The sequence below is a fragment of the Onychostruthus taczanowskii genome, unplaced genomic scaffold (genome assembly GCF_017590055.1).
Source record: "Onychostruthus taczanowskii isolate IOZ18803 unplaced genomic scaffold, ASM1759005v1 scaffold21, whole genome shotgun sequence".
Taxonomy (NCBI): domain Eukaryota; kingdom Metazoa; phylum Chordata; class Aves; order Passeriformes; family Passeridae; genus Onychostruthus; species Onychostruthus taczanowskii.
Window position 1 is genome coordinate 13,072,344 of NW_024499351.1, and position 72,089 is coordinate 13,144,432.

General features: G+C 40.6%; 1 protein-coding gene and 1 long non-coding RNA gene across 6 annotated transcripts; one reads left to right on the forward strand and one right to left on the reverse strand.

The window, feature by feature from the left end:
* Nucleotides 1–6,783: 6,783 nt before the first annotated feature.
* Nucleotides 6,784–41,414, reverse strand: MOCS1 (molybdenum cofactor synthesis 1). Of its 5 annotated transcripts, none has more exons than XM_041404133.1 (11): nt 41,040–41,414; nt 29,144–29,276; nt 28,353–28,520; nt 22,982–23,146; nt 18,414–18,475; nt 18,060–18,171; nt 17,660–17,772; nt 16,919–17,029; nt 15,994–16,114; nt 14,684–14,731; nt 6,784–10,725 (listed from the first exon to the last, which is right to left on the reverse strand). In XM_041404133.1, the coding sequence occupies exons 2-11, from the start codon at nt 29,208–29,210 to the stop codon at nt 9,857–9,859; spliced, it is 1,836 nt and encodes a 611-aa protein (XP_041260067.1). In that variant the 5' UTR covers nt 29,211–29,276; nt 41,040–41,414; the 3' UTR covers nt 6,784–9,856. The 5 variants fall into 5 exon arrangements, with proteins under 5 accessions (XP_041260067.1, XP_041260065.1, XP_041260066.1 ...); XM_041404131.1 differs by lacking the exon at nt 41,040–41,414 and adding an exon at nt 34,437–34,849; XM_041404132.1 differs by lacking the exon at nt 41,040–41,414 and adding an exon at nt 34,150–34,849.
* On the forward strand, nt 39,534–44,733 carry LOC121335733. Its single transcript, XR_005952629.1, has 2 exons — nt 39,534–39,709; nt 44,592–44,733. It is a non-coding gene; the product is annotated as an uncharacterized LOC121335733 (long non-coding RNA).
* Nucleotides 44,734–72,089: the final 27,356 nt, after the last annotated feature.

Consider the following 72,089-nt stretch of genomic DNA (forward strand, 5'->3'; position numbering starts at 1 on the left):
TCAGTGCTGGGATGCATCAGCAAGCATGTCTTGGACTTGTACCAGGGTCAAAGCAAGATATTCTAAATTGCTGCTTGTCCCATAGCCATGGTCTTGTCCTTGTCAGGGAGCTGCCAGCTCTCCGTCTGTTCCTGATTAATCCTCTCCCTGGGGGATGCTGACCAGTACATCCCAAATCAAGATGGAAGGAAGAAAGGGGATAAATCAGATACTGAGGCAATCTTACTCTCTAATTTTTAACCCATGCTGGTATCCCAATACAAACAGGAAGGTAGCAGGAGTTTGGACAGGGATCAGTAGACCTGACTTAGTGCTGTGCAGAGGAGAACCAGTGTAATTATGGGAAAATGGGCACAGTCACAGAAATAACAGCTTTGATGAGAGGCAGGCTCTTTCCTGAGATCTTCGGTGGCTAGCTCACTTCTCTTCTTACTCCTCCTCACCCTTTCCCTCAGCTCTGCAATGAACCCTGAAAGTCTGCAGCTCACTCTCTTTAGAAAAGGGTCTGGGCTGTCACCAACACATGTGTAGCTTTTCCCTTGGGAGGCAGCAAAGTGAAATCTTCCTCTAATCTTTAGAGAAATCAAGGGACAGAAGCCCATCTGCTAAAAAACAGACTTGTCAATCTGGTAGCAAACATCTTTTTCTCCTGTTGCACTTCAGGCATGAGGAGCACTCAGGCTTGGAAATCTGTCTCTAGGTGCTCACTGCAGAGTGCACTGATGAATAGGAATGCCAGATTAGTATCCCCATCTGCAAACAATAATTTGAGTGACTTACCAAGCATGACATGTTGGTCTGGCCCACATACATGTGATCAGGTTCTCTTGGATCACAGTCCAGGCCAGTAGTGGTGGGACTATCCTTTCTGCTTGGGCTGAAACAAGCTTCATGTGATGCCAGGAACTGTCTCTTTGCTCACAGGTGAAGGAGCAGCAGCTCCTGCCTGTACTCAGGACAGGAGATGGTCCTGAGGCCCTGGAAGAGCTAGCACATGAGCCTGGAGGCAGCAGCTGCATGATACCATCACCTTGCCACTGTTATCACCATTTTTCCTGTTGCTCAGCCATTCCCATCAGCCATCATTCTTGTTTCTTTTCCTGTTCATTCTGGGACTGGCTCAGACAGCTTTATCAGCTTTTCTTGTCCCACATTTGTGTGAACTTTCTAGTGCAGAGGAGCAAAGTCTGGAGCAGTACTTCACTTTCCTTCCCATGGTCCTTGGTGGAGCTTTGCTTCCCTAGAGCCTCCAAGGCACTCCCAGCCCTGATGGGTGCAGGGGGCTCCACCAGTGCCCAACCTGTCCTTTGGAAAGCTTCAGCTGTGCGTGTGAGGAGACATTTTGTCTGAGGGATGAGGCTAAATGCAGGCCATGGTAAAGCCCCTGAGCAGCAGCTCTGGCACAGCTGCTCTGATGAGCTGATGTGCTCATTTCTGAGCAGAGCCACTTGTGGATGTAGAAGCTCTGGCCCTGTGCTCAAGTGGACAGGGAAACAGGTGCTGAGAGTGTGTCTGGCAGGGATTTCTTTCTGGTGCCATGCGAGGTTGGAGGAATACTTGGGTTTTTCCCTTCCTTTCTATAAATGGCTTTTGTGAGAACAGGTTTCTTAACTTAGGTTACAGCAGCAAGGGCTAATTGAATTTTACTGTAAGCAGGATGCTATCAGTGACACATAAACTAGATCAAAATGTTAGCTAGGTTAGGTAGGAGATAAGCTTCATGAATGCAGTCTTCCTCACAAATTCTGTTAAAGAACTTCTGACCACACTCAAACCTGTATCAAGCATATGGTGAGGTGTCTGCTGTCCTGCAGCAGGGTGGAGGCTTTGCAGAGCTGCTGGGGCAGGAAGGGTTATCACTGCCCTTAAACCCTGGTCCCCTGGCACTGGAAGAATTGGCACTCCTGCTGTTGAGTAAGGCACTTAGTCTGACTTCCCAGAGAGCTGCCTCCCTCATGGCTGAGGACACTGAGGCATTTTGCCAGGCTTTCCTGCTGCTCAGCGAGGGTGGGGGAGTCCGGGACATGGGGGAACCCCGTTCCTGCTGCTGTTGGGAGCACAGGAGTGTTCACTTGCTTGTTCACCATTCCATCCAGCTGGATTTAATTTTAGAAACACAGTGCTATCTTGGGGCATCTTTTTCCATGGAATGCAAGTCTTTAAGTAAATAAATAACAGCTTTGTGGAGGCGGAACGACAGCCTGTAACCGCACTGCAAAACACGCACCGAGTGAGTTGAGCCCCATTTCACTTGCATGTGGAAATACTTTGTACAGAAACAGTGGCTGCACTGCCTCCCTCTCTTGGTTCAGCCCCCTCCGGAGTTGGCCATGTGCATTGATTAAAAAGAAACAAAAACACCTTGAAATACCAGCCTTGGAGAAGTGGAAATGAAAACCCCTCCAGCTGCTGGGGTTCAGCTGGAGTTCTCTGGCACAGGTTTGCTAAAGCTACAGTTTACTGACCGTGCCTGTGCTGCATCTGGGACATCCCAGAGGGATGTGCTCTGAGGCATCCTTAGCAACCCAGGAGAGAAATAGCAGGCTATAAAAGATGGCAGGCAAGAAACTTGTATTTAAATGCCCCTCCCAGTCTGGCTGGCCAAGAGCCTCCTACATGTAGACATGTTGCTGATGGCTGAAGGTCCTGGGTGTGTCCCTCAAAGCAAGTTTGCTAGCTGGAAAATGACATTAAAGCCATTTTACCAGAGCAAGAGCCCATTTTCATTGCTCAGATCCAGCAGCTCTGACATGGCATCTGCTGCATGAGCTGCTGCTAACTTTGTTCCCCTGAGTCAGCAAGGGAGGCTCTTCTAAAGCTCCCAGTCTGAGTAAGACTTGCCATGGTGGCCTTCCTCTGATGCAGGGACTTGGAGATGCACCTAAATATGCAAGGTGGAACAAATGGTGTAAAAATAATCCAGGCTGACAGCTACTTGCTCTGCTCCACTCCTGCTGCACATTGCTGCTGCTGGGACAAGACAGTGCTGAGATGGCAGGACTCTGTGCCTGTAAAGAAACTGGGTCAGAAGCACCCATCTTGGGTGCATTCGGAGTTGGAAGTGTTGATTCTGGTTGCTTCCACAAAGCCGAAGGGGTGGCTAGACTGTGCCTAATCGTGGAGGTATGAGTGAACTCTGCCAGGGTCTTTGATGCAAGTGGCCTTGAAGTCAGCAGCTGTGGCTTGGAAAAAGCATCGTGTAGCATCCTGGTGCCACGTGCAGATGGGATGCCCAAAGAGGTTTTGCTCTAGTCTTTCTCTTCTAAGATGAAAAACTTGCCTTGTCCTTCTTCCTGTAGCTCTTGGCAAGAGCAGTTCTGAGCATGACTGTGATAGTTTTGTGTGTTTGTTCAGAGGTGGATATAGTATTTTAACTCACTGCAGGACCTGGGATTACTAGCTGTACCTCAGCCTTTGCTGGTGGCTTCCCTTCCCAGCAGGCTACTGGGACAGGAGGATTTTCCATGTGATGTGGTTCTGCCTTCTCTTCCTCTGCAAACTACCCAGCTAAGCCATGTCCTCTCCTTGGCCTCCTCCTGCTGCTTCCACTAATACTCTGAAGGGAATTTTATTTTTTGTAAACCCTTGTGAAGGCCTTCTCTTGTGGGGTTGGGCAAGCTCTGCCCATGTTCTCTATGAGCCCAGGATCAGGGCGGCCCTGGCAGCAGCTTGTCTTTTCCACTGATCCCAATTAAGATTCAGTCTTGGCAGGATGGAGCCTTTTGAGCTGCCAGCTGCAATAGGAGAGATGAGGCTTCAGGGGCAGCAGAAATTATTCCCTTCCCTTCTCTCAGCTCAGCTCATTTCTTGGATCTGGGCTGAGGATGGCCCCAAGGGTTGATCTGCAGAAGCCAAATGAGCCACACAGAGCTAAAACATTTCCATTCAGCGTCAGGCCCAGGGTGGGGAAGTGCAGCTCTCTGAAGCGCTGAGACTGTGGGTGGCAGCTGGGGAAGGCATGGAGGGAGCAAGGGATGGACGGGTGGTGTAATTCCAGGCACTGCCTCACACAACAGCAATTCCAGCCTTGCTGCAACTGTGCATTGAGTGCAAAAATCACCCCGATAATGAAACCTTAGTTCGTTAAGGCTGCAGTAGTGGCAGGTCAGGGCTGTGCAGCTGAACCCCTCTGTCCCAGCTCCCAGCAGCAGATGCTGCCTGGTGTGACACTGCACAGCTCTGCTGGTGTTGACAGAGCTTTGCCACAACCTGCACCAGCAGGTAACTGGCCTAGGGCACTACCTATGGAGCAGTCAAGTATCTGAAAGCCTGTGTTGTCTTCCAAGCATAATATTAACACAACTTTACAGCTGCCTGGCCCTCCTGCTATCTCCTCCTCTTCCTCCCCTACCTCCTGTCCCACTGCAGCCAAACTGCCCTTGACTTCGCAAACACAAACTCTGCTTTTGCTGGCCTTGCATCCTTTCAGCTGCGCACTCTGAAAGTATCAGGGGTGTAGAAGAGAGTGTTTCTGTTTAACTTAATTTTAAATTCATGCAGGAAGAGCTTAGTAGTACTAAGAGTTCCTGGTTTTGAGAGGATTGTCCAGAATTTGAGATCATGCCTGCTCTGTTGGAGTAATTGATGGAGTAATTGAGGCTGCTAATTGGGGGTTCTGGAAGCAAACTTTAAGCAATCATGAAGCATGAAACTTCATTCTGTGGAGCAAGTGTTGTATGGATGGCACCGCGGAGAGCCACGGGCAGTAGGCAGCTTGCCTTATGGCCACAGCTGTGCCATTGCTGTTGGGTTGTGCACACGCAGCTGAGCAATGCTTGGTTTGTTGTGCTTCTCTGCTTGGAGGAAAGCTCAGCAGTATGTCAGGGTATCCATCCCATCCTTTCCTGTGAACTTGCACTCAACTGCACTTTACTGCTACTGTTTTGGGTACCCTTTACTCTCCAAAGGACCAAACAGGGTAAGTACAAAGACAGATACTAACCAGAAGCTTTCTAAACATGGCACTGGCAGGGAGCATGGAGGGACGGGGGAAGGTAGAGACAGCTGGATTTATGTCTCAGCCACCCACTGTTTAAGCTTGCTGTTCCCAAAGTGAGAATCTGCTCTTATAACAGAAGGCACTGAGTTCACCCAAAGCCCTTCAGGACAGCCTGTGACAAAGGATTCAGCTCTTCATCCTGTACCTTTCTGGCACCATGCCAGGCATGTCGGAGTGTTGCCTGCCATCATCATGACTTTGCAGAGCTCCTCACATCCACTGGTTATGAGACCCAAGTTGACATCCCAAAAACCTGAAAACCTGGCCAGCCCACTGCAAACAGCAATTCCTCCAACTGATTTTAGATTCCCTGAAATGCTGTGCTTCTCTTGGAGCGAGGCTCTGGTGTGTGGAGGGAGGTGAACTGTGTTTCCATTTAACTAATTAGCAGCTCTGTCTTGGCCAACGCACACACGATGCACCAGCCATTTTTCAGCTGTTCCAAGCCTGCCTGACTCTGCTGAGGCAGCCAGAGGGAGCCGAGACCCAGCAAAGTGCCAAGGAAAGGGCAGGACCAAGGGCCAGATTCTGTTCAGTCAAATACCATGTAAAGCTGAGTGACAGGGAATTTACAGGGAATCACTGCAGGTCACAAGGGGCTGAAAATGGCTAACAAAATTCATTGCTCTTTTTATTGTTCAGCTGTTGTTGCTTTTAGAATCTGGTTTTGAACAGCTCCCATTCAGAAAAAAAAAAAAAAAAAGTCCCTCCCTGAGGTATTTCAAGCTGTCTTCCCCCCAAGGCCCATTCTCCTTCCTGAACGCACTGCTCTTTTGACATAATCTCTTTAAGAATTCTTAATGACCAGATTCTGCCAGCTTCTCCTTATATGCTGCATCCAGTTTTTAACAGGATAGTGTGAGGGTGGAGTAACTAGTGTCACGATGTGGGCAAGAAGGAAAGCCAGGCTGAGATGCTCCAAAAGGATTCAGCCTGATTAGCAGTGAACAGACTGTAACACACAAATGGGCCATGAGCTGGGACAGCTGAGTTTTCAGCAGGCAAAAGCTCTACTGTGAGGGTTGCCATCATCTGCAGTATTTGCATTTTCAGCTCATTGTATTTTCATGTCAGTGTTGGACATGCACAAAAGTGCAACTTGAACTCTTATGGCACCGTTCAAGAGAAGGAGGTGGTGGGCTTGGTGCTTCACTCTGTTTCTGCTCCTAGAAAAATGATGTACTTATTTTAGAAATGACAGCATTTGCAATCTTAAAATCATTTAGGCTGGAAAAGACCTCTAAGGTCACTGATGCCTTCTTGGTAGCAGGAGACTCGAGAGCCTTCCTGGAAGTACAGATGAATGAGAAGGGGAATTTCTCTTAAGGCTTATTCGTGATACAAGATGGATGGACTTTTATACAGGCACTTCCCTGAACTTTGGTTTCAGTTGTGGTCACTCAGACTAGGAGGAAGAGCTCTGAAGGCCCCGCTTCTGCAACAAAAAGCAGTGATGTTATACACAGCCACTGGCTCAGAACAGGCATGTGGGAGAAGCTGGAATAATGACAAGAGATGATAAATTATGATGCTAAACCCACAGGATTACACAGTTTAAGAACAGCCAGATTAAAATGAGTTTCTCTCAACAACAGCAAAAAAAAAAAAAAAAGGTTCTTTATAGTAATAAGTTATTATGACTGATCGTTTGCTAATTGCTGACTAATCATGCAACTTGCAAAGCCTGTCTTGTTGCTTGTCCCGAGGTAACTATTTATAGAAGCTTTTGGGTTAAAACATAGAAAGATAAATAAAAATGATATTCAAAGTAATGCAAACCACACTCCATTGCAACTAGTATTTATTAAAAATACAGTGGACAAAAAAAGCAAGCCTCCAAAAAGTAGTCATCAACATCATCAACATATATTACACCATGGCCCACCCAGCACCACAGAAACACAAGAGTGCTCTCAACCCATTTCCCTCACGAAATGTTGACTTATGTTTGGTTCATTACCTATAAATGTGCATAGTTTAAAGACTTGATAATGTAACATGAGCATAAAATGGCACCAAAGTCTGTTTGCCCTGCACTTCCAGCCACTCTCAAACCAAGGAAGTAGTGAAATGTGCGTAAGTAGCGAAATGTGCGTGGTGATCATGCATGTGCTCAGTAGTCCCTGGTATGGCCCTGAGTCCTTTGTGTGAGCTTTACAGCATGACAGCAAACTTAAATCATATGCCCAAAGCATTGTTTTATTGCTACTGAGTACATCGAGTTTCATTTTCAAAATTAGCTAGAGCCTGGGGCAGGCCAGGAGGGCAGGGTGTTTTGTGCATGGTGAGGGGAGGTAAGTGCTTGTATCAGTCAGTAGACTTAGCTGGTTACATGTGTGCTTCCTTTTCCTGGCACTTTGTTTCCATGCTGAGCTAAGGAAACTTTCATGCTATGGGCACAGCAATTCCACAGATTAATGCAGTCTCTCGTATGGGTGGGATTATTTGTGTCAGTATGGCAGTGCTAGCTACACTCCTGGGAATGGCTGGGAGTCAAGACTGTAACAATGCATGTAGATTGTCCTGGTTCTAGCCAGGACATGGGTAATTTTTGCAGGATCCAAGAGAGGGCACGGCTAACAGCATGGGGGGTTATTATGGGGAACAGGGAAGGGGTCTCTTCTGGTAAGGGAGCAGTCACATAGTGCCTGTTCTATTATTGAAGGTGTTGCTGCTCATTTTCTTATTCCATTACTGTTTCCAGTAAATTCTTATCTGAATCCATGATCTTTACCTACTGTGCCTCCAAATTCTCCTCTGGGAGGGAGGAGTGAGCGAAAATGGAACACTAAAATGGGGAATACCATTCCTGAACCACATCATTAATGTACAAATAGTTACAGATTTTGGGCACGAAGCTTTCCAGATTTCTTTCCCTTTCAGCTATAGCTGCTGTCTGTCGCTCTCTGCACCTTATCTCACAATGACAACAAAAAAAGAACCAAATCAATCCACCTGCAAAGGAAAGAGTGCCTTTTGTTGTAGCTGGTGTACAAGATTTGTGAAGGATCTGTAGCAAAACCTATTGCCTCCTCATCTGAGACCTGTGCGTACTTCACATGAGCAGGATGTGCATGGCAGTGTGGTGTGCTCACAGTACTTTAACCTCTTAAGCTTAACATGATTTTTGGGTAGTGTCTTTGACCTTAATAGAGTTGTCTTTAACCCTGTGTTTAAGGAGGGAGCACCCTGAATAATGTGCAGATTCACATTAGCCATAATCAACCAGTAACACCCTGTTTAGAGCACTTTAACATTTGAAAAGCAGCCATTAATATTAACAAGAATGTTGAGTAATTTCTTCTCTAGGACAGTTAATCACCAAGGCTAATTAATGCTACATGACTCTGGCCACTGCTACATTTATGGGGACATTTAAGTGCTCCAAGGCCAGAAGATTTCATGAAAAGCAAATTAGAGAAACATGCAGGAAAACACTCTGGCAGAGGCAATAGTAAATACCTTCATTTTCCAAGTGGCCACTAGTATTGAAGTCTGTTTTATCTGTCAGAACTACACAGGTTGCTGGTTACTAGGAGCTGCACCATAGCATTAAAAATTTGGAGTCTTCTAGGGCTTGGTGCAACGTCTCCTTCTAAAGTCAGGGAGAGCGTAATACTTTTCTGTGCATGGCAAAATTAATCCCTTAAGCATGCAAGCAAGGCATCCATGTTTTTCAGTGCTAAGGTCAAAATGCTGGAACATGCTTCTAACAGATCAGAAAATAATTCTTCCAAACCCAGAAGAAATTGTCTTTCTGCATCATGTTTTACAGAGCACAAGGCAGAAAACTGGGCATCTGCAATTTTTTTTTCCTTTTGAAACTGATTATGTGGGTATTTCCCACTTGCATGTGTCTCTTATGAGGAAAGGCTGAGGGAGCTGGGCCTGTTCAGCATCCAGAAGAGATGACTGATGTCTCAATGTATAACAGTGTCTAAGAGGAAGAGGCCAAGATTATGGAGCCAGGCTCTTCTTGGTGGTGCTCAGCAATAGGACAAGAGACAATAGACAGAAATTGATGAACAGAAAGTTCCACCTGAACTTTTTTACTCTGCAGGTGACTCAGCACTGAAACAGATTGCTGAAAGAAGTTATGGAGGCTCCCTCAAGGGAGATATTCCAGTCTGGACACAACGCTGTGCCATGTGCTCTGGGTGCCTGAGCAAGGGAGGTTGGACCAGGTGAGCCACTGTTGTCCTTTCCAACCTTACCCATCCATTCTGGGATTCTTTGATTCTGTGAAGGGAAGCAGCACTGCAAAGGGATGGGAGCTGCCCTCTGACTCCGACTGTCCCGTGTTTATAATCTTTATGGTGAAGTTCTCCAGCTGTGTTCTTCTCACTGTCACCCTCTAAATTCAATGAAGGTGGTCAGGGGAAAGACAGACAAACACAATTCTGAAATCTTAATTCTTGACTTAAAAATAGTTGCCAAATAACAGCACTTTCAGCAGTGGCTTAATTTCCAGAGCTCACAGTTGCATGGTGTGATGACAGCAGGTGTATTTCACAGCACAACGGAAAAAAAAAAAACCCAAATCAAAAAAACCCAAACCAAAAAGCTCTGTGGTATAAGCAGGAATCTTTTCTCAATCTCATCATGAGGACACTGAAATGGAGGTACTGGCAGAGTGGAGAAGTCTGTCCTCTAGAAAATACATGTGGTTTTCAACAGGGATAAGTGGCTTCACTGTTCAAGTGAGCTGACAGAGTAAGGCAATGCTGGAGGCATGGGGTTGCCATACTGTACACACCTGCTGAGGTCTCCAAGTCCTTCAGCTAAGCAATAGGATTTCTGTAAGAGGCTGAACAGAAACACTGCTCACTTGGAGGGCTGGAGGTATCTGAATATTATCTAGACCCTTGAGAAGTCTCCCCTCTGCCCACCTGTCTTACTAATCAACTTCACCTCTTGGATGACGATGTCATGAGTGACTGCTTTGCACATGTCGTACACCGTCAGTGCAGCCAGGCTGGCAGCTGTGAGAGCCTCCATCTCCACACCTGTCCTTCCCCAGGTGTGACAGGAACTGCAAATCACCACTGCATGCCTGGCCTCATCTAGGCTCAGAGACACCTCAACATGGTACAGAGGGATGTTGTGACACAATGGGATCAACTGGCTGGTCAGCTTGGCTCCCTGAATTCCTGCAATTTGAGCTACTGCCAGTACATCCCCTTTCTTCATCTGGTTTTGCTTCACCATCCTGAATGCCTTCTCACCCAGGAGGACCATGGCACCAGCAACAGCACTTCTTCTGGAATCTGGCTTTCCTCCAACATCAACCATCGTGGCCCGTCCTTCCTCATCAGTGTGAGTCAAGTTGTCAGAGGCACAAGGTACCCTGGTGCAAGATCCTGAATCTCTGGTATGTAATTCAGATCCTGAACTTTCCTCTTTGGACTGACGATCCACAGGAACTTGGCCAACAGAAGCATCAAGGCACTTGGTATCAAATGTGGAGCTTGGGTCCTTCTGGAAGACACAGTAGCCTTGGAGCTGGGTTTGTTGTAATCCTGTTGCTATGTGCCACTGTTTCTCTGGGTGAGATCCTGGTAGGAAAGTTTGTCCTGTGAATTTATTTTTCATTGATGCTTTTCCATTTTGTTTGGGTAAACTTGCTCTCAAAGTCAGCCAATGGCTAAATGTGTGGCCCCACTGTTTTGAATTTGGGGAATTCTGTAGGGCATCTTGGCATAGTGAGAATGACATCAATGCAGGCTCTGGGGAAAAAAAAACCCAAAAAGTAAGATGAGAAGAACATCTTACTAACTGGAAAGCTAAACTGCCTGTAGCAGCTGAGAACCCTGTCAGAGAACTGCTTGGAACTTCCTGTGTTGCAAACATCCACTTTTTTCCTCTATCTCCTTCTCTTCTCTCTCATCAGTTCCCTGCATTTCCTGGTTTGCTATTAAAAATTACATGACTCAGACTCATTTCAAGGTCCCTGATAAAAACAAACAACTTACTTTCTAAAAGTATCAACACCTTTTGAGAAACAGCAGCCAAGAAAGCTTATAGGAGAATCAGTTCTGAAGAAAAGTGAATCACAGCATCTCAGCATCCATTTGGGACCATCCCAGCACCAGCCTTCTTTCAAAAGCTTGGCAGGGTTAATAGGAAATTCTTACACTCAGATTTTCAGCTCTGCCTTTCCAAACACCTCCCTCCCAGCACAGGCAGCTGCACTTCCTCCTTTCATCTCCTTCTGCAGGGAAGGGTCATGCCAGCACTTGAGGACAGCAGGGACCAGAAGCACTGCAACTGCACAGTCTACAGTCTCAGAGGGTGATGGGAACCTCTCATATTATTGCCAGCACTTAACACATTAATGACAGCTGAAGTTTAAGCACTGGAAAAATCACAGTCCCCTCACTGACAGACAGATTTTAAATCTACTCAGAACCATGTTCCAAGTGGAGCTGGCAAAGCTCCCAGCTGGCAGAGAGGTAGTAAGCCCTCCTGCCCCTTTTCGCCATTTAATCCTTTGGTTTTGGCATTTACACTGGGCTAAATGCCAAGTGTGAAGACAGAAGGAGTCTCTTTCACATAAAAGTGAATAAAATGTTTTGTAAGTAAAGAAAGCAGTACAGAGGTAAGTGGCTAAGCCCTGGTTTAACAGCACCACTGATAAGCATGTTCTTTTTCTGAAGCTCCTCCTCCCTCTGCCCTGAGTAATGTGGCACTAGGTGAGCTCAATAACCTCCTTTGGTAGCTCTGGTATTCAAGGACTCCCTTTTCAGCCTATCCACAGGTGCATCAAAGCAGCTTCCTGTCCCTCTGCACACGGCTGAGCTACTTCTGCTGCCCAGGGACTGTCCACATGACAGTAATAGACACAGTGTGGACAAAGATCTAATTGTACTACTCCATCTTTTTTAAAAAACAAACCCACCAAACTCTTCCTTGTTAGTTCCAGCCTCTGCTAAAACAAGACTGATGCACTTAGCACCATTTTCATCTAGAGTACCCTCCAAACATTGGTCTGAAAGTACCATTCCTGAAGCTTAAATCAACCACAGATTTCATTATTACAATCACTGCAAAAACCTAAATTCAGGCAAAGGCCTTTTTTCATCTACAGCTGATGGCCTATACACTAAAAGTAAGATTCCTGCAAGTTTGAAGGCATGTGTTTACCTCAGAGGAATGGGATTAAATGGACATAAATGTACTGGGTGCAACATTTCTCTGCTTTAGAAGAGCACAGAAAATTATTTTCTATTCCTCTTCTCTTGCTCTCTCTTGCCATAGTGGGGCCTAACCTGAATATTCCTTTTAAAATCCAGGAACTCCAAGCACTCTGTTCTTCTGGATTCCTTGATAAGCTTTAAAGCTGACGCCAAACCCCTGTGAAAGTGTCTTGTTTTCAGGAGAAGCCAGACTGCAAAGGCAGACAAGTACTTCCTTCCAGAGGGTAAACACATGTGGGTGGGAGCACGGAGAAAGGTTTGAACAAGTAAAGTGGGAAGTAAACAGACTGCAAGTGACAGTAATGAGTGCAAAGCATCTTTGCTTTTCTGAACAACCTACACTTGAGGTTGTATCTAGTCATCTGCATTTGCAACCAAATTGCTCCTATACCTACCAAAAAGAAAAAAAAAAAAAAAAGGTAATGGTTTTCTACTGCACCATATACTGAAACCATCTCATAAATTCCATCTCCTTATATCCTATTACTGCGCCTCAAGTTTGTGTCAGCTTCCAACTAGCACAATCTCAGGGGGAGAAAAGAAGGCAGGAGATACTTAAATTAATGAGGAAATTCCCATAACTGAAGCAAACCCAGGAGAAGAAGAACCTGCTGAAAGGAATATTTTGATTAAGGGAAATAAGATACAAGCTGTATAGCAAAGGATTAGACACCAGCAGTGCAGAGAAGACGCCAGGTTTGGCTCACTGCATCTAGCAAAACCAATTAGTGATTTCCACAGCATTCATTATATTTCATTAAATTAATTCCATACACACACTCCCCCACTGACTGCTTGCACGCCAGCATTATTTGAAGTTTGTAACTAATTCAAAACACAATTAGGAAATCTCCTAATGATTCCTCATATGCCACAGTGGGATACTCTCCACTCATCTCCAGTCTCTCCACTGATGCAGTGACTGCCAGCAGTCAGTCTCAAAGGGAGATGGAACAGCTGAAGGAGGAGGACCTGGACAGGCTGCCTCTTTCACTGCATGTAAGACAATGTTAAAGCACTTTTCAAAAGGAAGTTGGATTGTTCTGATCTGTAGACATCCAAACATTGCTATGAATGCTAACTTTGGAGTGTGGGAATTCTTTCAAAGAGAACTTGAAAAATTATATCAGTCCCAGTGAGCTGTCAAGAGTTGAATATAGCATTTTTCATCTTAAAAAAAAAAAAAACCAACACAATTTTTCCTGATACAGAAAGTCAATACACACTTTAAACAAAGGGTCCTCCTTACCCTTCTTTTGGAACACAATGCAGCAGTGGCCAAATACAAGCAAGCAAAGGCACAATCTCGCACCAGCCAACATAGAAAATTATGGCCCTTTAAAGTGAGGCACTAAGCCAAAAACATTCCCAGTGAAGACCTATGTTAAAGACCTCTGTGGATCCTATTTCGTAATAACGGCAACAAAAGTACAAGCCCTAGAGGCTTGGTTCAAAAATAGAGTAGTTGTTATTATAATATCACCTGTTGTAAAGACCTGCAAATCAATGCATGTTCCCCTCCCACAGAGTACCTGTTTTAAAACCTGCGTTTTAAGCTGCCCAGCAGCTAACCTGGTCCAAACCATCAATGGGAGGATGAGCGTTTGGATTTGAAACGTAATGTTTATGTCTTTCACCCCTGTTTGCTTTTTTTCCCCCACACTTTGTTGATAAGGAACAACCAAACATCTTGTAATTAACCTCACAAAGCTAACTCTTGTAACCATTTCTTAAGGTTTTTTGAAAGACAGCTATCTTACAGAATAGGTAAACATCAACATGGGCGAGGTAAAATCACACTGAAGGAGATATTAAAAATCAGTAAGAGAACCAGAGCAGTGCTACATCACTCATGAACAGAGCTTCAGGCAGAAGGGAGGGTTAGCAAACAGCTTCAATAGACACTAGAAGGAAAGGCTCTTGTTTCATACATGGTTATGTTCTGAGACTTTGCAGCAGTAAGAGGCAATTTTAAAAGAATGAAGCCCCACATGTCCGATTCTGAAGTAGTAGTGAGGTAGGAACACTTACATTTCTGTCAGCTTGATGGCTCTATGTATGTTATAAACAAAGCTGAATTTCTTAATCCATGGATTAACTCCATTCTGCATCCTTTATATTTATATGGCAACACAGTCAAAACTCGCCTCAAACTGTCTAATAAGTAACTATATTGTTTTACTTGAGTACAAAGGACGATGGTAGGAAGGTTGATTATCCCTTTGGAAAATGTAATGAAGTGTCCTAATTAGAGCAGACAAAACCAGGGCTGTCAATTGGAAAACCAGGTAAGGCTCGGTAGGGACACTAAACCTTTCCTCCTCCTCCACTTCAGCATGTTAACTGGCTAATTAAGAAGTCCATTTCTTTGCCTAAACTTATGGCAGAACCACAAGCTAGACTTAGAAGCCAAATCTACTCTGCTCCCCCAAAGACAGAAACCAAACAAAATCACTGTATGTTTTTTACGTACTGATTTGTCACCCACCAATCAGGACCATTGGCCGGTTTTTCATCCGGGAAATGTTAAACATGCCTAGAAATAAAATAAGGAACACATAAAAATCCCAGCTTTTTAGGCTTTAAGTCATGCATCTGGTTTACATGTTTAGTTTTCTGCTCTTCAGAGTGCAACCTGCATACTAGGAAAAACAAAGCTCAGTAAAGACCAAGGGAACTGGAGGAGGGGGAATCCAGTGCGGTATAATTTAAAACTGTTAGCTGCCTGAGTCTCCAGGTGGGTTTATCACACTGCAGAACTCGTTCCCAGAAAGCTTGCCATAACATGAATTACAGTCTACCTACTACAGAACTCCATCTATTTGAGACTATCTTGTCTCTAACAATGGCATTTGACTGTTCTAGTTTTCTATAGACAAGCTGTTAATAAGTGTTCCAGTTCGAAGAAGTTTGATCACAGAAAGCCCCAGGGACAATAATGAGATTAACACAAACTGCGAGAAGATAATGTCAGGTAAATGCTGATGACGGCAAAATGAGTTTAGTAGACTCTTCCCCACCCACTCCCTCCTTTCCCAAACCAGAATTCAAAAATACAGGGTCTACAAATAAAGGAATCAATCCCTCCCCACCTTCCATTAGGTTTATAAGACACCATTTTATCTGGGTTAGACCAATGTCCTTTGCAAGTTAGTCTACGCTTAGATTTAAAAGCTACCTTTAAATTTGTTTCACACATTAGGAGAAAAGGGAAAAACCTACTGTTATTAATCTGTCAGAACCTGCAAGAAAACGAAAGGGCCAAAGTGTATTTTTAGTGTATAGGGGACTAATCCATGATTATAAAACCAGTTCATGTACAAGAGGTCAGCACTCCCAGCTGGAGCCAGATTACAAAAGTTCAGGTTCAGATGTTAATGTTTATGTCAATATAAATTCAGAAAAGACAAATGCAGCCTGAGAATGTGCCTGCATCATCACAGACCTTATGTCACAACCTTATGCAGAGCACTAGACGAGTACCCACAAAGTCCTGCATGGTGACAAAGAGATTTATCACTTCTAGAAACATGTTAATACAGTACTTGGATAGACAGCTCAATTTAGTCCTTCTTTTACAGTAAACTAATTTTTAAAAAAGGGACCCAGTACAACTACTTACCTTTACACTTTGCTGTTGCTGTCATGAGCAGTGGTATTTGCATCTATTTGAGAGCAGAAGTCAGTCCAAAAATCTTTCAGACAATTTGGATTCTAACTCTCATGGAAGGTTACAAGTACCAGGAATTGTTTTCCCTATCACTGCTGTTATTTCTCAACAAAGTACAATAAACATACCAGCATGCTGTTTCTTTTTTCTGCCCACTGCTGCTCCAATGATTTGAATCAACTCCTCGTCTGAAGCACCTGACCGTAGGTGATCCCTCAAGGAAACTTCTGAATTCCCAAAAAGGCACACCTGCAGCCAACCCAGGGAAGCAGAAGAAGAGAAATGAGAAAGAATAAAATGAATTACTTTTACAAGTATTTTGTACTAACCTCAGAGTGAAGAGCTTTTAAGAGGCCTACCCTATTGAAACCAACATTTATGGAGATTGTTTTCTTTATCTTTCATGTACAAGCAGACATCCTGGGATGTTTATGCAGCCTAAGCTCATTGGAGCTTCAGGCTGCCTTGGTCATCTGATGTTAGGCAGCAGCACAGATGTTGTCAATATCAGGTGACAATGCATAAGTGCCAAGTTTTAATTGAAAACTTTAATTTTCCCCCAGAAACTGCCAGTTTCAACGTGGCAGGAAATGGTTGTTGCTCCTTGTTCTACAGTCATTGAGCAAATGTACAGGCAGCTCTTGAAGGAGAAGAGTTACAAGTTGTTTGAGAAACAAGACAAGATCCTTGTGGAATGCAAAAACCAAGCCCTCACAGCTGCTTGGACCCTTTTTTAATGGGAAATCATCTGCTTGTCACATGTTTAAGATGATTTTGAATCAAAAATTAGAATAGATGTTTATATTTACTGGCCTTGCAACCATGTTTTATAACCGAAGTTAGCTATGTTAGCAAAACAGAGAAACAAAAAAAAAGGTGATGTAACATCTCCCTAACAGTTTGACAAGATGGAACAAGAATTTATGAAGGATAAATAAACAGGAGCTAGTTGGTAATAATTATGCATCTTCACATCCCAGCTACTTTTAGGGCATGAATTTCAACACTATTTTCACTGCATGAAATTGAAAAGAATCCTGCTTCACTACCAACCTTTAGGTTCCCATCTGCTGTTATCCTCAGCCGATTGCAGGATCCACAGAAGTGCTCTGACATGGAGGTGATAAAGCTGATTTGTCCCTGGAAATGTGGCACTTTGTAACTCTAAAGAAATGCAGAGGAGAAAAAAAAAAAGAGTCAAATACAGACTCCTAGCTTTTATAGCTCCACTTGCCTAAAGACCAGAAAATCTATTTTAACATAGATTTTCTTCAGCTCTGAGATCATATAAAAGAAAAAATAAGAGCAAAGTCACTTTTTTCAGGTGTTCCAGTCTATTCTGCCCTGTTCCTAGAAATCCCAAACTTGTTAAATGCTTGCTCTTGTAGTTATCAACTAACAGGCGATGCCTGTAGGAGCATGAGCTAGAAATTCCCCATTTGGCACTCTAAAGCAATAGTTTTTTCACTGAACAACTCTTCCATCAGGATTGTTAATGTGCAGACATAGACTGACAAAAGTTTCAAAAGCTATAAATACAGGATACAGGCCTGGCATTGTTTATATCTGACTGAAAATACATCTAGAAAACACATTGTATTTAAAAAGGTACAGACTATGACTAGGACTTCATAAGCATCAAGTCTCATGCAAGGCAGCTTGACCAAAACCCAAGAGTTTTCACTGAGCAACTTCTGTGGTTGTCAAAAATCAATGCTGAACTTGGGACAATTTGGGAATTTGGGGCAGGGAAGGAATGGGGGCACGTTTCACACATTCTCTGTCCAACCCCACCTTGGCTGTGCTGGAAGTCTCACAGGGTAATTTCTCCAATTCTGGCCATCGTTGTTTAATTGTATCAAGCATTTCTTTGTAGCTCACCATCTTCTTGAAGTTCCATTTATTGCCTAGAATTAACAAAACCAGCCTAACTTTAGACTGTGGATTTTATTTTCTTAATTAGCAGAGAACCACCTTCAAATTCTCTGTAAGTGTCACTTAAGCTGAAGTGTCCCAGCCCCAACAAGTTCCTCTACAGCTTATGGAGGGAAGAAGATAACCTGCAAAAAAACTTCAGGCAATTCCTAATTCCCTTAAAGAGCTTATCAAAACTTTCAGAGATAAGTCTATGGGGTGAATACCCACCAGCCAGCTCACTTCTGTCCAAGAAGAATTTGAAAGCAGCAGTACTTACCATCAAAGGGCATGTATTCTATGAACCGCACGTCAAGGGGCAGATCCTTTGTGAAATCCACAAAGTCCAGCACTTCATCCTCATTGAAGCCTCGCATCACCACACAGTTTACCTGCAGGTAAAGCAGACACCTGAAACTGGTGAGCAGAGTATGACCTGCACCCCCAGCTGCACAAGGAGGTGACTTGAATTCTCTTAGTTACTTCTTGATGAGATCAAGTTTTTCTCCAGTTTTACTAAAAATTATTTACGGCTGGGGTGGGAGGTGAGATGGAATATAATAAATTCCTCATCAGGTGATCTGTATGTATGGTAGAACAAAACAGTTTCAGAGTAAATAAACACTGGCTTTACCTTAACAGGATGGTAGCCAAGTTCAGTGGCTTTGTGGATTCCTTCCATTACCTTGTGAAAGCCTAAGACACAAAAAGAGTGAAAAATAATTTTATTGTTTCAAAGCAGAATGCAAAAGGTGGTTATTTAGTACAAGACAAAGAGATGACAAATAAAAACCAATCTGAGTCAGTAGAGAAGGCTGCAAGTAAGAACAGCTGCAAATAAAAATACTTTAATTATACCCCTGCCTCACAACCCCCAAAGACTACCAAGTTACTGTGCTCAAATCACTGAGATCAATATTTAACTGATATTTGAGTAATCAACAATAGCGGTATGATTTTTTTATATCTTTGGATATCCACATATTATTAGCATAAGATTCTGCACTTCCCTGTAAGACAGCTTTCCTTGTGTTACATTCTTCTTAAAGAGAGTGGAAAGAATTTATGAACTGCCTCCAGATGCACTGAAGAAGGAATAATAAATTAATGTTTATTTTATAATAATGGCTTGTGTTTTTTCTACAATGACAGAATTTCTCTGTTCTGAATCAGACAGCAATGTTGCTAAGTGAATTTTAAAAGGATTTTGAAGTACATTTGGGGTGGAATGGGTTTAGAAACAACAAAAAGGCCCTTGATTTCCTGTTCAACCTTGGCTACGGATGTAATTGGCTTCCCAAAGCTACTGACTATCCATTAGTCAGAAGATTGGAGGCAGCATTTTTCAGGATCATAATTTTTATGACAAAACACGGGAAATTAGTGAACAAAATGTGGCAGGGATTAGAGCATTTAGGAAAGCAATTCAATTGGCCTTTGACCCTTGAAAACGAAGATGTAAAAAACTACAGTGACTTCAAGGAATGAAGTGCCCAGTTTCATCCTACTGCTTAGTGTGGCCTACACCTGCCAGCTGCTCTCAAACAGAAATATATGGTTAATTTAGGGCAAGTGTCTTTGCCCCTACATGTATCTCTTAAAACTGGAAGAAAAATAAAGCAACAATGCAGTTTTAGAATTCCAAGGTCATTTAGGAAAGTCTCTTAATGATCTCATTCAAGCCCCCTCTTCTCTCTACTTTCTTTAAAGTTAAGACCTTTCATCAAGACATCCATTCCATATTTCGTGTATTTTTCCCTCTCTGCCAAGCTCAGCAGCTGCCAGAGAACAGAGGTGAGAAGAATGAGACAGCAAACTCCCGAGCTCTGGGCACACATTTCTGGTGAGTGGGGGAGCTCAGCTGCTCGCTCCATGTTTGTGAATACCTCTTCTACCCTGGCAGGTTCTAGACTAAATTCCATTCCTGTTTTCCACATGAAACTTGGGTATGAGAGACCAAACACTGTATGAGACTGAGCTCCTTCTTCCAAAGCTGTAATCTTCCACAGCAAATACTTTATATGTGCTAACAAAAGGGCAGTATGTCTCAGAAGTTTAGATGACAATCCCCATGCTGCTCCTAGTCATATGTTTTTCTGCACAGGTCCATCACCCTCCTTTCCTTATCTGTAATCTACTGGAAACTCAGATTCTCTAGTGAACAGATGATACCTTCATTACTCTGCAGATGCTTTAGCAGAAAAAACCCAGTAACTCAGTAATATTCTGTGCATACTTAGTATGGGATGCATCAGAAAAAAAGACAACTAAAGAGACAGAAATTTTACTTCACTGCTCTCTGATTAGTAAAGGCATCATAAAGCATGGACATAGGAAAGCAGAAGATACAATTATTTAATAAGCCAGTTCTAATGCTAATCCTGGCTGCAAAAAGTGGTGAAGAACAAAGTTATTTCACACAGTGAAATAACTCTTGCAAACAACTGTTGCCAGTTATGGCCTATCGCCCTTCTCAATCACCACCTACTTGTGCATGTGCCCATGAAGTTTCCAGCACCTGTGGTAGATCTCATTCCAATTAAGCAAGATTGCAGGCAGATTATGGCCATAGAGATAATGATACACTGCTGCAAGCACAACCCAGAGCCATGAATGGGATCAAAAATCTCTGCTACTGCTCAGAAAATCTAATCTGTGACCACAGAATTATAGAAAGGAGAAACTCAACGTAACAAAAAAGGCCAGGAAGCAACCACTTCTCCTCTTTTACCCAATGAAAAATTTCAAAACTTTCATCATATTTGATTTCTTCTGAAGTCAGAACTTTAGCCAGATTTATAGCACAGAGAACCTTAGAGCCACCCAGAAAAATCCAATATGGAACAAAACCTCCCAGCACTTAATCCTTACAGGAAAAAAGGCTTCAGACCTACATTTAGTGATACAATACATTAGTACCTCACTTTCCTTGTATGAAACACACACACAAAAAAAAAAAAAGGACAGGCCAGGAAACAAGTTAGACTGGCTACCTGCATGAAAGTATTTTTCATTTGTTCATCCCTTAGAAAGTGGTAGATTGGAAAAAGTAAAAATATTGCGGTACTCTAAAATGCTTTCACACATCAGTGAAATCTCTGATGATCTCACAGTGATTTTGTCTATCCTAACCATCTGCAAGTAGGAGCAGATGTGATGCAGGGCACCTGCAACAAACATACACATTTTTTGCATCTTCTTAAACCCCACATCAACTTTCCATCAAAAGAGAGAAATTATTCCAAGTTTCTCAAGTTCCTGGTAAGCTCCATAATCAGATGCCACCTTTACTTTCCAGAGAAGCTATCAGTCTGCAGGAGTCCAAGACCAGGAATCCCTCTCACCTTAACAGAGCTATATCTTGTTGCCTCTGGAACTGCCACAGGAGACAGGGTAGCTCAGTAGGGTGGGCACTCTATTCTCTGCTCATTCCATACTTAGAAATCTCCTATTAAATAAAAACCCTCAAAAAACCCCCAAAAAAACAAAAACAAAAAAAAAAACCCCAAACAAACAAAAAAAAACCCCAAACAAACAAACAAAAAAAAAAAACCCCAAAAAAAACCAACAAAAAAACCCAAACCAAAAAACAACAAAAAACACCACCAACAAAAAACATTTTACATAATTTCAGCCTTTAACCTTAACAAAAGAAAAAAAAGGAAAAAACCCAAAGCCATAGAACTCAGTGTTACTATTTTTACCTGATCTCCGCTTAGAAAAAATATCTATGATTTGGAGACTTTTTCTCCTCTTAAAAAAGTATTCAGTAACGGAAATTTCCCTTTTCATTGTCTGTGCTGTTCAGTTAAACAATTTCTCTCTTTGTTAGTAAAAGATCTTTTTTTTCTTTAAAGGTGGAAGAGAACATTTATATAAATAAAAATTACCTTCATCACCTAGTAACTTTTAGTTTACTTTATAAGCAGCACACTCCTAACAGCTTCTAATCAGATATGAAGATCTCTGAGATATATATAATTCAGGAATCTGGAGGCTCAGGTTTGCCCCTTCAGTGGCAAAAGAAGGGCTTGTTCCTAATGAATGTAACAAACCAGGTAATACTCAAACACAGCAGAAGGAAAGAGCACAGTCAATACCTGTTTGTGATTACCAGATACCACTCTGGGAGCCAACTGTGCCATAACAGAACCAGATCAATGCAAGAGCCTACACAGGAAAGATAATGCTCCAGTCAGCTTTATGACAGGAACTGATTTCTGCACCATGACACAGAAACCTGACACTGAAGTAGTGTCTGTTGACAAGGACATCTTTCTGCACCTGCCAGCAGAACTTTGGTTTGCTAGCAGTGATTCAGATGCTGACATTACTTCTCACAGCATTCTAGATTTGTACAATCCTTTCCCTACATGTACCTGAGGCTGTTGCACCATCTGGTGGCTACTTAGAGGTTTTGTCAAAATAAGAAGCTCACAGACTGCTGAAGTTACAGTGCTGGACAAGAGGAGAATGATACAGCATAAAATCAGTTTTAGTTTGGAAGGAAGCCCAACCATGAAGTTGAGCTCCATCATCTTTAGGATTCATTTAAACCAGAATCTGTAAGATTGGGCATATCCAAGCATTTTTTAAATTGTACTTGCAATTACTTGCTCAGTAGGAGAGAAGTTACAAAGCCAACAGCCCTCCTCAAATTACCTCAGGCATGGTTTATGTTTATTCCTATTAAAAAGTAGTGGATACGGAACATCGCTAACCACAAGTGAGACCACTGCTAACACACCCCAAATATAACTTCCAGAAACTGCCACTATTAATGACAAGAAGTTCAGTTCTTGTGGCGTCTTTGTCCCCAAGTGGTATAGCAGAAACATCTGGGGTTTTGAACAGCATTAAAGAAGAACAGCACACAAGACTAACACAAGATTTGGAGAGTCCTCTTGAGAACTATGACTAACCAATTATAGATTATATGACTAACCACCCGACTAACTGTGGTAAGCTGAGCATCTTCTACTTCACCAGATCCAACGAAAGGGGCTCTACCTGCTAAGCATTACAGAAAGGAGGAAAAAAGAGTCACTACTGAAAAAATGTAGTATAGACTACTTTTCCTACCCTCAGAAGGATAGCAATTCACTTCCCCCCCAAAGAGTAACTGATCGCGAAAGATACAGTAAACAACTCAGGACATTCCTGCAAGTATTAACACAGTTGCCTTAGAAGACAAGTTTGTACCTTTTCTTCGGACAATGAACTCAAATTTAGCTGGCACCAAAGTATCCAGGCTAATGTTAATGGCATTTAGTCCTGCTTCCTTCAGCCGGGGCAGCAGCCTGCTTAAGTTGATCCCATTGGTTGTGACAGCAATGGTTTTCAGCCCTTCCAGCTTGTACAGCTCACCTAGGAAAGAAAAGTAAAAAGAACACTTGAAAAAATTAGTTAAACTAAAATGTTTAAAGGTTACACAGAAAACCCAAAAGATTTGTGAAAAAAGAAAAATGTATCAATGAATGTGTGAAGAAAATGTGGACACCTCAGTGCTTCAGCCTTCTTCCAGTTGTATTGGTTTAAGAGACCAATTTTAGCACAAATACATTTCAAAATATATGAGAGAACAGTTTATTGCAAGCGAAACTGGTGGTGAAGTTTTGTTCTATTAAAATACACTCTAGTTTTGTTCCTAATTTCTTGAACACGTACTTTATTGTTGAAAGGCAGTCCCTGATTTTGTGTACTTTCTTTTCCTCATCCACCTTTGCAAACTGAATTTCATGTTCTGCAATAATAATAAGCAGCAAGCCATCCCTTTCACAACTGACACCTGACCTGTTTATTTAGCAACTTCTATCCTACAATGCTTTACCAAAAACCAGTTCTAACCCAGAGGTAGCTGCCAGCAGTAGAAGTTTAAACCTATGAAAGAAATACCACATGCAGTCCTAACTAAACAGAAAAAGGTCAACATACTAGACTATTACAGAGAATCCAAGGCAACAACATCCAAAGGGACAAAACATTTGCACTTGACAACTGAAATATTTCCATTACCAGTGGTAGCCCGGCTAACTGCAGAGTGCTTACGCAAGACACTAAAAATGGCTAACAAAAGAAAACAGCGTAAGAAACAGCTAATACAATGAGATTAAGATTTAGAAAAGAGATGCCTCCTCATAAGCCAAGTGCAGAAATCTTCAGCATACCAGATCTCCAGAGATAAACTTCCAAACCTCCAATTATCAGTACAATAACAAACAAGGAAAAAAACCCTCATAAACAACTTGCAGAAGCAGAGCCACAGCAAAATAATTTACTTTGGTTTTTCCTCCCTCCCTCATAGCCTCCACCCTAATTATTTAAGAAATATTTGAAGAACTCTTACTCTTGAGGCAGCTGCAATTACAGCACAAATATTTCACAGTCCCTTTGTCCCTCACTATTTTACCTCTATTTACTCAAGTTGATAAGGGCTTTATTTCTGCTTTATCTCATTGCCTAGCTCTTTTCAAAATATTCACCCTAAGCCAAGTCCAGAACACTGGAATGGGTCAAGCTAGGTCACAGCAAAGATGCTGAAGTTTACTGCAGCAGCATTTTGCAACATGATTAAGAGCTCCATAAGGACATGAGGTTGTAGGGAAAGAGCAATCTTTACTAAAAGAGATTTTTTCCCCTGGACTTCAACTCTCAAAGTCCTCCCAAATGACCAAGAATAACCTCTTCCTAGAGGATAAGTGCTAGTAGCTCAATTTTGCCAAAGATTATTTAACACTAGCTATCACTAGCAGCCTAATCTTTGTGAGAGTAAAGGATACATGCTACAGCCAGAGGATAGTTTGGGAACATCACTACTTTTATTTATAGCCTCGAAATGCACAAAATGCTCAACCTCAAAACGACTGGGAAAAAAGTGTAGGTGCCATTGAGGTTTCATTGCTAGAAATGTAAAATGCATAAAGGTATTGACTAAAACTAATGTCATTCTGCAGTCTAAAATAGAAAAAAAAATTAAGAAGCAGCACCAGTTGATTAGATCAGATGCACAGGCAGCAGCTGATGTCCATGCATCTTTTTCCTCATCAGACAGGGCGAGATACAGGATGAGGAACTGGAAATACACTAATACATGGAATCAACTGTAGTAACAAACTGGACAGTAAACAACTGTGAGAAGTTAGAGATGGAGGCTTAACGCTAACACCAACAAATTAAAAAGGACAAGTCAGAACCCTTTACCAGGTGTAACCTTCGCAGCGTCTTGGTTTCTTGGCTTGTTGGCCTCCAAAATTAAAAGGGATTAAAGAGACTTCATAACTTTGTAACTCTCCTTGTAACTGTATTAAACCTGTTTGCTGACCTTTGGTCACTGCTTTAGAACTAATCAGCACCAGCAAAGGCAACTTACAAAAACTAACAGGAAGAAAAGAAAATAGAACAGATGCTTTAAGTCCATAGCATGAAGCTAAAGCTTTTATGTCAAGCTTGAGCCATGAAATAAACCAGTTTGCTATTACTGAAGGGGTATCGGGGACAGACAAAGGTGATATAGAGATTTTATTATTAGAAGGTATGAAAAGGTACTTTATTATCAGAAATTTATAGTTTTTATTAAAATAATGGCGGATTTAAGACCTGACTGACCTTTAGGAATTTTCTCACACTTACTGGTTAAGAAGGAAAACTCTTTCTTGTAAATATCTTTGACAAGCAGAGATTGCCTGCTAGGTGTAGAGATTGGGATAATTGTTTTAATTCTTTCTCTGAACTTTCTCACAGTTTCTCACAGCTTCCCAGGAAAATCCTGGGAGAGCTGTGTCTCTCTCTGTTCAGAGGATATGTTATTACTACAACATTTATGTTTTCCTTTAGGATCAGGAGCATCTTCTTAAATAGACAATTTTCTTACATATTCTCCTCCAATCATTTCCTTAACTGCACTTTCGATTGACTCCAGAAAAGGTGTGCATGCTTCCTAACAGATGAACTAAGTCTATCCTACACCACTTCACTCTTGAAATGGGTATAAAAAGTTGCTATGAAAAGGCATCCAATATTCCACCCTCCACCCCATGGAAAATTATTTCATCAGTGTAGATGTGTACTCCTCAGACTACTAATAACAAATAGCTATCCAGTGCTTATTTAAACTTTGAGTATCTCAAAGGGAATGGATTCCATATTCCACTATCAGCTGCTTCAGAAAAGTCTCAAACATATGTTTTCAGCAGTTCCCAGGATATAATTTAGCTTTCAGCAAGTGTTAGATGCTGACTCACAGCTTATGTACACGCATCTGTTAAAAGATTTTAAATAATCTAAAGAACTGTAGCAGGTCTCTGAATAGCATGGTCTCCAACAGCAGCCTCAAATTACATCTGTTCATTGAAACAACTATAAAACTTGAATTTATGTATCAAAAAAATTTGGTAACAGAAATCCAGCATTAACATTTTTGAGCTTTACTGGTATTTCACAGATCATCTCTAGCTTGGAGAAAGGCTTGCTGAAAGTAAACCTAACTTAAACCTCAACCCAATTCAGCACCTGAGATATTGTAGCCATCTTCTCCAAAACCATCTAGAAAACCAGACTAACCCTATCCCAGACCAAATCAATACATTGTGCTAAGATGGCTTCAATAAAGATGCTTTACTCAAATTCTGCAGAAGACATTTTTGGGCTTGATTTTCCCTCATTGAGTTTTCCTAATACATTGTTCATTTACTTTATAATTACTATAGTTATTAGATTGATATATTTACTTTTAAGTCTCTTATCTTGATCCCAGACTGGGGCACCATAGAGCAACACCAAAGTCTGGGAAAACAGAAAGTGTTTGTAGATGTAATTCAACAATTTTCAACAGGCCTTAAAAAAAACACAGCCAGACTAATACAAATCCACAACAAAATGAACTAATACAACATGACAAACATGTTGACATCCCTTACCTTCACCCCAAGATCACTACTGCTATCCATTAAAATGATCACTATGAATCTGTCAAAGTTCAGCTGTGAACAGGAACACAGGCAGAATAATGAAAATCCAGTGGTTCAAAAAGATCCATTTCTTCCTTTCAGGCACAAAAATAAACCTTTGAGAATTCTATCACTGGAACAAACCAAAACAAAAAAGATGTCTATCCTTCCAGTACCAATACTTCTGGATTGCAGGCATACAATAATGATTTTGCAGTGACCTGACTACTCCACTTAGACTATCAACATCATAAGAGCTGTGTTAAGTCATTAGCTACCACTGATAAATAAAAAGGTGCCTACAATACCTTCTTTCCTACTAGGAAAGAAAGCTCTGCACTGAACTGATGACATGGTTGGTTTCAACTTGTTTTCATGCCAATATTATGTGCTGAACTGCAAAGCTTTATCGTATCTTAAATTGCAACCTAATTTATAAATCTAGCTCCCTTTCACAGGAGCCAATAAATAATTATCATTGGAAAGAATCTGTTATCTTGAAAGAAACATGTCTCTTGAAAGGCATATAGCTTCCTCAGTACTAAAACCACTCCAAACCCATCATGAATTGGCGAAATGTTGTAGACAATGATATTTCAGAGTTCTAAAAATTTAGTGCAATTTCAGAATTCACAATCAAAATTCAACAAGACACACCCTAGCTCACTCCAGTCACACCTTTTCTAGCTATGAACAGGTCAGTTCTACAAACTACAACAGCTCTGCTCCTTCCTTTAGAAGGTCATCTTCTTTGGAAAAGGTCTTCCATCCAAATCCTGAACAAAACAGAGCAGAGAAATTTTCTGTGCAGGACCATTTTCTGCACAAAAGCTTACTGCATTGGTAGGCAATTTCTCTTCTTTCAAGACCTTCTTCTTCCACATAAACCTCTTCTTATCTTCAGTACTTAGAAGAGTGTATGCCCAGAAACAGACAAGTTCAGTTGTCTACAATACACCAAAGTGCACCCACCTACACAGCCTTCATCTAATACATTGCCACTACACAAATCTACTGCAAGATATGAGACTTTGGACAGAGGAAAAAAGCACCTGTCTCAAGAAGAAAGATCCAGGCAGTGTCATTTAACACAATACCAATCAAAGCAGACAGACTTCTAAAATTTATCAAGTAATTTACCTTCTATTGAAATAAGTCTTCACCAATAACTGTAAAAACAGGTTTTCCCACCTTTCCTTATTAAACACAAGCAAGTGACACCTGTATCAAGGTAGCAAAACAAAACCACATTCTTAAAAAATTAAACAGAAAGCTTGTTTTGTTTGTAAGCACGTATCACTTGTTCCCCCCCACTGAGGACCTCATCTTGATTTTTCACCCTCAGGCTGCATTATTGCAAGCTACTGAGACAGATGTGGAATATAAAACCAACGCTCAGTTCAGCTGGTATAATATAAAGACACTCAAGTTCCATCCAAGCAACACATCAGAACTGGAAATTTTCTCAAAGGCACCTTGCATTTCACAATGTTGGGAAAATGCACCACAGTAAATGTGCAATTATTCTTCTGGTTACCAGACTGTGTCAGTAGATAGCTGTAAGAGCAATTCTTGCATCAACATGTACCAAGTCACTCTGAAACACTCTGTACTGATTTGGAACTCACCCACAATATCCACTACATCGGGACGGATAAGTGGCTCTCCACCTGTCAATCGGATCTTGTCCACACCTTCTTTCACAAACAATCTGGCTAAGGTGATTATCTCCTGGGCAGTTAGTAGCTCTGATTTTGGAGTCAGCTGAACACCTTCCTCAGGCATACAGTACTGACCTGAAACAAAGGTTACAGAAATACATGAGGCAAAAAATAAGCCACAACAATTAATCTAATATTGATGGGCAAAATGCACCAAGGGCAGCTGTCTTTAATGGATGCCAAATGACATCAACTGTGTAAAAATTTTACAGTCTTCTAACAATTTCCTGGTTTACTTCAGAGGAAAAGCCAAGACTAATTTGATGGGCCTCAAAATTACAATAGATCCACTCTGAAGAAAAAGATGACCGTACTTTTATCTAAATTTTATTCAAATAGAGACACCGAGTTCAAGCAGTTCAAGCACTGGGACATCACCAAACTTTGCAGAAGTAATTGTGGGAATGCCTAGGTATGAGCTCTCCTGCTTAGGGAGACTTTGGACACACAAGCATCATTATCTAAACCACACCAAGTCTGATAAAAGATCTGTCACTTCCACCTGTCTCTGGCAGATCTCCAGGCTTCCCACCCCACCAGTAGCTCAGCCTCAATTAGTCTCTATCCGTCATTTATTATTACTTTGTGAAGACAAGAAACAGCACAGGGCCAACACAGCAATAATACCCTAACCCAAACCTTGACTTTTGTACAATAAGTGCAGAGGAGTTTTGTGCAAGGAAACAGCAGACACTTACACCTGAGGTTGCATTTCTCAGTCAACGAAATTCGCAAGTAATTGTGCTGCCGCCCAAAGCTGTCCATCAAAAAAGCAGAGAATGGAGCAGCATGTTCTGGCACAAAGCGTTCTCTTCCTGAGCTTCGTAATTCCTGTAACAAAAACAAGCAAGTGTTAAATATTTGAATAGCTACCCTGTCAACTTGCTGTAAAAATATCAACTTTGAACTCAACTGATAATTATTATTCCATTCTTCCCCACATAGACAGCTGCCCAAGGAAAACCATTGTCAAAAGTGGCCAGTTATTAAGTTTCACACCCAATCTTAATTTCTACAATTTTCCCTGTCTTTGCCCCAGGTACTTCAGGCTTTTTGTGCAGAATAGAAGGTGTTTTTGTTCAACTGCCTGTCTTTTCCCAGAATCAATGATCCAAGATCACCTATGCTCACTACAGCCCTTGGGTAAATGAAATTATAGAGAAGGGGCCCTTCCTGCATTTTAGCACAAGAGAACTTGAAGCTGATGAAACACTGCATCTCTGCTTGTGTTCCTACCATATTCCATGTGCAATATTTGCATCTTGTTATCAGCAATACTGAATTATTGCTATATACAATTATGTTTCATGACACCTGTCTTCATTTCCAACAAAGTCTTCCTGCCTAAACCCATATAACAGAATACCTCCAAAAGGCTTGTCTCAGTTAAAAGATGACAAATAATGCAGGGCATGGTGGAACTGGAAGAGAAGTGTGTGATTCTGAATACCTGTTCAAACTGAATAAAAAGATCAGAATTTTAAAAATTTCTTTATTAACTGTCATGAAGTGAATATTACAAGTGATTTCTACTTAAAATTCTGGGGTTTTTTTAAGCACAATGTAATACATTCTACAGCAGCATAATTTTTAGGAAATATGAGTATTTTCCCTCTAGAATGAGGGCATAAGAAGGATGACGAGCTGCTGGAGCAAGACCAGATGAGGCCACAAAGCTGCTCAAATGGCTGGAGCTCCTCTCCCAAGAAAACAGGCTGAGAGAACTGAATCTGTTCAGCCTGGGGAGGTGATAGATGGCTTTGGGGAGAGACATTATCACTTTCCAGTACCTAAAGGGGACTACAGGCGAGCTAGAGAGGGACTTCTTAAAGGATCTGTAGTGATAGGACAAAGGAGAATGGTTTTAAACTGAAAAAGAATAGATTTAGATATTAGGAAGAAATTCTTTACTGTGAGGCTGGTGAGGCACTGGAACAGGCTTCCCAGAGAAGCTGTGGATGCCCATCCCTGGAAGTGTTGGATGGGCTTTGAGCAAGCTGGTCTAGTGCAAGGTGGCCCATGGGAGGGGGTTGGAACTAGATGATCTTAAAGGCCTCTTCCAACCCAAACCGTTCTAGGCTTCTATGACCACATTAGGTATCAAATATCCCAAATAGTAGCTGCAAACAAATACAGTTCAGTTTATACCAAGTAACTTCAAAATATCAGTATCATCAATGCCAGAAAGGTTAATTATAGCAAGGTCTAAATGCAGGGAGTCTTATTGCCTTTAGCCCACGACTTTCCAATTACAGTGTTACAGCTCTCTTTTTCTATACCTGTAAAGCACAGCTGAAACCACTCTGCTACTTTTGGAAAATATTTTGGTACCTCAAGTGAAACTTAAGAGTAACTGATTATCTCTTATCACAGCACTGCAGAACAGCATGAGTTTACCAACATACTTTTATCAGCTGGTGGATACTTGCTTCAGGCACTACATACAAACATCCAAAACCAACTTAATTCAAACTCTGCTAAGTATTTTCATCTACTACATCGAAGTTAAATTAACATTTTATAGGAGGTCAATTTGGCAAGTCATGAATGAGGCCAGCTGCCTAGCATCACAAAATAAACCAGACAAAACAAAATAATTAAGGGAACTACCTTCACTGAGTCCTCATTAGTTAACCACATACAGACATTTAACAGTCAGTGAATTTCATATCAGAAAAGGCACATACAAAACCATTTCTGTATACACGGTGTTCACAAAGTCTGTGCGTGTGTGCATGTGTGAATCAGCTGCAGAATTGTGCCTCAAGTTAAAACTGTGCTGACTGGTCTTGACAGGCTGCAGCAGGCAAAGGATGAAATAAAGTTTTGACATAAATTTAAGATGCAGAATTAGGAACCAAACAAAATGACACATTAGTGGGTATTTAAACTGCTTACCTAAACAAAAGTCATGACTCACATCCAGTGAAAAACAGATGTGAAATCTCCAGACGTACCAAAATCAGAATGTATGCGATGATGCCAAGGGACCAGGCAGCAACACACATAGCCACAGCCATCAGCTCCCCGGCTCTGGTTATCACTAGTAACCAACCAAAGGAGCTAATCCTGCACAGGATTTCCCTACAGCTTTGCAAGAAACCTAGAAATCGTCAGCTAGAATGCCGAACCACACAGGTATGCTTCCTCAAAACATTTTATTGTGAAAATATTTGTAAGAAATATTTGTGGGGGAGTGGAAGCCATAGAGGACCCTCGGTGATCAAATCAGCCAGACAGCAAAGGTTATCTGGGGAGAGACCCAAACTTCAGCCACCAGCAGATGCAGCAATTTTGTTTCCAGCTGTGGTAACACCAGGCTTCTGCTAAAGTTACAAGCAGGAGTAGTCATTCTTGGCAGCACAATCTCTTCCCTAGCCTTTAAACAATCCACTATACTTGATCCAAACAGCTTTGTGGTAAGATAAGAAGACCTTAGTCTTAAGAATATCCACAGCAGTGAGGAGCTGGAGGGGACAAGAGAGATACAAAGTGGCTGTTTTAAAGCCCAGAAAACAACTGTTTACCCCTGATAAAACTGCAGTAGTAGTTTCCACGGAATTGCTTTTCTGCCGGAAGAAAGCAATGCCTTTCAGTTTCAGGGGCTGCAACAGCAGAGGCGTACGGGGTGCAAGGCCAGCCCTGCCAAGACTCGGCCTTCCCTTCCCGGTAGCATCAGAAGTGTAATTGGCAACCACTCTGCAGCCACACCCACTGCTCACACACTTCACCTCCCCTTCCTGCAGCACTCGGAACAAGCCATCTGGTTTTTAAACTCCCCAGGAAAATGCTCCAGCCTAGGGGTGTGTGGGTTGCTGTAGAGCTCTGCACAGCTTTAAGTTACCAAAAAAATCCTAAGTTGGGAATCCCTTCTTTTGATAGAAATGCTGGCTCTGTTCCACTTATTGTAAGTAAGTGTTTCTCCAAATACAACCAGGTTAACTCAAAGAACACAGGTAAATACGCAAACTTCATTTCTTCATCTTCCTCAGTCAGAAAATTCAACCCTGAACAGACTAACTCTACGGACATTTTAAATCTGCCAAACTCAGAAAAAACACAACACAAAAAAAGAGGTTTTTTTTCTTGAAAACTATGCTGCTTTCTGGCCAGGCTGGATATCTGATGTTCTCCTTCCAATTATTTTGGAAAGGTGCTCACATTTGAGAGGGAAAGCACTCCCAAGTTTATTAAAATTATCTGACCCCCTCTTCTGGGAGCCCTCCTCTACTGTTTCTTTCTCAGCAATGCTTTTTCGCATCAGGATTGGGCCTCCTTACCACTCCACTTGAAGACAGAACAGTATAAACCTCCCACCACCCAGTTTTAGAGTGTGCATTACAAGCAGGGAAAGAAGGGAAAAGTTGTCCTCCCTGGAAGAAAGGCAGGGGCAAATGAGGGACACTTTAATGCTTTTATGTAATGAAAGACAAAACTGCATACTTTCAAAGACAGTAATATGCTTAAAATAATTGCCTGTTTTCAGGAAAGAGTCCCCACTGGAGTGGGCCACAGAAGATCAGTTCTGTCGCTGGTCTGTCATCCATCTGCATGGCTCCTATAAGTAAGGTAGCTAAATTAAGAGGAATAACACTGCCCTTCATTAATTACTCTAAAGTGAATTGTAAAGAAGCAGCATTAAAACAGGCACTCAGCAATATACTGGTTTCAACAAACTTAAAAGTTTCTATTGGAAATAACTAACTCTTGCTGCAAAGTAGTAGGTTTTAGAACAGGGAAAAGAAAAATGTTTAACACAGCTACTAGAACTTATTTACATAATTTTCTTGTTGTGTATAGAAATGGGTTTGTCTGGGAGGGAAGAATGACAGGAGATAGAATTTTTAAGCTATTCAGTTTCTGACCAATTACATTTCAGCACAGAGGAATTAGGAGACACCCATAAGCCATAATAGCTGATACTCATCAGCTTGAATTCCAGCAGAGGTGGATCCTGCACTACCAAAACTGAGACTACACCCAGCACCAGCTCAGATTTTTATCAATACCACAGAAAAGGCCAGTTATCAGAGATGAAAACTCAGCTGCCTTCCTGGTAACTCAGGGCAAGGATGAAGCATTCCCTCAGGTTGTTGTGTAAGTAGGATTCTCTGAAGGGGAAGAATAGGTTGAGGTTGAACCTCATCACTTGCAGTCTTTGTGAGAGCTATTGGAACAGGAAGAAAGCAAAAGCCTGCTACAGTTCCCAGGATACAGGAAAAGGGTTATTCAGTTTCCTGAAGTAGGAAAAGGTAGATGGTTGCTGGTATTTTAACATATCAATGCCCAATTAGATAACTTTTTCACTCAAAAGGGATTTCTATAACCCAAAAGTCTCCACTCCCCTCTCTCCATAGTTGACAGGAGACACTTCTGTACATGGGAGGAGTATGCCCTGTCACACAGTGTGCTTTATCTGATCCATGAAAAACCTGGGTTCATTCTCTGGGCTGTCAATCACATGTTCTATACTAGTACTGAAAGAATGAGATTTTAGATGACTGCACCTAGCAGCTATATTTTGACAAGCTGTCAACCCTTCAGACCTGACAACTCACCTGTGATTTCCAGGAGAACTCTTTTAACAATGCAGCAAAATTGGAAGCTGTCAGCAGAGGTATCAATAACTACCAGGAACACCACAAACTGACAGCTACTAGAAAGGCTCAGTTAAACACAAGGGGGCAGACAACAGAATTCTTACCTACTAATCAAGCTGAAGATCAAGTACTATGCTTGCTCTACTCTTCCACTTTCACTTCATCCCCAGTGATATTTGTGCACTATAAAGCTTGCAAGGACTTCTGCACAGGCCTCAGAGACTACCACAGCCTGTGTACCCATGACACTGTTAGTGCTGTTCCTGCATCCACTGCCTCTTCAAGTTCCTGTAATCCTGCTGGGTTTGTGCACAGCACTGCTGTCCCAGTGTCACACTGCTGCAGTGTCACAGACACAACTCAGCAAGAGCTCTTCTCTTTCATGCCTCACCTTTAGCATCTTAGTCTGTAGGGAAGTGGTGACATAATGTCCTTGGTTCAACCTGGAAATCAGACAACCGCAGAGGCTGAAATGGGTCTAAGTAGGCCAATTGCCAGAATGAGGTCTGAGCTGAGAAGTCCAAGACAAATGTTTTTGTGAGGGCTCTGCAGCTGCTGCCCAACAGCTGACCCCAAACAGCAGGCTACAGTTGTGGGTACTGGCACAGAGAGTACTGCCCAGGGACTGCCACTGGCTACCCACAAAACAGAGCAGCAGCACACAGAGCGTTTCAGACACGACTGGCTGAGAATTAGGGCCATGTGAGGTCTTTCTGGGCAAGCTGGACTCTCCACTTTATCCCAGCACTGAAGGCTTCATTGTGGCCACAGAAATTTTCAGGTGGTTATGTTTGGATTACAGGATCTAGAAGAGCAGATGAAGAAAGATGAAGTGAAACTTTGTATCAAGACTCTTACTGGACATGATACATCTAGAGCAGAATTAAAAAAAAAATGCTGATTTCCAGTTCTGTAGTAGAAATAGGTCATCCTACCTGATCATTTCAGTTCAAGAATAGAATCTGGACATATACTGTCATGGGTACAAGATGGCAGGATGGCATCAAACTTTGTTAACTGTGAACTAGTCAAGAAAAATCCAAACTCTTGCATACAACAGAACAACTGTGAAAATGCTGCTTTCAGAGTGCCTGTAGCTTCATGCCCTGTTCTAGTCCTAAATAGTGCAGTCAGAACTCCACTCTGTGCACACCTCTGAGACTGACAACTGTATTTCAAAAACCAACATTCAAAGAAGTAAATTGTTTGCCACTAATACAACAGCTGTACTGACTCCACTGTTTGCAACCCAACCTAAAGATTTTGAATGGATGGCCTCACAATTGTCTCTTGAACTGCCTGAGTTACAGAGTTCTTCCTTCCATAGCTGGAATGACCATTTTAAAGGGGATTGAAATATAGTCTACTGCTCTCTTCTCCCCTCTGTATACACCTCCTCCACACAACCTGAGGAAACTAAACAGAACCCATGAATACTTGCAGCTCCAGCACAGAAGACAGTCAAGCAGTATTCACAACTGTTTTGAATGTTTGAATGTTCTCACATTTTAAAGTACATTTCACTATCCCCTATGGCTGTAATGCTAATTGCTTCTCTCTACAGAATCCCAGGAGAAACACAACAGAAAGGAGCAATGAGTGTATTAGCACTGCATAGTTGCTAAGTCTGCAGTGCCTTTGTTTTTCACACTAGCTCACTTCTCAAGTCCTGCAGGATATGAGCCAGTGCCCTGGCACACTTCTAATATTTACTATGCCACAAATGTGTATCCCCAGCCCATTCTTCCAGCTACCGTGGCTTTCTGCCCCTAAGGGAGGTAGGGCTTTCAGATGGATGTTGTAATCAAGCTCCCTCAAAACTATTCCTGAATGTTTGGTACAGCTACCTTATGTAAAGAAAGTAGTGAAAAGTAATTCTGGTAAGAATTTATATAAACGTTTATGGCCTAGGAAAACAACCAAACAAAACAAATTCAATAACCTTTCTAGTTTTCGGAGTCAAGTAAGCATTCAATAAAGAAACGCATTAATCCATTTGGTTTCTTGTAAATAAGTAAGTGGCAGTGAATGCATTCAATTCTGGCGACACGGAGTCTCTCACTAGTAACTTTAGCTTATTTTCTGTTTGCTAAAGCCAGCCATGCAATTGCAAGTAACTCAATAAATCATGTCCCAGCTGGGATTGCTCTGTGTGCCATGCCCTATTTCTGCCAGACAGTCACAGAACCTTGCTTTTCCGTGTAGCTTTTTCTTCTGAGTTGGGACACCAAGAGACCGAATTCACCCGAGGGACCGAAAGTTAAACCGGGAGAAGCTGTATCAGGGCAACTCCTGAGCTGACTTCACGCCAGCACCAGAACAAACAGGTTCAGAGCGAAGTTCGCATGACCATCGGAGCACAACCACCGAGGGCTGCCAAACCACTCGGGTTTTGACCCAGGCTGATCAAAGAGCGTTGTGTAATCTCTCCTTTTGGCTGGGCAGGAGCACAGGACCGGCTCGGTCCATGGGACCGGGTGTCCCACGTACTTCCAAACCAAGGGTGACATTTCAACAAAAGAAGCATACAGAGCATTATATATTACTACATGTTTGGTTGACTCTTCCCTCCTCCCTATACATAATCAGGTCCTGTTCACCGCACAAACCACCGGTCGGTCCGGGATACCTTGCAAAATTCTATGGACAGGCTGCATTTCTCTGGAACGCGCTGGCAGCCCCCGCCCGCGGTGCCCAAGACCCCTGGCCACCCCGACAGGCGCTGCCACGGTTACCAGAACGCCCCTCCGCGAAACACATCTTCCGAGGGACGAGGCACCGGCCAGGCACTCAAACTCCCGAACGCGACCTCCGGCGGCCCGGCCCTCGCCGGCCCCGAAGCGCGGGGGGCGCCGCCGCCAGCCCCGCGCCGTCACGCGGGGAGGGCGGGGGGAGGCAGCCAATCGGAGCCGCGGCCGGCGGCCGGAGCCGTGCTGCACGCCGGGAGTTGTAGTTCGGTCCCCCCAGGCGAGCGGGCCGAGGGAGGTTTCCCGCATGGTTCCTCGGCACCGCTGTGTACTCCCGGAGTAGCGGTCTCGGGCAATTCACAGAATCACGGAATATCCTGAGTTGAAAGGGACCCACAAGCATCATAGAGTCTAACTATTAGCCTTGCATGGGATCATCTCCAATAGTCACCCCATGTGCCCAAATTTTGCCTCTAGAATTCAGACAGGTTTGGTGCCATGACCACTTCCCTGGGGAGCCTTTCCAGGCACCAACCACCTGGTGAAGAACCTTTTCCTAATATCCAGCCTAAACCTCCCCTGACACAATCTAATGCCATTCCCTCAAGATCTGTCACTGGTCACCAGAGAAGAGATCAGTCTGCCCTGTTTCCCTGCTTCCCCTCACAAGGAAGGTTATGAGGTCTCCCCTCAGTCTCCTCCAGGCTGATCGGACCAAGTGACCTCAGCCACTCGTCATACAGTTTCCCCTCAAAGGCATGTGGCACTTTCACTTCCCTCAATTCCTCCCATCCTCACCATCTTTGTTGGTGACTCAAGCCCCATGACCCTCAGCAGCAAGGGCAAAACCTGCGGGCAGCCTTTGCCTTTCCCCACCCTCACCTCCACCCTCCAAAAGCCAGGTGTAGAGCCTGACCTCTGACTGCTGGCTGCCTTCAAGGGAAAGACGTTGAAGGACATGCATGTGAGATAGGTATCCCAGCAAGGCTGCCAGAGGACTGGAAATCATGAATGTCATTAGCTGGGGAACATTTGTGGTGGTAACAACTCCTCTAGTCAGCACCAGTCTTAAGTAAAATCTGTACAACCTTGTCAGAAGATAGGCACAGTGACAAAGTGAGGCATAATGGATCTTATGGAGCATAAGAAAGCAATATTTCAGTTTTCCTGCCTTATTTAGTTTTCCCCATGCTCTCAGTGTTTCACAGACAAGGGGCTCATGATGGCAAGTCTAGTATCCTGATGTCCATCTCCAGGTGAGGATCTGTAGAGCATGGTTGCCCATTGCCAAGCTGAGCTGGAGTGACCTAAAAAGGTCACTTGTCACTTGTTCCACCTGAAAGGAATGCTTGGCAGGGTGCCCACATTTTCCCTGGATTGCCTTCCCTGAATCACGTCAGCTATTCTTCCTTTTAAAAGACATGTCATCCCCTAAATTACTTTTATTGCTCTTTTAGAACTGTGCGACTGTTAGGAGTAAAACTCAGAATTTTATACACCATGCTACTGTATGATTGCACTTGCATTCTAAAAGAATTTTGTTTTCCATTATAAAATTGCTGTGTCAGAGGTATTTGCAACTACCGATTGAAAGCACATTAGCAATTCTCTGCACAGTCTTAATCCTTTAGTGTTTGACCTGTGTATTACTTGTTGATGTTTGAATAACTATTGCTTGTGTCAGCCATTATTTCCAGACAAAGTTATGTGTGCTGGTACAGGTTCAATTGTTTAGTCAGGTTATACTTAAATCTTTGCTCTGTAGCAAAACCCCTTCTCCTGTCCAATTCACTCTAGACTTTAGACTTTATTCTGTCTTTAGACTGGCTACAGACCAAAAGGAAAACTTAATACCATGTTGCTATTTTTTCCCCCCCCAAAGCTTAAGCCATTTGAAAAGAAATACAGACTTGACTGATCTACAATGTGGCTAAATATCCAGTCTGAAGCCATGTCCACCAGTGTGATATCAAGGTGACATATACACAAACCAAAACAGTAGACAAATATTGGTTCAAATCACAATTTTCAAAAGGTGCAGAAACAAGTTTGATGTTGACATTTAGAGTAGCTTTATGAAGCGTCACTTCTCCCTGTAGAACTAGAATAACTGTAATTAAAGGATTTTCTGGATTTATGTGAAGAGCTAGTGATAATGACAGTTGGAATACAGAAGGCACTTTGGCTTCATATTAAATGTAATAATTGTTCAATTCAGTGAACTTCTCAGTTGCAAAAGAGGTTTAATTAGATGTGCAATGAATAAAGATGAAAATTTGTTATAAACCCATCAAAAGAAAAAATTATTGCTTGCTTCATCAGAATCTGCAGTCTAGTTGAATATGGTGATGCTCAGCATATCTGGAAAGTTAAAAAATTAATTGTCTTTGCATACTTGAAGCCTTATATTTTTTTCAATTTTCAGGTTGTACAAATATAGGCATGTTTCATTAAACCAGCATAAAATTAGGTTTTACACCTCCAAAGGCAAACTTTTACTCTCAGGAATATCTACTGCTGGTTTTCAGAAACACTTGCCCAGCATTAAATGAAGCCATGAAATAAGTGTAATGAAATAAGAGCATCTGCATTATAGATGATTTCGCTTCACTTCACTGGGGCACTGTCATGCTGTGTCACGTAATGTTGTGTCATGCCATGTCACTGCTCATTGAGAGTAAGCACTGGAGACAGCAGCTGGAGATTTGATTTCTTTGCTTTTTTCAGCAGCTATCCAAAGGACTAGTAGTCAGAAAATAATTAAGAATTTGAGGTTTGTGTATCTACTCCAAGATGCTGTGTGGTGTCACACCCCTGTGTTGTAACCAAAGCTGGGTGTGACATTCCATCCTAGCAAGATAAGGGCTATCTGCTTCTAACTGCAGAGACGGCTGGAGACATTTAGGCAAACTCTTTCCTCTGGTGTTTCAGTTGTCTTCTAGACATCATGAAGACATTCATATGTCTTTGGCACAAGGTAATTATTCAGTCCAAATTCCAAAGAAACATTTCCTTCTCTTCCTGCTGCTGCCTTCCTTTCTGACTTCCAGGGGTCCTAGATTAGCCCTGTCTTATTTACCTGCTTATTTGTTCCGAGATTTTGCTGAATTCACTCTTAATACCTTAGGGGTTGGTCTCTCTTAGCATTCGTACCCATCCAGGGGTTAGCTAACTTTTCCCAAAAGACTCTGCACTGTGCTGCTTGTAAAGGTCTGTGTGCCTGCCAAGGGGTGTTAAACCCACACGGGCAATTGAAGGGCAGAGTCCGGTCCATGTCCTTTGGGAGCGTATGCCAAAACAATATAAAAATGCAAAGTACTGGACTACTTCCAGTGTTATTCATGCTTCAAATAAGCACTGAACAAAGTTTTAGAGATATGTTACTAATAAAATAATAATGACTTAAAAGTCTCAAGAGAGAGTTCAGGCTGTGAGCTGGATGCATCTGCCACACTGAATCACAACTGCCTCATTGTAGAAACAAGGCATCCATCAAGAGTTACTCAACACCTTTCTGAAACTTTGGGCTACATGCCTGAACAGAAACCAGGGCAAAGTGGAAGACCTGATCCTGTCCTCGCGTGGAGCTGGAACACAGTCAGGACTCGTGCTGGGACTGCCGTTAGGAAAGACTGCATGAGTATAAGCCAAGGGAAAGCCTCCATATCCAGCTTCCTGCAAACTGAGCATGAAATAACAAAACTTGCAAAACATATTCACTGTTTTGTCTATCTCTTGCAAGAGCAGAACAGCAGAACATATCCCTCTCCACATTTGTTGCTTGTGAACAACATAGGCCCTTCTTGAAAGAAACTACTACAAAGAGATTCACTGTCAAACTTCAGGGCACATATGAGGTACAAATGACTACCTTAGTATGTCTCACTTTTGCTCAGGAATCATCATGGCATTTTACAGTTCAAAGCACACCACCGCATAATTCTTGTCTACGCTTAGAAATCTTGGGGAGGTGATAAAACAGAGGCTTCTGTTATAGTTTGCTTTCCTCATTACATAGAAAGAGGCGTGAGAGCCTTCCTAGTGTTTCCTCCTAACTGACACACAATAACATCTGCAGTTCTCTAGAACATGCTGTTTCCACAGAATTAGAAAGCATGTGTTGTAAAGAACACAGACTTACAAACAGGGATTTGGTACATACCATTGCCGAGGCTGCCACAAAAACAGATGCATTCACACAGATGCAGAAGAAATCAGAACAAATTGGTCTGAAAATAATTGGTATGGAACCAGCCATGCTGGTTAGAAAACATGCGTCAATGCTGTCTTTTCCTTTTCCTCCTTACCTTCCATGTGCTGGAGAAACTCTCTCTTCCCTCATCTTATTACCCTCCTCCTTTGCTGCATTTCCTTAGATATCATTAATCTTTTCTGCTCACAATCATGAGAAAAGAAAAACTGGAAATTTAATATTGCTAAACCTAGTGTTGAAATTGTTTACATTCCCTGTTTGAGCAGTATCTAGCGGTATCCAGAGTAAAGGGCTGTATAATACTGAGAAATCCAACTGATCCTACACGTTAAAGCAAAGAATATGTTTACTCTTCCATGCTTTTGCAAAGCCACACAACAAGGGGATTAAGGGAATTAAGAAATGCATAAAAAGCAGAGGTTGATGTAATTAGAAAAGAGGGGAAAAGGAAGGAAGAAAAGAGCAGAAAGGGAGAAAAGGAAAGAGGAAGAGACAGAGGAAGGAAGGGAGGGAGGGAGGGAGGGAGGGAGGGAGGAATGGAGAGAAAGATTTTTGAGTGGGGAAGAAGGGGAGGGGGGGGAAAGATTTTTGGGAGAGAGAGGGAAGGAGGGAGGGAGGTGGAGAGAGAGAGGAAAGAAGGAAGGAAAAGATTTTTGATGTGAGTTTATGCATGATCATATCCTTCTCTCTTGGCTTCCTTCCTTTACATGAAATATCTACATCCCGCCTTCATTATTGCACAATTTAGCACTTTTTTTTTTTTTTTTTTTTTTTTTTTTTTTTTTTTTTATCAGGGAGTTGTGTGCAGGACAGCTGCAAAACTTCTGTTTATCTGGAGCAGGATTGCACAGTTCCACCCTTACTCAACATTCCTTGTAAACAGACTGTTCATGGGCTGATAGCACTTTTGCTGGTCTGACTGTGTGCTTATTGCATTTAGTGCCTGAGTACTGTGAGAAGAATGAATGTAGGGTCACACGACAACCCCATCCAATCAGATTGACATAGACATAACCAAAGGAAAGTTTAGACAAACTTGTACATTTTCTTAGCCTAACTCTAAGTGGGCTTCTTCTGCCCCAGGCAGCTCCAGGTGTAGGATTGCATTTAATCTGTTAGCATGCCTACATTTTTTTTGTATTTGCTAGAATTTAAGGGCATGGTAAAAGGAGGTACGTGGGTTGGGAAACACCAGGAGACTCTTTTTCCTTTCCTACAGATGACCTCTACTTCAGATGCTCTGCCCTCTCATCACACAAGTAATTGCTCCCATTGCTCCCTTCCATGTTAAAGAAATCCTACTTAACTTTATGGACTGAAGTTATCTTCACTGGTTGTATGTGATGGTCCTCCATGTAGCAGCACTACTGACACTCCAGTAGTCAGGCACAGGGTCAGAAAGATGATTCTCAATACTGAGAATTCTGCGGTATTTTGGACAAGAAAATATCATGATCCTCCATTTTCCTTGAAGTGCAGATCCAGCTTTTGGTCTTCATCTACTCTAAGAGAAGGAAATATGCCTTCACTGCTCCAAGAGAAACACACTGGTCCTTAAGCATTATGGAAAAAAAGAAAAAAAAATCATTTTAAATACTGATATTGTCTTGCTCTCTTGATGCTAGTCCTGTATTTGGAACTGCAATTAATTCAGATAAACAACTGGACATATGAACTGATGAAATGTGATTAGCATTTCTCATTTAATTTGCATCAAAGCAAGAAGTTTTATCAATAACAACAAAAAACATTCTCCAAATCCCAACAAAAAAATAAGCAAGATCACAGACATTCAAGACTTCCTTATGATGGAAGAATTTTATATGACTGGGAAATCAATTAAGTTCCATTTAGGCTCAGCAGTATACATGTCTTTCATTGTGCCTCTCACAACTAGGTGGTAGTGTTTATAGCCAGATTTTTAGTTTACCTGGGAGACGACTTTTTTTCTGCTTGTTTCTTGGCTTAAATTGCTGTAAAAAAAAGCTGATTTCTAGTCTGGTAATCATCTAATCAAGATAAGTGAATCTGTAACAAAAATCACTCTGAGAAAGTTAGTTTTTTATCCAAAGATATTTACCATGTTAAAAAACCAAAAGGCAGAAAACTGGAAAAAAAAAAACCAAAATTAAAAAAAAAACCTAAACAAACCAACGACAACAAAAACCAAAAAAAACCAAACAAACAAAAAAAAAAAAACCCAACCAACCAACCAAAAAAACCCACCACAAAACAACAAAACAAAGAATATCATGGCATCTTTTTGGGCTGTTGGCTTTTTTTTTTCTAGATGCTTATATCAAAGACTTTACTTTTTCAGATACTGTTAAGTCACTTCCCGATTTAGCATCAGGCTTTAATTTCTCTCTGTCATTTCAGATTCCTTAAGCACTTCAGTTCTTTTGAGTTCTCACAAATCACAATAAAGAATTGTGATTCTATAACTCACTGACTGTTTCCCTCTTTTACATCTTTGGATGTGATATTGTAAAAGAAAATAGGAGCTGTTTGTGTATTCACTCTATTCTCTCATCTCCTCTTCCCAGTGTTTTCAGTATTGCCAGATTCTAAGCTGTGTTTCCAAAAAAAAAGGTGACAATGTGACAATACCTTGGGAGAATTTAATTTGAGTTTTTGGAGAGAGGATTGTTACTTTGCTATGCACTATTTAGTCACTTAGGTGGTGGAAAAGTGGGTCTAGAGAAGAAGAAAATTCTGCTCTCTGATTCCTGCCACTCACTTTCACATGAGAGATTACAAATATCCTCTAAGATAACAGAAAATCAAGCCCTTGAGAGGTATTGGTACTGTCCGAATGACACTCACTAACCTCAGAGAAGCCATCAGGCAGGAGGTTTCAAAGGTTATGACAACTATGCCCTAGTGCATTGGAAAAGTGTAGTCTTTGTTTTGTGTCACAGTTGTTCTTCTAAAGCCTTTCTCTCATTACAGTGGTAGCTGCTCAGTCCTTGTGGCTGGCTGACCACTGGGCCTCTGAAATACTCTCTTGTGGGGATATGAGAATGGGTTATTTATTTCATAGGAAAAAGGCATGCAGGACATTCTACTGGCCTTTTATTTCCTCATGTATAGTGAAGTATTCATTGCAATCCCAGCCTTGGAAATCTGGTCTCCTGACCCAGTTATTCCAACTTCAAATGCTGTGTATGTAAAGAAAAATAATTATAAAACAAAGCATAAAAGTAAAACAGGCTGATTTGATGCTGACCTGAATGGGCTCTCTTTTGCTGAAAAAATCTTTCTATCTTTGCCAGTGGAACACCTTTACTTTTTTTTTTTTTTTTTAAGCTGGACACTTTGAGTCAAGGGGTTTTATGTTGCTGTTCTTTGCAAGATTGTTTTTTCCTCTAAAAGAAGAAAATAGCTTTGTCTTGATGAAATTTTCCTGTTCCAAAAAGTATCCAACAAAGTTTGGCAATACTGGTCTGACATTCTGCATCTTGCAGTTGAGAAGTCCTTCATCTCCACATGCAGCACTCATGAGATACCCATGAGGAAAGCTGAGCACTCTGAACACAGAATGGCAGAAAATGAAGAGGAAAAGGAGCAAACGAGGCCAAGGCAGAGATGTGGGACTGAGATATCATTACCATAATAAATATTTCATATTTACTTTAAATTTCAGATATATGCTGAAAAAGACAACTGCAATCAAGAAACCTGGAGCCAAACACTCCTATACCTGACCTTGAAGTTTCTAAAATGATTTTGAATGTTTTCAATTAATTGTAACTGTTCTATTAAACTTCCAGTGTGTTTTGACAAGAGATTGATTTCTCCACTTAACTTCAGCTGTCTCTGCAGTGCAACATAGTATCTTCTGAAAAACAGTGAGGGCACTTAAGACACAAAGTTAGAAGAAAGACCATCAGTCTCAAGCTACAGAGGGAATTAGCTGAAATTCCCAACACTGGACATTCAAATCTATCCTCTTGGATAATAATATTCCGCTTTATTTTATTTTAATAACAGAGTTGTAGGGTATTCCCCTCCACAGCCAATCCCTATGTTAAAGCTGCAAAACAAAATACTTTGAGACAAAACAAATAGTACCAGTTTTGGCAGCTATCTCTGCGCATTCTTAAATAATTCCCTTACATACATGTCTTTCTCAATGTGTATGTGTTGTCTTTTCTATTCTCTTAAATTCCTCTCAGGACTTCTTGCCCACTTGTCCTGCTGTCCATCTCCTTTTCTAGGCTCCTTATTTCTAATTTTCTCTTTCTCTCCTTTAAATTCCTTCCCTCACATCTACTTGCTTTGCATCTGAGATGGGGGAATGAGAGAAATGTGTTATCATGTGGGGATCTATTAGTGAGCAGAAACAGATAGTCATAGTCACAGAAAAAAAATTAAAACTCACTGCAAATATCTGCAGAACAGATAGCTTTCAGCCTTGCTGTCTGAAAGATTCATGCGTGGTTAGGAAGTCTAATTGCAATCCTGTGATGTCCCACTACTGTCACCTGAAAAAGTGATATCTCTTCTAACTGGATTTTTCCCTTGTGTGCAACCCTGCCTCTGGTAAAAGGGATAGTTTATAACCTCATTACCTGTAATTTCAGAAAACCGCATTTGGAACATTAATTCCAGCCTGGAAATTTGACTTTCCCTGTCATATCTTTTGTTATAATATGCACACCAGTCTCAATGACAGTGAGTAACAGCAAAAAGGACTGTTGCTAAACAAAATATCTTCCTTACTGGTTCCCTTATTTAGCCTAAGTTTTCTAAGGTATCATGATTTAAACAGTCTGATCAAATCCCCACATTTCACTATAATAACCTAATTTCTTTTATATTCACTCACTTCTATGAATTTCATTATACTTTTTTTTATATTTGACAAAGTAATGAAGAATATGAAACCTACTTAGTTCAGATTACTCCTTCAGTACTGAATTTTGAACAGTATGTCTTTTTGAGACAAATATAAAAGTAAGTCTATGTATCATTTCTCAGCAGTCCAGAGGAACTCCTTTTTCAGTTTACATGTCTTAAGAAAGATAACTGGCTTGAAAAGCAGCTTGTGGTGTCAGCAGGGTTTCTGAGGAGAAACTCTACTCTTTACAAGCTGGAGAACTATCTATACTGCACAACACAGCAGGGCCAGGACCCTGCCAAGCTGAAGCTAATGGAGCAGATACAATCATAGGGTACACTGCCTGGATCTGCAGAGCTACCAGATCAGATCAGATCAGATCAAGAGAAGCGCAGACATAATACCACAGCACCTGCATCCTAGCAAAGATAATTTGTGTGCATGCAGCTATACTCTGATTAAATTGTTCTGCTTCTGGAGCTACCACTTGACTGCTAGCCCAGGAATTGTTGAATTGTGCTCTTGTGCTGCTAGCATAGTTTTGGAAGGAGTGACAAAATAGCGGTAACATACACCAAATGATCCTCATTAAGGATGTGAACTAGGAATACTTGCTTAATTTTGCTGCAGTGTTGCTGCCTGCTCTCATCATTATGACCTGGCATGTGGGATCCCCCAGTCACTGGCCCACTTGTCAAGTGTGCCATTCATTTATTTAGCTCCTAGGGGTGATGAATAAGTAATGTTGAAGAGAAACTGCCAAAGCACTGTCACAGAGCCAAGGTGTGTCCTAATGCTTCACTGCTCCAACAGCTGGATATGTGAGAGTCCAGGGCAGGGAACAGAATGTCAGTGTCTGCATCCTTCACTTCCTGCATTAGTAATGCGATCTAATGACCTTGCAGTCTAGACCTGCTAGCACATCAGCCTGCAGGACCTTAATCTGTGGGCTTGTACTTTGAGTAGCTATCTGGACATATTCTGAGGAGGCAGAAAGAGACTGACCTCTTGGTTGGTGGTAGCAGCACACAGAACTCCCACAGAGAAGAAAGATCCAAGCAAGAGCGGAGCAAGTCCTGCTAAAATCCTATTACGGGGAAATTCATACTGAAGCATTTGTGCTATAGCACTCTATGCGCATATCAGAGGATTCAGTACCTATCATGGAGAATGTAGTTGTGATTTATCAAGATGCATGATGAGAGAAGGGTGAGGGAAGTCGGGGAGGAGATATAAATGAAAGAAAAAGAAGAGTGACTTCCAAACCTGCAGGATCTGGTGATTATTCCGTGTACTTCCACCCAGCTGGTGTGGCACCACCTTCTGTACTCAAAAACTAATAGTGAGTCATGAGTGTTACTTCCATGTACTGTGTTTGTGCTATCAAAACACTTGACTGGCATAGAAAATTCTAATCTAGAACATATCCTTAATAAAGCACTCCCTTTAAGGTAATTAATAGGCGAGCAAAATCAAAACCAAACAAAGCCTCTGTTACTTTAAAAGGATAAAACAGAGCTGTAGGACTGAATGAAACATTCTGACCTTTGTCTTATTTGAATGTGTTATCTTTGGACTGTAAAGCTGGGTGCCTGGAGAGAGTATTTGATCTGTTCATGTCTGTAGTGACACTTTGAATGTTGTGAGTGTTTGCACTTTTTCCTGCAACATATTTCCTCTTCTTTTTTATTTTTATACTATTGACAGTGAGTCCTGTCAGCTGCCCAAGAGAGCTATAAACTCTCAATGCCATTAGACATGGCACATATTTTGATCAACTTTCTACATGACCCAGTAATCTCCTTGCACATATCCAGTATTAAGAAAGAAGAAAATCCTCTTCTGCACCTTGGCAACTGGTTAGAGACTCATTCTAAGATACCTCCTTCCAAAAACTTAAGTCCAAACTTTGCATTATATATTAAAAAAAATTCTTTTTCAACACATTGACTGCTGGAAATATATTTTCTGATATGATCCCAAAAATATTTTTTCTTTTTGAAGACCATATCATGTCGGTACTATTAGACAGGCTATGGCTAACTAGGTAACACAGGATCTTCTGTCATTTCATCACTGAAGAAATTATGTATGTGTGATGATGTATGATATAAAAGTATGACCTGCTGTTTTCTTTGTTTTAATTTAATCTCATTTCTAGTACTAGGGCCACATGCTAATCCAGTTTTCCTTCTTCTTATCTATTATTCAATATCTCTTATGGTTTGTTAATCACTGCAAAGTATATGCAACAAATTTCATCGGAGCACCAGATTACAGAGCCAATATTATTGGTGAAAATATTTAACCAGGGAAGTTAGAAGACAGATCGAGGAAAACTCCATTAGTCATTTCTTTCTATGCCTTTTCTTTCAGCAAGATGTTGTTTGTTCTTTTTACATAGTGCTTAATGAGCTGAGATCAAACTAACAGATCAGTTGTCTGAATCACACCACTACTCCCTTTTTATATAGAAAATATACATAACCTATTCTCAAATCTCATTGAACCATTTAAGACTTGTATGGACAGCATTTAAATAACTTTGCCACCACCCTGGGATCAACTATTTCCCTGCTGAATATGCAGTTTCTATATCTATTCTTTTATATTAATAGTCCTGCCCTCACCGCACTTTCCATAAGAGCAGAGAGCAATGCATTACTGACTGTTTGCTCATATATCAGTTATCTTTAGTCCATACTATCCTTATATATAGCAGCAACACTTGATTCATGTGTTAGTTTTTATTTCTACAAATAAGCAACATTTTTTCATTTATTTTTGTAAACAATGCTTTCCAACTAATTTTCTCCTTTCATTTTTTGGATTTCCAAAGCATAACTTTCTTTTCTGGTCAAAGCTTTCCTCCTCACAAAATTCTTATTCCCAATATTCTTGCAAATCTTATCTTGAAAGGTCATCCTTATGGATTTTTCCTCTTGATTGGGATGTGAATCACCCGGTTTGGATAAGAGCTATCTCAACTCATCAGAAACAATTGTGTCAGGTAGGGTACTGCAGGAGTAGGTACAGAAGGGAAATAACAATTGTCTTACTTCCATGAGTAAATCACTTTTCATTTTTTAAATAGTAAAAAAAAATCCTTTTTATTCAGTATATTATATGCCTGTGCTTCAGCAAATTTATCTCTCAAAATCTGTCCTATTAAACTAAATAATTAAGGACTTTAATTTTAAATAATTTCACTAATGATCAGTATAAGCAGTTATTTGATTCTTTTATAATATCCATATGGAAACAAACTCTAACTAGAAGCAATTGTTATTGTTTTAGCGACTTGTGGAAAAAAAAAAAAAACAAAAAAACCCAAAAAACTCCCTCTTGTTCATCAGATTAAGAATTCTATAACAAAACTAATATTTAGGTCCTGTTGCTCTTTTCAATAGGGAGTGTGCTCTGACATTTTGGCCAGCATTCTGCCTCTAACCAAGATTCAAAATTACAGAATCTCTTCTCAATTCTCATGGCCAAGTATCTTTTTTGTAAGATTTTACTTTGTGTTTTTTGCTTAGGTTTTTTTTGTTTGTTTTGTTTTGTTGTTGTTGCTGTTGTTGTTGTTTTTCTTTTTGTTTTGGTTTGGTTTTTTTTTTTTTTGGAATTTTTTTTTTTTTAATTAAAAGAGATTCTGGTAAAGTAGTGCGCAGGAAATGAAATATCAAAGTACTTTCTGACAACACAGAGTGCAAAAAAAAAAAGAAGAGGGGGGACATGATATGTTTCCCCTTACCTTTTTCCTCAACTATACTGTTTTTTGGGGTGCTCTGGCAGATTGCTTCTCCATCCTGAGGAGGCAGGATGGACAGCCCAGTGCTGTCAGGATGCAATCTTGCAGTAAGAAGAATTTGGTAACTTCCCTAAGCTTTAGAAAAGCATTTGTGTATGGTGCAGTTAAGGAAAATTAGCATCTAAGTTTCCAATTCATTGGAAAAAAAGGAGTGTTACCTCTGGTTCAAACTACTCACCTTGCTGTACTGCAAAAACATCAGTGTGCTTAGTAAAAATTTCACTGCACTCCGGTTAATTGCTAATATAAAACTTTCTGGGGGAGAAATTTTGCGTCTTATTCATGACTGTGGTAGCATTCTTTGAGGCATGGAGAATGAGATTGAAGGTGCTGGTACCATGATCTCCTTCCTTTTCACCTGCTTTTCCTTCCTTCAGCTTCTAAAATAAATCTTCTGAAGTACCAGCCAGAGGACATGTGAAGGAGATAGCTGCATGCTGAGAAAGCATGGCTGTCTGTGCTATATCTGTCATTTTCTACAAGACTTTTGATAATAGTACAGAAAGAAGCATCTGTGCAGTTTATAAGGCTAAGTAATTGCGGGCAATGGCATAAGCAAATCTTCTGTTCATATTGCAAAGAGACAAGGAAGCTGATGTGTCTAAAATGCCATCTCTAAGGAAAAAAATCCACACCCAAGGTATTCTCTGTTCTCTAAAGCATGTACTGCATTTTTATCAAAGGCATTTTTCTAAACTATGCCTGAGATGAACAGCAACAAAGAAAAACATCAGCCTGCTGTTCTTTCACCAAATATAACTGTTAATGGTATAACGATCACTCAGTCATGAAGACTTTTGCATTACAACTCAAGCATCTTCTCTGAATGTAAGTGTATAAAAGGCCACCAAGTTCATAAAAGACTCATTTTATAAATGTCAAATTCCACTTCTTTTATGCCAAGGTTTCTGGGAAACATATAAAGAAATGAAGATATTAATACATTTAATGTGTCTCCAGACTGCTCTGTGGAGCTGACCAAATAACTGGATATTTGATTTTGTTCAATGGCTGTGACAAACATGTTAGGAAACAGAATGAAGACATATTGGCTTAGGTTAACATAGAAATTACTATATTTTTAAAGAAAATGGACAAAATATCCTTCTGTATAGAGTAAGAATGCTCTTTTTGACACCTATATTGAGGATACAGTGTTATTTCTTTTTTAATTTTTCATATAAACTTGAAAAAACGTGTTGTTTTTATAGAAAAAAAAATATTTTTCATGTTTTTGAGAAGCTCCAGAAGAGACAGTTTGGTACACTAATTTGTCATTTTTTTTTTCCCCAAAATGCGTCTGTAATTCCTACTGTAATTCCTGTACATTCCTGTAATTTCTGTAATTCCTGTAAAATAAATATATTTTCAGGGTGGTTAGTTTTAGATTCCTAATTTTTTTTCTGTTTAGGGTGATAACACAAATTTACGAAATAACTTCAGGAAGTGTTCTAGTTCAGAAGGAGGAAATACAGTTAGGATCTCAGCTCAGACTTGCGCTTTGACATGAGCCCAAGACAGCTGAGTTCTTTCCAGAACTCCAAGTTTTCCAAGTTCTTTCCAAATCAGTGCCTGTAGATCAGCACTAAGGCACCATCGTATAAAAAAACAGTGAGATAATCCAAAACATGCAGAAGACTTGGAACCATAGATCAGATGATAAGTACATTTGTAGTAAATATATGTCCTCCTTCTTAATTAAATGCTAGTGAAATTAAAATGGTGGGTTTGAAGTGAAAAAATAATAAACCCCAAGTGTCTGCAGCTAGATGGTGCCATAGGTTTATGCAATCCCAATCAAATTAGGGCTGCCTTATAAGAAGACTTCCATTCTACACATGATGGTGTGTGAAAGCAGGCTGTGATCTGGGAGACAGAAACTGCTTCAGAGGATGGGTTTTTGCTGTCTCTAGTACTGCAGGAAAAGTAGTCACTTCAGAATTTTTTCCTGTCTCCTGACACCATCAAATCAAATAGAAATTAGAAGATCCTATGTGGAGCACCAGAATTTAGGTAGTAATGTGTTCCTTACATATAATTAAATTCTTATGAGCTTTTCATCAAACTCATACATACAGGTGCTAAATATAAAATAAGATCTACCAAAACCACATGACACATAGACTGCAGTTGAAAAATACAAAATTCTAGGAGAAATTACAGACATTGATAATTCAATTTAATGCTTGGTGTCTTCAGCTAGTAACATACATGGAAGTACATGCTCTATTGATATCCTCCTGAATATTATATTCAAATTTTATTATTTACCCTTAAATAGTAATAGACTAGTTTCCTTTACTTTTCCTTGACTCCCCTAAACACCTGAAAAATAGCAAGTATTTTCTTATGAAACTCACACAGAAATCTTACATAGCTGGGGGAAATGACAAGCTAAGTACATTTATAAGACTTATTTTCCAGATGGCATACTTTCAGACCACTCTTGAGCTTCACATAACTAGTTTGGATTAATCTTTCCTGTGCTTCCTAGCAATGTAGATTTTGAGGTCAATTTCTATTTTTTACATTACTGTGTGGCAAAGTAATAATGATGCAGATTACAAATGCATTATTACTACATGAATGTGTTTGACAGAGCATCAGAACTGTGTGCTCGCTAGCTTGAACACAATAGCACACAATTAGTGCAATTTAGCGTTCAGCTGAAGTAGGCAATGTGGTTTTCTTGAACCTCTTTCCATACCACATGCATCTGTCTAGAAGTCTGGTTCACTTTGCCTGTTTCTCCAGTGCTAACTGCAGTTCACATGGTCACAGTGCCTTTGAAAGTTGTGCATTAACAGACTAGAAAAGGGGACTCCATCTGAACTGAAGCTTGTCTGCAATTTAGGTGCCAAAAAATTCAGTGAGCTATTGAGACGATCTGACTCCAAGTGCTACGTGAAAATTATTCCCCTGTTTTGTGCCACAAGAAGGACCTTTATAGTGTCTAACCTTGAAATCACTGAATGGATTAAAATCCTTGAGTTCCCCTGGACTTGAAGTGGGGAACCATCACACACGACTGAATTTCTTAGCTGAGTTGCCTTTCCTCTAGTTTATGAATTTCATTCTCTTAGAGAGCTGTGCTCTTTCCTCCTCTTTCTACTTCTTTTACCATCCTCTTCCCTGTGAATCACCACACCATGTGGAACTATATTGTCAGCAGAAAAACAATTTAGCTTACTGCAGGTGATCCATTCTTTAGCGTTCAGTACACTCTTTACAGTTCAATAAGTACAAGTCATATAAGTTACAGTAAGAGGACTGTTCTGTTTATTCTGTGCTCTTTGCTTATTTGTGTCTTGATTATACAGTTCTTAGTGACATTTTCAGTGAAAATGTGTACAGAGCAATTGTATGGAAAATGGTTACCTACTGCTTATCTGTATTGTGTCTTGCTTATTTTTATGCCTTTACCAGTCAAAACTCACCAAATGTAAAGAAACTACGAATGCCATGAGAAACTCCATTATTATTATCATCACAAGGGACCTTAGCCAGACAGGTTAGCAGTAGGAATGCAGAAGGTTTCCATTAATATTGCTCATAATCACGCAAGCTAATGTGTGACAATCAGGTCACCTGATGCCTTACTCTGAGAAGGCTCAATCCAGAGGCTTTTACCTCTGGAGATGTGGTGCATACAAGCCTGGGAATGCAGCCTTTCATGTGTCTCAGTACGATCGGATATGCTTCTGTGGGATGTGACAGGCTGCCCCGCCCCTCTTTTCTGTAGCTGCCCTGCCTCTCTTTTCTGTAGCAACTTTGCAAAAATGATCTCAGCCACAGCCAGAATCCACAGTTCAGTGCTGTTCTAGCATCCTGCTGGGCACTCATATAAAAACATCCATCTTTGAGGCGGCAGGCTGACGAAGTGTCAAGCAGAGCATGTATTGAGCCCTTCTCGGAGCCTCTTCGTCACTGTGTAGCCACCAGAGGATGTTCTTTTTCTCAGCAGGACTATTTTTCACTGTCATCAGACAGCCAGGCTGGTCAGATGGCTGGGTCATTGGTTATGCCCAATAACCATGTCTTTCATAAGACAGTGCTTTCCATGAGCTTTTGCCAGCTGATTTGAAGGAGCTAATTGTACATGTAAGGCTGTCAGTACAGAGTAAGTCAGTTCAATGTGCTCAGGAAAAAATGGACAACAAGGACTATGTTCTTTTGTTTTTTCTTGCAAAGAAAAGAACCATCAGGGAAGTCTGATGGTTGGCAATGTGCCTTGTAAATGACCTTCCTTGCTTCTCAAAGTATGATATTAGATTAATTTTAACTCATTTTAATGGACTTGGCCAAAGGCATTGAGCCATTTTGGCATAAAAGTAGTAAATTTCCCTGTAGTGAAAATGTCTGGGATACCTGTAAATATTAGTAAGCCTTCAGAGCAAACTTGTAGATACCCAAAAGTACATACACTGTTGCTATAAATAATGATAAAAAGACTGGTTGGAAAGTACATACCTTAAATAAATGAAAAGTAGTCCATATGTCTGAAAGACAGATACTGCTTTTCTCCAGCATTAAAACTTCAAGGAATGACAAACATAACTTGCCTCACTCTATCCAGCATTTGGGATTATCACACTCTGCACAACATAAGCAGAATTGAGACTTGAGAGTTCCTTTGTATCACATCTTGCTGACAACATAGAAGTGTCTGCCAAGATGACCAAGGCACTTTCATGAAAAAGTAAATTAACTGAAGGCAGAATTCCTCAGCCTGTATTTCTAGGCAGCAACCAGGTGTTGCACATGACGTCATACCTGTTGTATCCTCCTGGGCCCACAAGGACAAATAATTGAAGTCAGCAGTAATGGAGTCATTGAAAGACTTTCAGAGAATGACTGCTAAAAAGGTAGAGTCAATTACACATCTATAGTGTTTCAGAAGACCAACAAAACCCTGCCAAAGGCAGTTCTTGCTTGAAGGAGGGTATGCAAACTCACAAAAACAAACCAGAAAAACTGTCCCAAAGAAACAGATATGGAAAAGCTAACAGTTGCTTACATGATAGTATTTGTTTAAAAAGTGACAACTGTTTAATTTGTACAGAGAGCCAGTTTTTCTGCCTCCTCTAAAATATTTCTGGAGCAGCAACAAACTTTCTTATGTCTTTCTGGCACACCTATTGAAAGGCTATAAAGTTATTTATCTTAAAAAATCTTTTGTATTTTTCCTTCTACTAAAGCTCTGGGTTCCCAATGGACTGTGCAAAACCAGGGAATTTAAACTCACATTTTATAAACACATTCAGAAGTTTCCTCCATATATATTTTATTTAATTTTTACTTTATCTCTGCTACCTCAGTGCAAAAATTTTCTCTGCTATCATGTAAGAGCTGAAAATTGTTTTTTTTCTTTCCATCTCATCAGGTGAAAAAAGAATCTCCGAATCTCCTTGCCTTCCTGGCTTTTAATTTCTGCATCCTTCTACCCAATTTAAATTCCGTAAAGCATTTGAAATCACATTTACATCAAAGACACTCCACAGGATACCTCTGTATTGTGTTCATGTTCTGCTCATTCATCAAATACTCGCCCACTCCATTTGGAACATGCACTATTGAGTTTCTCCTTCCTTTCAAAACATTAGGAGTTAAAGACAGAGAGCCTGCTTTTTAAAGTCCAAATATTTGTGTGTTTTCAACAAGACACTTCACATTACTTGGATGGTTTCTCCTGTTTACCAGGAAAGTTTACATCAACTGGAAATGAAAAGAATATCATGCTCCAATGGATTGAGATGGTGACAAAAATTGAAAGAGATATAGAAACAGTAATAAATGGACCCGTCTACCTCTATAATTTGAACAACTCTGTAAGAAGGCTATACGTATTTTCTGTGCCCAAGTCCTGATTAGAATTTTGTTTTAAAGGGAAAAACAATAATCAGGTTTGAATGGTCCTTGCTCTTATTTTTTTCCTTTCCTCCCCCTACAGACTCCATGAAAGTAATTTTCAGAATCACATATTTGTATATGGCCTTCCCTTCTGCCCCCACATTTACATCATGCTATGTTAGATTCCCTGGGATTTGTACAACCTAGAAGTGCAATAATAAGTCAATATTTTATTTATAAGTGTGGCAAATGCATATACCATTCTATTATCTCAGCTGGGCTAGTTCATTTCATTTTACCTCATTTCCTATGTAACTCTGAAGTTTTGTTTCCATCTACTCTCCAATTTTAGCAGCTGCCTCTAATCACATTCTCTTTTGCTCTAAATTTCCTGTGGATACATAGGAGTCCATAAGAAGCTTATCAGAAGCACTTGTTTGTTTTCCTATTAACATTCATCTTTTGACAGAATTTTACTTTTAAAAAAGAGGACTGGTCAGTGGGGCTTCAGCTTTGTACTGCATGGAAGTTTTCAAGTTACCTTATAGTGCGTCTTCCATCCTTGTCTTGCAGCACTTTATAATTCAAGTCCAGGGATTTCTCTCTGCCTCAGTTGTGATTTGCATTTTTCTGTTATTTATGCAGTAAAAGTAACTCCTGCCATCTGACTGAAGCAATCCATAAACTGTTTTAACGTTCCCCTCCTGCAGACTACGATTTTCATCTCCATTTTAGAAATGGAGAATATCAACAGAGTGGAGAGCAGAGGATTGCCCCTGTAAACCCTTGGGAGGAAGCTCATGTGACCAAATGCATTGATCATGATCCTGTTTTCTTCATAATGGAAACAGGGACCATCAAGCAGACAGTACACAGAATTTGCTGACTTTTTAAGAAAAGATTTTCAGTGACCTGCAGTCAGTAACGAGATCAACAAAAGAGGCAGCAGAAATGAGAACTGCAAGTAAGGGAAAGGAAAAGCCTGCTAATAGCTGGGCTTATTTCAGTTTAATAGAAGAATGGTACAAGAAATGACTAGCTGACCTGACAAAATATGATGAGACTATTCCAGATTCAGACAGAAAACAAGAAGTGCAAGATAGAGTACAATAATTTAAATATATAAAAGCAATCTGTAAGTCAATAATCAGAAGGAAGAGAAAATACTCATCTTTGATGATTAGAAATAGGATATATGATAGCACAATACATAAATTTGTAAATTTAGAGTATTTTCTTATTTCTCTGTTAGTACACCTGATCTTTTCCTCATGGTTTGTCTCTAGACAAATGGCTGATACAAAGGCATACAAGAGAGAATGTATTTCACTGTCCAGTATTCTAGGAGCCACTATTAGCTGACTGAAAATTTCTCTGTCAAAGCAGATCCTCACTCAACTCAACTTGAAATGAGTCTCTGTAGAGTCACTCACTGCATATTTAACTTACACTGTTATGTGTTAGCACAATATTCAGGCTGGAAATGTGTGATGAAATATTTCAGTCTGATGTCCCTAATCCTTGTAATTCAAAGAAAAAATAAATTGAAAGAATGGAACAGGGAAAACTGTTTTTAGCTGAATACCATTTATTCTGTTCTGTACTAATCACTCCCTGCCTTTGTTAAGTGACTCATTTTTAACAATGTGCTGTTACAGTCATGCTGCTTCGTGCTGTATGTGGCCAGGATCTCGCTTGTGTTAGTCATGGGATCCCATAGGGTGGAAGTGGCTGAAATCCAACAATGCTCTGCCTGTAAAATAAACATTTATTAATGTATCCAAATATGCAATAAGAGGGGATAAGCTTGATTCTGATGCAGATTCAATGAAATCAAGAAATTACTCCTGTGCAAAACCAGCATGGAGCCAGAACAGCAGCTCTGAGCACCAACTGATTACTTCCTCATCAGATCAAAGTTCCAGAGTATGCTGCACTGCTACTTGGTCACCTCTTGGGTCAGATTCCACTCCAGGATAAGTTTAGGCACGTCAGTAGGATTTCACACAAGTTGAGATGATAGGAATGCAGATTTGCTGACTAATACACATTCTACATCAGGCTGTACTGCTTATTGATGTTGAAAAGAACCCATATGACTCTTTTTAATCACCCATGTGAGAGCGTGGGTATGTATGTAACAAACAAAAAAACATTCCCACCATCAACTCTCATGCAAGTCTAACTAACCAGAAACCATCCTAAGATTGTTTGGCTTCTCCTTTAAACTGCCGATGAAGCAGATTTCACATTTCTAGACTGCCCAATGTAGCACATCATTAGTCTATATCACAGTATGCAGCTCCTTATATTCAATCAAAATCTCCGCTAAAATTATAGAAATCTTTTCTCATTTTCCTGTCATATAGAGAGAATATTTTATTCATTATAAAGCTAATATTTCTCTTTATATTTTCTAAAGGATGAAAACAAATACACATTTTTAAAAGATTTCCTCATAGTTATTTTCTCAGCCTGAAATAGTTTTATTTTGCCTCCTTTATTCCCTTAATCACAACTACTTTATTTATCAGTGTTTATGTGTTATGAACAACAACAAAAAAAGACTTGATTCATTTCCTCTGCCTGTGGTTGGCAGGATTACCAACAGATAAGTGCAATTTTTGTAAGAAAGGAAGAAAGCAGCAGAAGAATTACAACAGGGATGAAAACACTTTGTTGTACTTAAAAACTGTATTCCAAAAATATCTATTATGAAGAGTCACAAGACACATGTAAGGGATAACCTGATTTTAATCTCAGTTGTTTTCACTTCCCTCAAAATATGGGGAATGCATATATTGGTATGGTCTGACAATGCAGTATCCATCTCTTTTTGCAGTTGTGTGATCTGATGTGATCTGTGAAGACCTTGGCTGTGCTATTTACATATTTGACCTGTTAGGTGGTCTCCATTCCACACTGGAGAAATTTTTTGAAGGAAGGTCTCTCCTTCACAGACAAACCTGCTACAAAACAAGTAAAAAACTCGAATTAAACCTTTTTCCCATTATCTCTAAAGTGGTGAGGTCCTTGCTGTTAGAACTATGAGATAACTTTTAACTTTGGCTATTAAAGTTATCTTGGTGACAGGGACTAGGAGAGGCCATCACTTGTAGTTAGAAGGATTGACATCCTTCCACAGCCATGGGGATAAAGTCTGACAGAGTTTTTTCTCTCTTAGCTTGTTCACTGCATGAAGGAAAAACACACATTTGTTCTGGATTCTGACCAGGATATGCCTCTTCCCAACACCTATCATGGAATTTTTAATATCCATGGATTTCTGTCATAGGTACCAGTTACCCTTACATGCACAGGGACTTTCAGGCTAATATATAAGCAGACGATATTGAAGACAGGATGATATTATTACATGCACAGGCAAGCCAGCTGGGTTTGCTTTGTCTGAATTATGATCATGTATCTACCCTCACAGTTTGTTGTCTCTCACGTAAAGCAGGATTGGCCTTGAGAAACTGGCCTATTTATCCCACAAGATAACAATGCTTTGAATCTCCATACAGACCCGCATCTGAGGCTTTCAAAGAGCTTTACAAATGTTAATCCATTAAGTATCAATGTAAGGCATTCCCTGAGGCAGGTGTTAATTACCTCTATTTCACAGAGCTCAAGCAAGAGAGGCAAGGAGAGATCCAACCACCTTATTTCAGCAAATCAGAGCATGCTCGGAGAGAGAATAAAACAGTTTTGACACTCAGGTCTGCTGCACAGCTCTCTCCCTTTCACCAGTTTCGATGATTTTTGTCTTAAAAAAGATGAAGGGGATGAACTGGTTAGATTTTGGCATGAGCTTACAGAGAGGAACTGGACAGAGTCTTGCCTCATGGATTAAGTCAGACTGCTACCCTGAATGACATTAAGGCTGTGGGACTAAAAGAAAAAAAAGGGAAAAAAAAAAAAGGAAGAAACTTTTAAAGATAATTATCTACATGATTTCCCTAATAGATGATGTAGGACTAGGCCTCTATTCTGCACCTGAAGCAAGTAGGACATTTGTTTGGAGTCAGTCCATTCACCTGCCAAGACTGCCATCAAGAAACAATGGCATACTCTGCTGTGAGTGCCTTCTAAAGCAATATTTTTTGATGCTGTTGTACAACATTATGATCCCTTTCCTATAATTCCACTTTCCCCGTGCTACTATCAGGAGTTGCATATACTTCAGAGGAGGAAGCTGACGCACAGTTTATGTTTTTACAAGAAAGAAAACAACACAGTTTTAATGAAGAAATGGGCCTTGCTTATCTTTTCCTAATAGAACCATTGTGAGGTTCTTTTTCTTCAGTGTCTGTTTCCATAATCTTGTGGGAAAGTAGACACACACATGTGCAAACAAGTTTCTTTTTTCATCCAAGGACTAAGAAATTGCCCTACAGAACACCTATTCAAACCTTCACAGACACATTTTTCAGAACTCCTCACACAGCTCTGTCACGAATAAAAAGATGCTGCTTTTTATCTGAAATTATTGGAAACTGATTAGCAGAGTATTCAAGTTGGAGTTACAAGAAGAGGACACTAAAATATATAAATATTAAGGATATGCACAAGCCTTCCTCAGATAACTGCTAAATAGGCATGAATAGTTGTGGGCAGGATAGGTAGGAGTACTCATATGGGTATTCTTGTTCAGTGATCTTATAAGGGCTTTTTTCAAAAACAATTTTGTTAAGTATTCTGGAGCAAGGACACAAACCTTTTTCTCTGTTTTCATCCTGGCAGGAACATACCTCTTAATAGTGCTAATTAAATATCTCTTAATAGTGCTAATTAAAACATACCTCTTAATACTGCTATTCTTCATAATAATTCTGAATGATCTCATTCTTTATTATATCTGCCACTATTTTAAACCTCTGTTTTCCTCAAGTATCCTTCCTGTGATTGAATTACTAAACACTGCACAGCTAGAATAATTTTTAAGGCCAACGTCTGGATTTATTTTTCTTCATCCTTTTAAGCATTCTTACTGCCCAGAATACTTTCACTTTGAAATTAACTCAGGCACTCTGGTTCACATGGCATTGTGTCTCTTTGAGGTATTTGCCGTCAACCTGGACTCTGTGGCCTGAATGAGATAGATATGTTCATCTCTCACATGTTGGTTTTTAACACGGCAGAGATTATTCTACTGAGAGCGACATCTAAATTGGAATAACATTTGTTAAAATTACCTACTGAAAATGCAAATCTACCATCACTTTGGGAATTGAAGGACATCTGTCTTGTTGTGTATTATTTCAAAGAAAGACCACATCACTGACTTATCTGCTTCAAGAACAAATTGCTATTGAGAAGAGTTGTACTAATTACTTTTAATAAAGTGGCTCTGGCAAAATTAGCCATCACTACTCATCTTTAATCTGCCTACCTTTTCCAGGCTCTTCATCTATGATATACCTTGTCCCAGAATCACCATTTACATATTTTCACTTTGGCAACCACCAAATAGCACAGTATTTGTATATTGCTGGAAAGCAATGGCCAGCAGCACTCTGTGTGGTAGCTGGAACCCAAAGTGCACCAACCATGAGTCCCCTTAAGTGGAAATGTGCTCTGTCACTGCATGATGCATTTGTTAAGGGGCTCCAAACATATTTACATATTAAGCTGTTCCCTGTCTGATAAACACATTGATCATACACTTGTCTTTCCTATTAGTTTCAGAGGACTTCGATACACAAATACAATTTTGGAAAATTCTGCATATACATGGATCGAAACTCTAACCTTGTTCAGGTGAACTACAGGCTTCTCATTTTTGCTGGTGTTACTGAATTCATTGTAAATCTCTCCAGTAGCTGACAGCTTCCCTGCTAGTTGCTATGCATTATTTGGATGATCATTTCAGCCCAGGCCTGCAATATATGTCAGGGGGCTGCTGAGAAAAATAGCACATAATCAAGAACCTGAAGTGTGCCATAATAGAGACACAAGAGGACTGAACCAAGATTCTGCGTACCTCAACTATTTTGCCACTTTCTAATTTTGCACTGTGAAGTTACAATTCTAATAAAATGCTTTTCACTTCTTATAGTGTAGAGATCTAATTTACAATCAAGGAAGAAATGTACTTGTTGCTTTCTCAGTTGCGGCATTTAAATCAGAGAGCCTGTTCTTTATTTTGTACTACATTAAAACATAAGGCAACATGTCAAGGCTGGATAGAGATCTTAGGATGATGGACATAGAAGCAACAACTGGTTTCCATTTACTTGTCCTCCCTGCTCATCTCTATTCTATTTTCTTTCACTAAAATGTCTACACATGAACTGCCTTTTCTTTCACCTCTGTTTCCCTCAGAATTTTAATTTGTACCCAGGGCTGTCTTTCATATATTTACTCAATGCTTGGCACAAAGCTCTGATCTCAGCTGGGCCCTCTGGAAATTTAAATTTTAACTGTTGCCTGCAAGATGCAGAGTTTAGAAAGAAGCTCCTTGTAGTCTAGCTCTAGTCCAAACATTACCCTTAAAAAAGTGGATAATAGCCTGCAAAATGATCATGGTTAGCCAAGCTATTTACACTTATATGGACAAAAATAAGGATTTAAATGATATGTGTGCGACTGTGATAGCTACACTTAATCTCCCATGCTGCTGTACTCAGAGGGATAGTTCTTGTGGGAGTGAGCAGCATTTTCATATTGTAAACACTCAATTTTTAATATGTGCCATTAATACAAGGAAAATGGAGGCATGTCTTTGTATCCCATTCTTGGCTTTGTGTTCCATTAATCACAAGGGTAGTCCTCATTTTTACTGCTCCATTAGGAAAGATCTGATTTATCACTGTTTGTGAATGGATGAAGAGGGCAAATGATCCCATTCCTGCATTCCCCCAGCCTGCCTGGTTCCTATCGGCGACGTCTAATGGTGATAGTGAGGTTTGGGCAGTGATGCATGCAGAGACACTGAACTCGTGTGCCTGAGTCCCAAGGGCTGGCCGGGCTCGGAACAGGTGACAGCATTCTCCTGTATCACTCCTCATCGCCTTCTCCCTTGCGCTTAGCTGACCCCCGAGCCTCTGGCATGCAGATGCAGTTTTCCCGGTGAACCACTAGATGCCCGGAGATCTCTTTGTTTCGACATTTGTATCAACAACCAAAGCTGTTACTAGGGCGAAGAAAGGAACAGCATCTCAGCTAAGCCATCAGAACAATAGCACGTTCACTGGTGGGGAATATTTTCCAGATTAAAGTAATATCTGCCTTATAAATCTATTCAGTTCAAGCACTGAAAAGGAAAGCAGTATATGTCTTAGGGAATTTATCAATATCTCTGTTGAAAGAAATTAGATGGCTCCCTAGGGCCATGCTGAAAGAAGGCAAGAAATTAATATTACAGAGATTGAAATCTCTCAATTGCCCCAAATTATAGATAGTTCAGCAGAAATATAGAATTTCTGGCAAAGGTATCCTGAGAAGAGTGAGCCCAGTAAGAAAGAGTTAATACAGGCAAATTCTGGTATTATTGCACAGTGGTATAAGCTAAAGTAATGCCACTAATCTCATGAAGTTATTCATGCTTACATCAGTGTTAAATGAAAGCAGAATATGACTCTTGAAGTACTAGACTTGTGCTGTATAGGAGCTTAAGCCCTCAAGGCATGGAGCACTTAAGTACATGCTGGCCTTTAATTCTGTGCAGGGAGACCCTTGCTGACTAAGGCAGGGCACCCTCCTACTTTAACAAGGATAAGCTTCTCTGTGGCATGGCCGAGCCCTTCATCACACAGCGGCACAGAGGGTGGGAAGGCTGTGATTCACTGAGCCTGCCTTGACAACTGAGGTGATCAGTAGCTACCATACAGCGTGCTTGTCCTGCTGCTGAGACAGAACTGAGTTATATATCTACTTATTTTTAAACATTAATTCATCCTCAGTCTACACAATGGCCACTTTGGGATAGATTTTAAGGAGGTAAGGATCTGAAGACTGCAATTTCTCAAGAGATTTAAACATGGTAGATGAGTATTTTTCATATGTATTTTTCATATGTCCTGGGTTAGAGTGTTCTGTCTGAAACAGTGTGAGCTGACAGAGCTCCCTTGACTTCTCAGCTTTCTCATGATCTGGGCACTCTGTTTAATGAAGGAGCATTTATCTTTCATAATATAGGTACTTCTACCCAACCCCTTTCAGCAGTTTCCACACAGTAAAAAAAACATTGAGTGACCCATTTTTTTAAAAAGTGGGTCCTGCAGTGATCAATTTTGATGCCCAAAGATATCCAGCAAATTAATACCAGAGGTGGAAAACCAGCAAAACTCTCAGGACTCCTTAACTTTTCACTTTGAGGGCTACATGACCCTGCTAAATTAGTACTCCTGCAAAAGATTGCCTCATTTTATTCTCTGAGTTCTCTGAAGAGCTCTGTGAAACAGCTCGGGGGATCTTCACTACACAAGAAAACTCTTCTGATAAAATAGGTAAAACTGTTCTCAATGGAATAGTTATTCCTCATTTCTACAAAAGCAATCATCATATTATAGGAAGAAACTTTGTCTCCTATTTCAAATAAGAATGATGAAATAGACTTATGTGTGCCAAGCTTTAAGGCACCACCTCTTCTCCTCATTCATTTTTCCTGAGATTAGGATGCATTTGTTCCCAGCTTCAGGGTCTTGTAACACCCACTTTTCTAGGAGACTTGAACAATAAATCCGAAGTGGGTTTCTGAATGAGCTAAAGGAGAAGAAACTCAGGTAGGTACAAAATTGTATAATCACTGTAATCAGGCTTATAGTGTGAGTTTATACATTAGGCTTCCACCCACCTGGATTCTTCTCAAAGTCTGGCCTTTCTGAGGGTGAGGGTGAAAGCAACTTAATGATCTGAAGAGTGTGTTTTTTTGTCAGAATGCACTGTCTCTTTGAGAAGCATTACATTGGAACTAAACTTCCCAGAGAGTGATTAGCTATTTTAGAAATTGCTTTGGGTGTGCAGATATTATCTGTTTCCTAAAGAATTCTTCATTCTGAGTATGAATGCACTGAAAATCTGGCTAAGCTGAGGCTTTATACTTGTAACATACAGAGACTGGATAAACTAGGTTGGAAAAGACCATCAAGTTTATTGAGTCCAACCATAAACTTATTACTGCCAAAACCACCATTTCTGGTAATTGTGGAGCATGACATGGTCTTCGCTGAACCTTCTTTTCTCCAGACTAAAGCACCCCAGTTCTCTCAGCTATTTCTCATAAATCCTGTTTTCTAAACCCTTCACTGACGTTGCTTCTCTTCTTTGGCCATGCTCATTTCCTCACACTCAGGGATTTAGACAAAACTGTTTACAGCCCTTCCTCCCATCCCCTCAATTTTCCCCTCCATCTCTACTGGTCTGCTTGCTTTTTTGTTGTTATTTTCGTATTGGTTTTTTTGTTTTGTTTGTGTTGTTATTTTCTTTCTTTCTAAATTACTCACCTCCCACAAAAGTTTAAGGGAACCACAAGCCAGGGCAACTTCATGCTCAAATATCAGCATCCTAGAGAAGACACTCTTCTGTAAGTGGAACCATTAGCAAGAGCCACAAATAGAGTCTGAAGTCCCAAACTCCCTCTACCTTTCATCTAAAGGATTACCTCTGATTAGAAACACTGCAGTAAAATCTTAGCACTTCTAACCAAGAAAATCAAATAAAGACTTCTCTTTTTCTTGCCCCCCTTCACTCACATGGCACTGTAGAAAATCATATTGCCATTCTCAAATAAACCCATTGCTGCTTGTGGAGGACCCTATAGACTGTCTAATGCCTTGGATGAGCAGACACCCTCCTAATTCAGGTGTTCCTTCTTTGGGATTTCATTTGACTATGGACACCTGATTTTGTAAGAGCAAAAGCAAAAAGGGGGGATTATTTCAGAGACAGAGTGATTTTACTCTGTATCAAAGCCCCAAAGCTACTAGAAGAAAAAAGAGGCAAATTTAGATATATACACTTTACCACTAGGAAGAAAAGGTTTGGTTTTTTTATTACAGCATTTTCCTTGTGAAATGAGTCGTCAATATTTATAGATTTTCACTTTCAGAGAAGGAGATGAATCCTTAAACATTCATAGGTATTAATATCAGAATGAGCTGTAATAGTTACTCTGTGTGGCTTTCTGTGACCCAGAAGGTCTGGGCTTCTGCTCCAACGTGACGCAATGCTGGAATCAGAGTAAGCTGTCATCTTGTGATCTGATTTTCTTTTTAAAGGCTTCACTCAGGCTTCAACAGTTAAATGCTGTTGGCATTTAACTCATCCTAGAGGGTGCTGTGTGGTGTCCCCTGATTGAGGTCTGGTCAGGCAGAAGCCTTTCTCAGCTGCATTTTTTACACGCATCTATGCTTTCTTAAGGATGACTTGGTAAGTCTGATATCAATAAATATGAGGACAGAGTCCAAGCTTTTATGTTGGTTGAGAATCACTGAGCAGAACTCTTTACCTGGAAAAAGGAGCATAATGTGCTGCTCTTATGCACTTTTAATGTCCGCAGTAATATATCCTGCATAAAGCATCTTATCCATGCCTGTTCCTTAGCCAAGCATAGCACAGCCATGATCCCTACTGTATGCCAAAGGCACAAAGGAGAGAGCATTGCTGCACAGAGCATTCTAGTGTCCCTACAAAAGGGAAGCAATTAATCTTTAAACAAGTGTAGGAAAAGCAGTCTTGGAGTATCTAGAAGTGCAGGTCCCAAATAGTCTCGCAAAGTGATTTTAAAGTGAGTACAAGAGGGTAGGATGAGGATTAATACGTTAAGAGGGAGCACTTTAGCAGAACAGCAAGAAAATAGAGCTGTTAGGTTATGGGATAGTTACCAAGGGCTGTGATGGAGGCTCTGCTACATATGCCATCTGAAAAAGCAGACTGGATGGAGTGTTACCGACTATACCCCAAGGAACCATTTTGTCTTTGGAGGGAGCCTGGCTGTTACCTGATTTATGGTCTGATTTCCTAAATGCTTCACATGGCTATTTCTAACACTGACTATAGCAAGACTTGTGGCTGTTAAATTCTTTGGAAAAATAAGAGGTTATTGCTTGCCAATGATCTCATTCCCAATTTTGTGTCCATGAAAAAGCTGTTGGATTTTTTTTAGTCTTTCAACATGCAGACGATTCATTACTTTACCTGGCTGTAGTACACCATGGTACTCTTGGTGAAGGGCTTCTGTCCCACTGGCTTTTGCTCCTATCTGATGTAAAGTGGATCAACACAAGCACCTGGTACCTCCTGGCTCATCTGTATGGCATTGGAACCTTCCCCTGCAGCTGTCTGGGGATAGCAGAGCTGCCACGAGTGGAAGGGCTGGGTGCACTGCAGAGCCAACCAGCCCCACGGAGCAGAGAGCAGCAGGGATGCTTTAGTTCTGCAACATTTGTTCTGCCTCTCCTGGGCAGGGGATGGCACATGCTGCAGGCATTGTGATGCCAGTACTCTGGTTAAATATTTACAGTTCATTTACTAGAGAAACAAGGGAAACTGCAATTATGGTTTATAGGGAAAATTATTTTCCAGCATGCAGGTTAATTTTTAATTGGTCAGATTTCACTCACCCTTTTCTTTTCCAGTAGCTATTGTCCATCTTGAACCTCCATTTTTAATTCCCTTTTAATGTGCTTGATTGACAGAGGAGAAGATTGGGAGAGGGAGTTAAAAACAATCTCACTAAACTTTTCTTGCTTCTCTGTGGCAGGCTTGGTTTTACATAAACCTTCTGCAGCAGACCCTGCAGCTTTAAGGACTGACACTGTTTAGATACTGACACTGTTCTGTGACTCTGTCACAGAACTCCTCTAAGTTTTAGGCTCCTTGTGGACTAAGCAGCATTACTTCCTACCTACATGGTAACAACAACAACAAAAAAAACATCTGTGATACAGTAAATAAATAAAAAAGCTTTACAAATAGGCCGATTTTGGAGCTATTTAAAATATGGGCTGCTGGTGGGCTGCTGGGCACAGCAATATATATACACAGAGAGCAGGATTTATGATGGTTTGCTATGTACTTTAAATATCATGAAAACAGTCAGTTTCACTTTGTTACAGCCTAAATCTATCTTGGCAGTTCCTGTTGCAGCTTAGTTCCTGTTGCAACACGAATCACTGAAAATGGTACAGGCTGTTTACTAAATGGTTTTAGTAAGAGCCTCTGGTATGTACAATGATTCTTATGTTTGTTTTGCTCTTTTTTTTTTTTTTTTTTGGAATGTCAGTAGATGATACAGAGCTTTAGAATTAAGTTATTGTAAATTAAGGGACTTCATGGGCTAAATGGATGTTCTTGTCTCTCTGTCTATGTATCCTGACATGTATGATTACGCTTATTTGTTCACAATGGTATCTGAGCAGTCCTGTGGAAAAATGGACCCCCTATAAAATGTGCAGTACGTACTGATCCTGCCTGAAACTAAATTAATTTTACAGTATTTTTCCTTTCTTGCTCCCTGTACCTTCCTCCCCTGAGATAGTGCTGGAAAGCAGATCTGCAGGCTGCAGTACAGAGTAGGCAAAAAGGAAAGGTGATGTTTGGGTGGTATCCAGGAAACATCTTGATAAAGAATATTTAGTCTGAGCACCAGAAATACCTTCTGTCTGGTGAAATGTGGATACAGCAGAGTCTCCAAGCACATCTTGGGGCCTAAAACTGCAGACTACTGAATGTCTTAACTCTGTACAACCCTCACAAAATCATTGCCAAATGAAGAGCAGAAACACTGGCTACTCCTTTTTTGCCTTTTTGAGAACTTCACAAAAGTGAATCTGGTGCCCAAGTGATGCATACGAGGGGCTTCACTCTAGTGTTTACAGACTGCACTCACAACAGTTTTCCCAAGAGTGATAATTACACAGCAATCCTTCCAGAAAGTCACTGTCAAAAAGATGTAGGGCTCTGCCAAATAAACCTTTAGGGAGTTGCTTGTGGTGGGTTGGTTGCACTGATCCTCCCAGAAGGTTTAAAACACTTGTTGAGTAGACACGAGTATATTTCTGCATTAACCAGAAGTGTCAGCCAGGAGAAAGCTTGTGAATCTACTCTCTGCAGCAGGGTGAATCCATGCTGCAGTGCAGACAGGCATATCACAAGTCAGCGTGCCTCAAATGAAGTGACTCATCTGTCTTCATCATCTATGGTTTCTAGATGTCTTCTCTTTAATGTTCCATTTGGTACCAGGAAGAGAAGAGGGCTGCTGTGGGTGTGAGGAGAGCATTGCAATCTTTCTAGCTACTCTCTGCTACTTGACATTACAGATGGCTGAATCTGCTCTTCATAAACAGAACTTTACAGTAATTTGTTAGGTAAATCTACAGAGAGAGGGCAAAGTGACCCATTAATAAAGTCCTCACACACCCATACAGAGGCATGCCAGTCAGATCTCTGAACGGAGGATGACCATGGCCTGATCATTTTGGCAGTCCATTTAGCACTGCTGTCTGTGAAATGGGATTCTGCAGTGAGTAATGTAAATGTCTGAACTCTGGGCATTTGTAAACAACGCATCTCTCAGGACAGTATCATCCCTATTCAGAACTGATAATAAAGACATGAAGATTTCTATGCCTCTTAATTTATGTAGGTTATCATGTCTGGTTATCAAGCATACAAATGTCCTCATCATCTATATAAATACCCAATTCTTTCTTCAGTGATGATAAAATCTTAGGTTTCACAGATTTTCACAGTGTAGGAGATTTCATAGATTCACTTTAATTTCCTTTAAAATGTCTTTCTACAAGAAGTTATGGCCTTTAATGCATTGTGTGTAATTTCTTGATAAGATAGTTTCCTTGTATTAATCAAAAGTCCAGAGCGTCTTCCAAGAGCTATCTGTACAAAAGCAAATTTTCAGAATGCTTCTCCATCACAGATTCTCAGTTTAGGCCAGTGGAGAGCTGGCATGCTGACTTAACGCCTGTGCGATTATTCTGTGAAATGAGTTTCTGGGAGGCACTTAGTCAAGGCAGGAGAGCTCCAAGCAAGAATCAGGGCTTCAGTCCTGTATTAAATTCCTGTATTCCTTGTGTTACTGAATTTATAAAATGTGAAATACTCAACTTTTTCCACATGACCAAAACTTCATTGCATGTTTAATTTAGATGTAGCAGGTTTCACTTTCAGTTCTCTCTAGGAACAAAAATCCTCAACATTTCTAAATCTGAACACTTTGTTGTAATGACTCAAATGTATCCTTCATTAAATTTTATTTCCTTTGGGTGCTGTAGTGATGAAGATATTTTCTAGGGTGGGAGGAGGTTGTCTTGCACATCTGTTTTCTCTCATTGTCTACACACATTGCAGCTTTCCCAATACTGCTCTTTTTGGTTGACAGATTGTGTTGATTGAAAATTTCTTCTCAGATCTTCTAGATACCTTTTTTTCCAAGTAGGTGTCCACTGTAATTCATACTAATTGTCACTCCTGTTGTCAGTTTCAGCAATGAAGGTGATGATTAAGTGGTCAAGAAAGATTAACTTTAAGGTTTTGTGATGATCGCAGTGGGTCTGGTTCAGGGGGACAGGTACATCTGAGGGGTCAAACTGAATAGTGACTTGAGAGCCAGAGATTTAAGTGGCTTGTTAGGAAGAAAGAAGTGCAGAAAGAAGAAAAAAAACCAACAAAAAAACCCCTGAGATAATTAGGGAACTACTAATAGGATAAAAATAATAAAAAAACCCCAGTGCATAAATATGGTTCAAGGATTGAAGGATGAGGCACAGGGAACTATATTTTCATAGCCTAGGAAAGAAATAATACAGCTAAAAGACATCAGCATATATATACACCTTTATCAGAGCCATGGATATTTGCACTATCAAATTAAGGAGAGGTTTATAAGTTCAATGGAAAACATGTCAGCTGCTGGGAAATACTACAGAGGAATGGCTGTATAAGCTTGATCATGGAAAGTATTAAATCTAATACCCTCAGATGTCTTTACCTGTGCCACTTCCTCCCTCCCCCCTCCACTTCCCCAATTCTGTGAAAATGTAAAGTGCTGATTCAACCACTTTATAATGCTGTTGTCCTCTTTTGAACATCCTGGCTTTATTGCTTAAATACACAAGTCTGGTTTATACTGTCTAGATCAAATGCAAACAGATGATAACAGGAGGTACAATTTTGTCCTTCAAAGCCCTTTCCTGCTGCTTTCCCTTAAGGCCAGAGACATAGTGCAGGGTCATTTTCCCTGTGTAAACTAAGTTTGAAGTTACCTTTTCCCCTCTGGAAATTTTTATTTACCGTTAGACATATCTGTGATTTGACCTTCCCTGTGTTTATGATTTATGTAAACAGATTGAAGTGCCATTTTTAAGCTGTTAATAGCATCAACAGAAATGAGCTGAAGAATGGATAGCCCTGACACCTACAGGATTCAGGGAGGTAAAAATCTTCTGATTCTTCCTACCCACGCCCAAAGAAGTGTAAAGACAATTTGAGAAAGCTAAGCACTCAGGGTTTCAAGTGTAAAGTCTGAACCTGCAGGTGTACTTTACATAAGTTCTTTTAAGATTCAGGGTTTCATACAACAAATGGATAATTCTTCTGAATTCTGCGAGACAGCATAACTTGTGGTTTTGTAAAGTCAGTACATCAGGAGACTGAGCTGGGATCTCAGCCACCACAGAAAATTGACTTCAATTTCCTATTTTAAGATGAAATGGTTGGAGAAGCTGATCGGTACAGACTAAAGGATATTAAAGCTGGAAGGGATTGTTGCTAAGTCCATCTGACTTGACTTTTTGCATAGCACAAGCCATATGGTTCACTTGTAAAGATCTGTATCAATTCCTTAACTCCTACTTGAGGTAAAAAAAAAATTCAATAGCAAAAAATAATTTTAGAAATATCACTGAGTGTGGGGAGAGGATTCATGCATGACTCAGAAGTTGGGACTGTCATCAGAAATGAGAGACAGATGGATTCCTAGCTAAAGCAATGATGTGCAGTATCATTGTCAGGCCTGTCCCACCTCTCAGTTCTTACAGCTTTTCTCCTGATTCACAGTATCTGCTTTTGTGCAGACATCTTCCTAGTTATGCACAAATCTACTGCTTTGTCTTTGCTATTTAAGTTATTCCTCCACTGGCTACATTCTCCGTGGTTTGGGATAACTCTATTGCCTAAAGCCTCATGGCAAAGGTGATGCTTTTGAAGGACTTCTCTGTCTTCCTTTCTGATTGTTTCTCTTGTTTCCAATATTCACAAGCTTCAAGTATTTTATCTTTTAATAATTTGGTAACAATGCACTAATTACTAACTAGGCTTAATTGCAAAATGGATCAGAGTATTGACTCTTCTATGGATTAAACTTTAGCTAAAATCTAGCATAAACCCTGCTATTTGCATAACCATGCAACAGTTTGTTGTTTTGTGCACACTGAGAACTGGTAGCTTGTGACTAGAAGCAGGAAATGAGTATCCCTTGCTTTGTCTAACTTGCCTTTTATGGATGTAAACTTTTCAGACTTGGATTGTCTCCATGATCTCAAGGTGAGGCTTCTTCAGAAATAGTTACCTTCTATTTGGTGAGCAATTGTATAATTTTTTTTTTTCTCTGGGTGCATGTTTAAAAATTATTTCTAAATCTCCTTCAGTGTTTGTGTTGCACCTGGCAACCTTCAACACAG

Excerpts from the sequence above, each read along its gene's own strand:
- MOCS1 (XM_041404131.1), bottom strand. Across the intron at positions 18,476-22,981 it reads GTTCATTGTCCGAAGAAAAG|GCTTTCACAAGGTAATGGAA; the intron begins GTACAAACTTGT and ends TTTGTGTCTTAG. Across the intron at positions 18,172-18,413 it reads TTGGCTACCATCCTGTTAAG|GTAAACTGTGTGGTGATGCG; the intron begins GTAAAGCCAGTG and ends CTTTACCTGCAG.